Below are 72,089 nucleotides of genomic sequence, written 5' to 3' on the forward strand. Positions count from 1 at the left end.
CTGAGATTGTGGCAGTGGTTTGCCTCTGTGGCCCATAGCTGTTGCAAAATGTGCCCTGCTGCCCAGTAGCTCCTGCATGTGCAAATATATCCCTATGATGGCCCAACCTTTCCTCCTCTGGCCCTCCAGAACAATGATGCTTTGATTCTCCTGCAGACCCAGGCCTCCTACTTCACTCCCTTGTCTCTGTTACTCTGTTCCACAGCTCATGGTCCAATACTCCCTAGCCCCTCAGGCTGTCTCCACACATCCAACTCTGGTCCTCTCCCCAGAACTGGCCTCTGAATCCTGAGTCTCAGTACCCAGCCCCACCCAAGCATCTCAGGCTGTGGTGTACAGGGCTGGTGGTACAGACGGTCTTTATGGCTCTCTTTCTGTTTTGCCATCTTCTGTCTGGCTGCTGCACTTTCTCAGGGTTTTGAGGTTTTCTCTCCATCTTTGCTGATTTCCTCTTCACTTAGGTGGCCTCCCAGTGTGCAGATTCCTTTCCTCTTTCACAGCACCTGCTCAGGATTTCTGGTCCTGTCCTGATTTCCTTTTTTTCTCCTTTTGTTTAACCCCATTATGTAGAGGGTTTCTTGCTCCTTTTTTTGGAGGTTTAAGGTCTTATCCCACCATTCAGTAGATGTTCTGTGTGAATCGTTCTGCATATAGTTTTTTTTTTTTTAATGTTTTTGTAGAAGAAGGTGAGAGCCATGTCTTATGCCTCCACCATCTTGATCTTGCCTATGCTTCTTAATTGTCCTTTGTTAGGAGCAGTTAAACAGACCAAACCTTGATGAACCAACATCCACTTTTTTTTTTTTAGCAAAAGGACCCAAACAGAGCAGTTGAAACATTGAGTTGTTTCTGAAATTATCCCTGTTGCATAAGATAGCATGTCAACCTAACACAGAGAATGCCTCTGTTATTCAGGGACAAGAAACATATGTCTGATGTGAAGAAAAATTGTCCTAGGAAATCATATCACATATCTCAACATCTCATTATTTATTTATTTATTATTGATTTAATTATTTATTGGCCATACCCACAGCATTCAAAATTTGTCTGCCAGGGATCACATCCTTGCTACAGCAGTGAAAATGCTAGATTCTTAACCTATTGAGCCACTTGGAATCTCCCATATCCCAGAATCCTGTGCTTTCCCTGTTTATTTTACTATATATAACTTTATACTTATGAGTACAGCTTGATACTCTAAAAAGATATCTGATTTCTGAGATTCTGATCTGATAATTTGAGGTTTTCTGCCAGCTCAATATAATATACTGCTACCAGCTGAAATAAGAGCTTGTAGGTCACTCCCACAATGACTCATGAACAGCTTTTTCATTTCCTTATAATAACTTCATGGCTTATTTTCACCTTTGTCTCCAATTTCATTGCTAGGGCTGATGTATTACATATGTTCTATTTCTGTCATGATCGGAAATGTGTGTAATATTAAATTGTACATTTTATCTTACCAGGAAATTATGATTTGAAAATAGGTTATGTAATATAAAAACTGTGATCACTTGCTTTTATTTTGCAAAAATAAAATCTGTATGTCTAAGTGACAAGTACAAGCATAACAAAATATTTAGCACTATCTAGGAAATCCAAGATAGATTCTTTCCTATGTTCTGTTCAATGACTTTCAGCTTACTCACCCCCTGTTCTATGTTCTTGGGGTGTGCTGGCCATTTCACAGTTTGTTTGTTTTTTTTTATAGTCATCTTCTCTCCATCCACAGGGTCACTGTACATATAGGATTCTCCATCTGGAATGTCCCTCACTTCTTATTCTTCTTCATTTCTCAGACTTCAGTCCAAGTATCATTTCACATAGAAAATCTACTTGAACCATACAAGTTAATTTTGAGCATAATTTATTTAATAATTTATACATAATTTATGAACATATAAATTGGCCTGATTTCATAAACTATATTGCAGTTTTATTTGCCAACAAATTCATTTGATATAATATTTGGGTACTTTCTATGTACCATATACTGTTCTAGGCACTGGGGGTAAACCACTGAACAAATTAAACAAAAACATTTTCGACCATATTTTCATGGTTTTTTGATTAATGCTTGTCTTTCTCACTATATTTTTCCTTAAGAGAAATTGTATCTATATTTAAGAGCAAAGAACTTGATCAAGTTTTGTTACCCTTTTTTCCTCAGCACTAAGTTCACATGTTTAACAAACTAATATTTTAATTTGATTATATATATGTGCATGTGTCTATGTATACATAACACACGTACATATATATTATATATATTATACACACACACATATATATATGTATATATATATATATATAATGGAAATTCTGGACAAGCCATCTTAATTATCTCTTTGTTTAATTTTAATAAAACTGCCAGAATTTATTTATTTTTTTCTTCTGAACAATTTGAAGGGGACCATCTACCTTAGTTATCCTCATATTTATTTGAAAAAAATAGTTTGCTGTGGTGAGCGATCACAAGATAATCTACTCTCCCTTCTTCTCATAATGCAAAATCTATATCCTAAAAAATAAAATTCAATCTAAAGGGGGCAGGAAAAATAATAATATTTAGAGGATAAATCAATTTAAAAATAAGAAAAAAAGACAACCTATAGAATGGGAGAAAATAGTTGCAAATGATGTAGCTGACAAGGGCTTAATCTAAAAATATAGAAACAATTCATACAACTCAACATCAGAAGAACACCCAATTGAAAAATTTGCAGAAAACCTAAATAGACATTTCCCAAAGAAAACATGTGGATGGCCAACAGGCATATTGAAAAATGCTCAAAATCACTAATTATTAGAGAAATGCAAATTAAAACTAGATTGAGGCACCCCCTCACAATGGTCAGAATGGCTATCATTAATAAGACTACAAATAAAAAATGCTAGAGAGGGTGTAGAGAAGAGGGAATGCCTCTACACTGTTGGCAAGAATATAAATTGTACAACCACTGTGGAAAACAGTATGGAGTTTCCTTAGAAAACTAAATATAGAACTACCATTTGATCCAGCAATTCCACTCTTGGGCATATATCCAGACAAAGTATCCATTGAAAATACACATGCACCCCTATGTTCATTGCAGCACTATTCATAATAGCCAAGACATGGAAACAGCTTTAACATACATCAACAGATGAATGAATTAAGAAGATTTTGTATATATATACAATGGAACACTACTAAGCCATAATAAAAACCAAAATAACTCCATTTGCAATAACATGGATGGAACTAGAGACTCTCATACTAAGTGAAGTAAGTCAGAAGGAGAAAGACAAATACCATATGATATCACACATCTGGAATCTAGTATGTAGCACAAATGAAACTTTCCATTTATCAAAGTGAATATCATTGTGTCATTTCTTTGTGAGAAGTAAGAAGAAAAGTTAATATTTTTAATATGAATCACTAGAATATACTTAGTGGAAAAATTATAAATAGGTTTTTCTGTCTCATTTATTCAGCCTAAAATTTTTTGAATAGTTAAAGTCTGGAATTTAATTTTTGGAAATTATGGTACTTTACATATTAATCCATTAAACAAATTAAACAAATTAGCAAATTAAAACAAGAAGTAACATGGTTGTAGTGTTTTGAACATATGTCTTTGCTTATTTTTTTAAGTTTCCTCCTTATAGTAGTAACATCTAAGAGATTCCGAGAAATATAAACAGATACACCAGGAGGGGATTTATGTGAATATCCTGGCTTCACTCATCTCAGCTCTTTGCTGGTGGGTTTCAAAAAAGAAATATCATCAGTTTCAAAATCTTGTCACTGATACACAAAGCTATACAAGTTTGACTCTACCCTTCTTACCCAGTTATCAGTTTGCTATTTCCAAAATTAACTTAACTGTTTTTGATTTAGTTTTTAAAATGTTTATTTTACAATCCCTTATTTTCACTTTTACTTATTTTTTTATGTTACAATCCCTTGTACTGAATTCATAACAAATATGAATAGATTCATACAGAACTGAGTTAATCTCCAGTACCAATCTCTAGTAAGTTCTTCAAATTACCAAAACTTCAGTTTTATCATCAGTAAAATTGGCCTATTAAGGATTGTTGTGTAGATTAAATGGGGCTTTCTAGGAAAAATATTAACCGTGATACTTGATACATTTATTCTCTAGGTCCTGGAAACGTTCACAACTTCTGCTATTTGAATATTGTGGCAAACTTATAGCTCATACACAGGTGTGTAAAATGAAGTAACCCAGTGCAGTTTCTAAATAAGTATGCACACCTGATATTTCCCTCTACAAGAAGTACACAATACTTCTAGAATGTGTAATAAGCATATGTGTTTAGGAAAAACAAAGTCTGCTATAAATTCTGAAGCACATGACATAAAAACAACTCAAAAAATTATAAATTAAAGCATTTACTTCATATAAAGAGGTAGCAAAACATTTGAAATTATACAATTGGACAAATTATAAAATATTAGACATATTACAGAGTGGTGTTTCTTTTGTTCATATAGAAGTGTTTTTAAAATTCCACAAGTTCCATCTCCCTGAGTAAATATATGTGATTTTTTAAAATCATAATATATATGACTGATAAATGAGAAAGTTTTATTTTTGCCACCTTGAAGATGATTGAGTTGTATATCAATTGGAATATACAGAAGAATTCAATGATTTGAGATAAAAATTTGAAAATGAGATTAACTAAACTTAAATACAATTATATTGATATTTTGCAGATGTGATTTTGTGCCTAACATTGATTATTGCTGGAATAAGTACTGTTCTTTTACATTTTTAAATGCTAAACAATAAACAATATGACTATATATTATTTCACATTAAATCAGTTTCTGGGCAACTCTCAAGTGAGGCTCACTGATGGAGAAATTGAGGTTGGAAGACTTTATTGATAAGGATGTAACTGAGGCAGGACCTGATGCCAATTTTGGAATTTTATCCCTAAAGAGACTTTTACTGCATTAGAGAGAGATTCTAAAAATGCAACAATAACCTTTAAATCATCTTTTATCCCCCACACTGAAATCAGGAAATATTTAATTAATTAAACCTTACAATTAAATGTTAAAGCTTTGGCACTCAAAATATCCAAGTACATGTGCTGCATAAAATTGAATCATAATTTTTATGTATTAGTCCTAGCTCTTAAAAGCAGATCTTTTCTAAATAAAATGTCTGTTATTAAATTGTTTTTACCAATTCCCTTATATATAGAATTTATGTGACTCATTCATATCCTTATGCTATTTAAGAGGTTTTTTATGTATGTATTATGTTCTTATTCGGAAGGTGAATATACAAATCCCTTTGTAATATATAATGGAATGAATTATGAGCCTATATTCTGTGGTTTTTTATTGTTTTATTTCAAAGTTATTTAATCTTGGGCAAAGTTTGATTAAATCATTTTGTAAAATTATGATTTCTCTAGAACCATTCCAAATTAACACATTATATATACACATATATGATCTTCAATCATGTTTTACCTACAAAAATACAATTTATATGTTTTTATGTAGTTATATACACATAAACTTTTTAAATGAAAGTAGCCCTTCAAGAATAGAAACCAACTGGAGTGCCCATTGTGGCAAAGCAGAAATGAAGCTGACTAGGAACCATGAGGTTTTTGGGTTTGATCCCTGGCCTTGATCAGTGGGTTAAGGATCTGGTGTTGCTGTGGCTGTGGTGTAGGCCAGCAGCTGTAGCTCTGATTGGACTCTTAGCCTGGGAAGCTCCAAATGCCATGGGTGCAGCCTTTCAAAATTGTAATAAAAGTAATAAAAAAAGAATACAAACAAACTATATAAGCAATCTTGTAATGTTGCCCACCAAAAATTTCACTCCTTGTCTGGTTCTATAAAATGAGGTCACTAGCCACTGCAATGCTGGCCTTTTAACACACCCTGAAAGAAGTGCAGGTTAGAGATCAGGAATGAGGCACTCTGTACTTGGTACTCTGGGAAAATCTAACTTAACAGTCAGATAGTTAGATATTTTTAGGAGAAAATATTATGAACCCAATTTATTGCATCTTTTCATACCTAGAAAAGCACTAAAATCATTAACAGAGACATCTACTCTCGTACATAGTAGCAAAACTTCTACAAAAATATGTACCTGATTGTGTGTATCCTTTTTTTACCAAAATCATATATAATACATGTATGTACATGTATATAAGTATGTATATATACATAAATATGTATATGTGTGTATATGTATATGTATGTACTAAGCTCTCTCTTTAACTTTTTGGAGCAGTTCCTCAGAGTTATCTGATAGGCTCTCTCCCAGATACAGTCTTCAGTAAACCTCAATAAAACTGAACCCACAGCTCTCATGTTGTTTTTGTTTTTTAGTCACCAGTATCCATTTTCAAATGTAGCAATCAATATCTCTAATGCATATTAAGTAAAAAATTACTAAGAATCTTAAAGATTGCTATCCAAAATTGCTATGAAATGTATAAGCTCTATTGTAAATGTAAGCCACAAATTTAAAAAATGCTGATCAAAATCTCATAATTGTTTCATAATTTGTATTTGTGAGAAGACAGCTTCTGTTTGAATTTCTATACTCTAAAAAAATGAACACTTGGAGTTCCCATCATAGCTCAGCGGAAACAAATCCAACTAGGAACCATGAGGTTGCAGGGTCGATCCCTGGGCTCAGTCAGTGGGTTAAGGATCCCATGTTGCTGTGATCTGTGGTGTAGGTCACAGAAGTGGCTTGGATCTGGAGTTGCTGTGGCTCTTGTGTACGCCAGTGGCTACAGCTCTGATTAGACCCCTAGTCTGTGAACCTCCATATGCTTTGGGTGTGGCCCTAAGAAAATTAAAAAAAAAAAGATAAGATGTATAGTTATACTCAAATATTCTTCCAAATGACAGTAGATGCTTTTAAAGTGTACTCTTATCAGGAATAAAACCCAGAGTTACCTTTTTTAGTACACTTAAATCTAAATTGGGACTATTTGTTCTCCAAGTCCATGAGTTTCTTTTCTGCGGAACTTTTCAAACAAAATAAAAACTGAACAAGGAAAAAAAAATTGGGACTATTTGCAAAGGAAAGTTAAATTTCAATTATTTATGAGTAAACATGCTTAAAAAAAAGGCATGCCTCTGAAAATGTTCAGAATTAGTTTCTTACATTTTCTTACTAAGCTCTTAGCAGATGCTTTCCCATGATATGCTTCTCTCTATGGTAAATTTTATTTCTTTCATTATCTGGCATTTTTATACAACTTTCTCATAAAACTTATAAAAAAGTTAGCATTGAAAGTCTTCATTTAAAAACAATATATCCTATGGAGTCTTAAAGTCCCTAAACATAAAATTTGTAAATATTATGGAAATATTTAACAAATAACAGCAATGTATTGTGATTTTTTGATGAAATAAACAGTAAGGGGGAAATCATAATTATACTCCCATAGCAGAAAAATTAGCCAGTTGAATTTATTGTAATTCTTGCCATAAATTCATTCTGTCTCATCATTGTCATTTGTGAAAACATTTATTAGTGTGTAAATGCAGATATAATTTTTATACACAGCATGTATACTCATGACAAACAAGTATCCATGATGATGATGATGATATTTTTAAAATTGTATAAAATAATTCATTAAATGGTAAAAAAGTAATGAAGGTAAAATGTAAGTTTATTGTCACCTGTGATCATAGCATTTTATTCAAAATCAGAAATTTATGTCATTCTAATTCAAATGTTATAATTTGATGAAGTAACAAATACTGCCTAGAGTGATTAAGTGTGTGATTGAGTGATTCTTTTTTAAAAGCACTTATTGTTTACATATCAGAGTAGCATGCCATGTAGACATAGATTAAATGGTTTCATAAGGCTAAGAACTTATTTAAATTCCTGTATCTCAAAGTCATTGCAGATATTAAACAATTTTATATCATTCTACTCTTTCTTTCTAGTGCCTGTTGACAACTTAATAGAACTGAAAATGAACACATTCAGTCAGCCAATGAGCCCTGATTTATTCCTAAGGGTCTAGCACTGAATGAAATATATGTTGGTCATTAAGGATGTGGGCTCAAGATTCAGACTGCTTGTCTTCAAATCACAGCTATCCTCCTTTCTAGCATGAGAAAGTGTATATGTGGCTGAAATCTTGAATGCCAGAGCCAGACTGCCTGGACGTGAACACCAGCTTTACAATTTATTTGCTATGTAGCCTCAAGCAAGTTACAAAATCCTCTGTATGTCAGTGTTTATACTTTGACAAAATGGAAAATATATTAGTACCTACTTCATGTAGTTTGTTATTCACATAAAATGAGTTAATGAATTTAAATCCTCTAGATATCTGACTAGATACTGTATTCTACTCCCCACCTCAATAGCTATATATTAGTGACAATAGTAAGTCTCATAAGACATTTAGTGCAGTGCCTGACAAATATTAAATGCTTATTAAACATTTTTATTTCATTTAGTTAAAAACAAATAAGTGCTGGACATTCTCATTATGGCTCAGTGGGTTAAGAACCTGACAGTATCCATGAGAATGTGGGTTTGATCCTTGGCCTCACTCAGTGGGTTAGGGATCTGGCTTTGCCAAAAACTGTGACATAGGTTGCAGTTGCAACACGGATCTGGCATTGCTATGGCTGTGTAGTAGGATGGAAGCCTAGTCTGAGAATTTCCATATGCTGCAGGTAGAGCCCTAAAAAGAAAAAAAAACGAGAAACCCCTCCAAAACAAATAAGTGCTTATCATGCATCAGGAAGCATGTGGCTCCTTGGGCTACATTAGCAGACCAAGTATTTTTGCTTCCCTGATAACATTTATTATGGAAAATAAAATTCCCTATTTTTAAAAGCCTAATTTAAAAACAAGTAATAAATAAGTTAAAATGTGATAAGGGATGCTGGGGAAATACATGTAGTGAAGGGCAAGGAGGTTGAGAGTTTCAGGAATGATACAGTTGCAATTTTAAATACACTGGTCTAAGGAGTCCTAGTGACATGGGAACATTTGTGCAGATTCATATGTGACCCATGAAGATATCCGGGGGGAAATCAATCAGGACAGATGGTTTGTGGTAGAAAGTGTCTGCTACAAAATGGCTTTTCACTCTATATCTACCATGCCTGAAATAAGGCCAGTGTAGTTGAAGTGAAGGGAGCAGAATAGGCACCATGGGGGCAATCAAGTAATTCCTCATAGGGCCTCATAAGTTTGCTTTTGTAAAGTGGGATAATCACTGCACAGTTTTGAAAAGAGTAGTGATATTACATTTTAAATGGACCTCTCTGACTTTTCCATTAAGAAGAGATTCTCAGGTGTCAGGAGTAGAAGTAGCCTGATTTTCTGTCTAGAGGATCAGTCCATTGATGTGAGTGGGGTGTTAAAGACTCTTGCTATGATTGTATTCCCATCAATTTCTCCTTTTATGTCTGTTAGTATTTGTTGCAGGTATCTGGGTGTGCCTATATTAGGGGCATATATATATTGACAACTGTAATATCCTCTTCTTGAATGAATCCTTTAACCATTAAATAGTGTCTTTCTTTACGGACTTCATTATAAAGTATATTTTGTCTGATAGGAGTATTGCAACTCCTGCTTTCCCATCTTGTCCATTGGCAGGAAATATCTTTTCCCACCCCCTCATTTTCAATCTATATGTGTCCTTTGCTCTAAGGTGAGTTGCTTGTAGGCAGCAGATTGAAGGTTTTTGCTTTTTTACCCCATCTGCCACTCTGTGACTTTTGATTGGAGCTTTCAGTCCATTGACATTTAAGGTGATTATTGATAGATATGTATTTATTGCCACCTCACACTAGTCAGAATGGCCATCATTAATAAGTCCACAAATAACAAATGCTGGAGGGGGCATGGAGAAAAGGGAACCCTCCTGCACTGTTGGTGGGAATGTAAGCTAGTACAACCACTTTGGAGATCAGTATGGAGATACCTTAGAAATCTATACATAGAACTACTATATGATCCAGCAATCCCACTCTTGGGCACATATCTGGACAAAACTTTCCTTAAAAAAGACACATGCACATGCATGTTCATTGCAGCTCGATTCACAATAGCCAAGAAATGGAAACAATCCAATGTCCGTTGACCGATGATTGGACTAGGAAGATGTGGTATATATACACAATGAAATACTACTCAGCCATAAGAAAGAACAAAATAATGCCATTTGCACCAAAATGGATGGAACTAGAGACTTTCATACTGAGTTAAGTAAGTCAGAAAGAGAAAGATAAATACCATATGATATCACATATCTGGAAACTAATATAAGGCAAAAATGAACCTTTCCACAGAAAAGAAAATCATGGACTTGGAGTATAGACTTGTGGTTGCCAAGGGGGTGGGGGAGGGAGTGGGTGGTTGGGGACCTTGGGGTTAATAGATACAAACTATTGCCTTTGGAATGGATTAACAATGAGATCCTATGTGTAGCACTGGGAACTATGTCTAGTCGCTTATGATAATGTGTGAAAATAGAATGTGTACATGTATGTATAACTGGGTCACCATGCTGTACAGTAGGAAAAAAATTGTATTAGGGAAATAACTATTAAATAAATAAATAAATAAACAAACAAACAGAAAAAAAAGAAGTAGTCTGTTAGGAGGCTACTGTGAAATCCAGGCTAGAGATGTTGGTTGCTCCAAGGGAGGTGCTGGAATAGAGGAGTGGAAAGAACACAGATTCTGGTATATTTTTAAAGTAGAGACCATAAAATTATCTAACAGATTTTGTATAGGGGAATAAGAGATGTCAAGAATGAGTCTGTTTGTTTTGTTTTGTTTTTGTTTGTTTGTTTTTGTCTAACATCTCTATTGGTGCAGTTGCCATTGATTGAGAAGTGAAAGCTTGAGAAGAGTAGGTTGGGGGGGACTAGAAGTTAAATTTAGACTTGAAAATATTGAAATGTCTATTAGTCATCCAAGTGGAGATGTCCAGCAGGCAGTGTAATATACCTACAAGTCTGGAGTTCATGAGAGAGTTCTGAGCTAAAAATTTAACACAACAATAAAAATCAAGAGAGTAGACAAGATTAGGAAATGTTATAGTGATTGAGAATAAAGGAGTCAAAGTCTGATCCCTGGGATACTTTAAAATAAAAATTCAGGGGAGTTCCCATTGTGGCTCAGTGGTTAACAAATCTGACTAGCATCCATAAGGATGCAGGTTGAATGCCTAGCCTTGCTCAGTGGATTAAGGATACTGCATTGCTGTGAGCTGCAATGTAGGTTGCCGAAGTGGCTTGGATCCTGCTGGCAGCTACAGCTCCGATTGGACCCTTAGTCTGGGAAACTCCATATGCCATTGGTGCAGCCCTAAAAATCAAAAATAAAAATAAAATAAAGAGTCAGGAGAAAAGGAATAACCATAAGGAAGTGTGGAGAATGAGTGGCCAGTAAACTAAAAGGGAAACTGAGTTTTTGGTGTCATGAAAGCCAAGGGAAGAATGTGCAATAAGGAAGATAAAGGATCATTGTGTCAAATATCTCTGATGAAGCGAGCACTGAAAATTGGAAATATGCTTAGCAATACCATTAGCATAAGAATTTAGCTCAAATATTCAATGTTGTGTTTTTAATAAGAAGTACAGTGAAAAAAGACAACTCTTTTGAGATTGTTTAGTATAAAGGAGAGTAAGGAAGTGGGTCTGTAACTGACTGAAGAAGAAGTGTTGAAAAATGGATGGTTAATGTGAGGTAAACACTGGGTTATTTCCATGTTGAAAGGAGTGTTAGAGTATAAAGTGTAAATGACATGGTTTAGGAAAGAGAAAGAAGGATTGCAGTCAGGCATCATCTAGTAAGTAGTAGAAAATAAGATCCCATGTATAAATGGAAAATTGTACTTAGATAGGAGAAGGTGGGAAGATGGAGCTTATGGATAAAAATGTGAGTAGTTGGGGGAATGAGGTTTTGGTAATTTCTATATTTCTTCAAATGACTTTAATTTTCTTCAAATAGACAATAATACCATCACCAATGCAGATCAGCTGGGGTAAAATGGAGTTTCAGGAATAGGAGAAACGTAAAATTTTCATCCCAATGAGTATACCCAATGGGTATAGAACATGACCTCCTGACAGCAGCAAAACCCTGAAGTTTTTCACTTACCTGAATCAGTATAGTGTAAAGATGTTAATTCACATCTAAACAATTGCTATGATTTTACAAGAGTGAGAGATGGGGAAGTGACCTCAAGGTTTTCAGGCAGAAGTGATTATAGTGATCAACAATTAAATATAAAATGAGCAAGAAGGGAATATAGACTTGAAGGGATTAAAAATATGAAAACATGGTAGTACAATGGTTCAGGTGGAGTGGAAGGACTGCTGGATTCAGGACATCTGAAGATTGGAAATAAAAAAAATTAAAAGCAATGGGTCAGAGAACAGAACACATGATATTGACATTATGGAGTATTGTGGAATTATTGGAAATATTACGAGCTTGGCTGTGAGAAGCTGAGGTCTGGAGGAAAACAAGATCAGAAGAGAAAAGAATGTTATGGAACTGAAATAACAGGGAATTGGAAGAATAATCTATGTTTACTTTTTAAAAATTTAATTTGATTAGAGTATAGTTGACTTACAATGTGGTATTAATTTCAGATGTACATCAAAATGAATCAATCATACATATAAATATATCTATCTTTTTTCCTATATAGATTATTACAAACTATTGAGTAGATTTTCCTGTGCTGTATAATAGGTTCTCCTTAATCATCTATTTTATACTGTTTTGTGTATATGTTTTTCCCACCCTCCAAAATGTTTCAACTATGGTAACAATAAGATTGGTTTTGAAATCTGTGAGTTTGTTTCGGTTTTGTAAATAAGTTATTTTGCATCATTTTTAATAGATTTCGCATATAAGTAATATAAGTTATTTGTCTTTATGTGACTTACTTCACTCAGTATGATAAACTTTAGATCCATTTGTTGCTACAAATGACCTTATTTCATTCTATTTTATGGCTGAATAATATTCCATTGTATGTATGTACAAACACCATGACATAGAAATAGTAATGAAGAGGTTCCTCTGTGGCTCAGTGGCTTAAGGATCCAGCATTTTCACTACAGTGGTTTGGATACCTTCCGTGGCACAGTTTCAATCCCTGGCCTGAAACTTCCGCATGCCATAGCTGTGCCCTCCACCACCTCCAAAAAGTAGTAGTATTGAAGAAAGCCAGGAAATCTTCTTAGCAGTGTTACTCTTTACTATCTCAAAGTTCTATGAAATTTGGATCTGGAAGAAATGAAAATAATTAGTAATTTCTAGTTATATTCTCAAACAATGTAATCAGATTTGAATAAAATAAAACAATTAAGGTTGGGTTTATGGAATAGATACTATTGATATTTTGTTAGTTAATGGAAATACTGGATAAAGTCCAACCAGAGTGAAAAAACTAGTAAAACATATTTAGCACACTTGCGGAAAAATAAATCTAAGAAATGTATTTTAATTTAAAGTTGAATTTGTCATTATTAATAACACTATTTTAAGTAATAAGATTTCTAGCATAAGCATTATTTCATTATATTTAAATGGACAATTAGTGAATAAAAGTAATTCAAGAAGCTCGATAACATGAGTTAAAATTCTTTGTAAGCGATGCTAAATAATTGCATCAAACAGTAAAGCTGCATATGAATGTATTTAATGCATTGTAGCATAAATGGATTCATTTTGTATAAAATTTGTAAACTATTTATACTGATTTGAGTACAGAACTGACTAAATTCTCTTTGGATGTTTCAGCACTGGTTAATAATGATTTCTGAAGCATAAATTTCAAAACACATTTCACTTGGCATGTATGTACTGAATTTTCCAGAGAAAAATATTTGTAGTTAGTAAAGGGAGAAACATGACAGTAATGCTTGGAATGTATATTTTTATTCTGGTAATTCTTTTTGAATTCTTTAATGGTATTAGGTAGAATATTTTGGCCAAAACATCTTAAAAGCCCACTGTCCTTAATTATAAAATGTAACATCATGTTATCATCTTATTAGCATCATCAACAGAAGACTTCAGTACCAAATTAACTCATTACAGATGCATAGGTTTCAATGAAATATCATCCCTTGCTCTTCAAATCTTGCCTTCTTTTCTGCAATTTAACAGGATTGAATCTGCTTTTGCTAAATAATGTCAATAATTATTCCTGATAGGCATTCCCCAAGATCTAGATTTACCATAAATATTGCAATGGCATATAAGTCCCATCAAAGCTCTGACTTCCATTACCTTTGATATCATCATCTACATCACTTTTTCTCTCTCTCTGTCTAGGCACACTAATCTCTTGAACACACCACCACCTTCCAAATATTTGATCGCATGTGGCATGTTAAGTGATATAATCAACCACAATAATCTGATATTATCTGACATAAAGCTGTCTCCAACATTGTTTAATCCCTCCCCCTGCTTTGTTTTTCTACTTAGTGTTTATTACTAGCAACTTAATGAAAACTTCATTTCTCTTGTTTATTTTCTTCTTCTCCACCACAATGTTGGTTCCATGAGTTATAAAGTGCCTTAAATGAACATCAATTACTTATACTTTAGAACAATGTCTATCACATAATAATCAATAAGAAATATTGATTTATTGATTAAAATTCTATAGTCATTTTGAAGTAGTTTTCAGAATCCTAAGCTTTGGAAGATCTTAGAAGTTATTTAATCTGATCCTAGCTTTCTTCACATTTTAGAAAATAAAAAAACTTTAAAACTTTAAAAATATGCCCTAGTCCAGGGAATTGAAAAAATTCCCCCTGGTGAACCAGAAAGTTAAAGACAACACAAGTACTAGGTAACAACTCTAATTCCCTTCAAGTAAAACCAAGTTCATGTTATTCTGTTGTTCAAGCTTCATTGTTTGATAACAATGCCTACCTACTTTAGTTGTCTTGTATCAAATAACATAATCCATACTCCTAGACACAGCTGTTGTTTTGGGAGAGGGTGAATGCCAATCAAGACAAGTTTTATTGAGAACTATGTCTAGATACTCATGTTGCAACAGAAGAAAGGGTGGGGGAAAAACTGTAATTGTAATGTATACATGTAAGGATAACCTGACCCCCTTGCTATACAGTGGGAAAATAAAAAAAAAAAAAGAAAGAAAAAAGACAAATTTTAGGGTGGCTGATGGGAAAGTACAGACAAAAGTATTCTCTCCTACTGAATATTTATAAAGCAACTAACAGATGTGATTGTTACTGCTGGCCATCTTATCACCCTGAAAGTAATTTCTCTGACACCTTAGAAGGCATAGTGGAACACACAGATACTGATCCGCTTGAGGTAGCATTGAGTCAAGGGATTAACAAACTCTGAATTAACAAAGCTCTGCACATGGACTTCTATTTACATGAACTAATATATTTTCTTTTTATTAATTGAAAATTAGTTTTAGCCTACAAAAACTCTTGGCAGTTTCAGATTCTGAAAATTTCAGAAACCATGGAAGATGAAGAGTATAACTACTCATCTGGAAAGAGAAGAAGAGACACCTAATGCCATTCTCAACTCCTGACTGCTGGTAGCTCATCTACAGTAGACCAGATGGAAAAGGGGATTTACATCAATGTGAGTGTTTTGTGATTTATTTCATTGGCTAGTGTTTATTGATTACTTATGTGAGGTTCTTTATCTAAGTGTAGCTAGATAACTCATACAACCTCTGTTAATTACCATGTAGCAACATTAGTGGGCATTAAAATCAGGAATCCAGAAACATGAAAATGCTAAGACATCCAGAAGCCAAAGACAGGTTTATGAAGGCAATAGTTCCACCAAAAAGATTTAAAATGAAGTAAATACATTTGCTGCATGAAAGGTGAATGTATAATATTTAGGTAAGTTTTCCAAAGGAAAAAGAAAAAAAGGTCAGTGGAAAAAATAAATTTGTAAATACAATATTTTATTTAATTCCCCCACATTTTAAGAGCCAAACCCCTTCAGGAGCAATCTTTATACAAAAACACATCGTCATTTGAAAGTCTCTAAGTAATCAATGAGTGAAGAGACTTCATCTTTCTTTTTTTAAATTTAATTTTATTGGGGTATAGTTTATTTGAAATGTACTTGTTTCAGGTGTACAGCAAAGTGACTCAGTCATACGTATAAACATATCCATTTTTTTCCTATATATGTTCTTATAAACTATTGAGTAGTTTTTCTGTGCTATTTCTAGTAGGTTCTCATTAATCATTTATTTTAAACAGTAGTGTGTAGGTATTATTCCCACACTCCCAACGCTACCCTCTTCTCAATAGTTTCACCTATGGTAACTATATTATTGGTTTTGAAATCTGTGAGTTTGTTTCTGTTTTATAGATAGGATATTTTGTATGATTTTTTATTAGACTCCACATATAAATGCTATCACGTGATACTTGTCTTTCTCTGATGTACTTCATTTGGTATCATAATTTCTAGGTCCATCTATGTTACTGCAATAGTATTATCATGGAAATATATTTGAAGCTTACAGTTAAAAAGATATATTTTATATTTGATGGTGTATTATATTATTGACACCCAGAATAGGTAAATGATAATAGCTTCTCTTATTATCATTTTCCATCTCCTTGATAACTTACTGATCCAGATTAAGTTCTTATTCAATAGGAGTACAACAGATACCACCATCTATTGGTTTTGGCATATTCTTGCCTGCTTCACCCTTGGGTCCTATTGGTTTACTTATGTTTTTATTGTCATTATTCTAGGAGGTAGATAAAAAATTTATTGCTACGTTTTGTGTCAGCTTCTTTATCTTTCTTTAATATAATATTTTATAAAAGTTTAGAACAAAGTACATTTTTTTCCCATAGAATACTTACCATCTTTGAGGTCATCAGGAGACATAGAATATGACTTTTAAAAGTCACAGGCAATTTTCTCAGCTGTTTGCACATTACTTAATATTTTCATATTATTCAGTGTTTGATTACAGACTCCAGTCTCTGAAATCAGATAGCTTATAAGCTCATTAGATGGAGAAATCTACATCAGAGACCTTTTAATTTTTACCTCTAAAGCTCTTTCCAAGGAGTTAGTTACAAGATAAAGCCTGTTGTTCATCCTGGAGATTCAGAAACATACAAAAAATAGATGACAACACTAAATTGATCATAATATATGTATTATGTTTTGGGGATCAATGTAGGTGTAAATTCCTATAAAATTCATACATAAACTTGAATATCATCAGGAGACAAATGTATGTTATATTGTAATTTTAACTGGTTTGCGTATGGTTTGGTCCCCTTTGACCTATTCTCAATTTTCTTACAAAATCTCTTATTTTTCATTTTTTAAAATAATATTCCCTATTATTATTTAATAATTTTATATTTTCAGAAGAGTTGCAGACATTGTATGAGTTCCTACTTGCTCTTTATTCAGTTTCTCTTAAAGATTACATCTTATGTAACTATAGCTCACTTACCACAACTCAGAATTTGCTTAGAATTGATACATTATTATGAACTAAATACAGCTTTAATTCAGATTTTACCAGTTTTTTTTTTTACCAATATTCTTATTTTTTCTGTTCCATGTTCCATGTTGCATTTTACCTTAGTGTTTTCCAGTTGTGAGGTCTCAATGTTTATTAATGTTTCATGACCTTGACACTTCTGAAGTGCATTCATTAAATATTTTATAGAATGTCCCTCAATTTGGGTTTGTTTGCTGTTCCCTCATGATTAACTCAACTTACAGATTTTGAGGGGAGAATACAACAGAAATGAATAGCTTTCCTAAGTTGCTCTTATTACAGGAACATCAACATATTCCAACTTAAATGGGTTTATTTTCTATGAGTAAGGCTAGTATCTGGAATTAGTATGTTCTATCACTTAGGCTTATGATACTTCCTTAACCAGCACAATTCGAGACAATTTATAATAAAACAATGTCATGATTTCTAAGAGCACTTTGTAAAGATTCATGTAAGTTACTGATAAAATATAGCTAAGACTTAGCTTCATCTTTCCTATTATAGAAATTGTGCAGATTTTATATCAAAATCTCCAAAAGAATTGTTTAATTATGAATCCAAATGATTGACATAAATTGGTAAATTCCCTTGACAACCTAGACAACTCTTAGTTAACATAAGAGTTTTATAATAAAAAAAATGGACCGAATGCCATATATTTTAATAATTACTTCTCAAAAATTTTGAGTTAAATTAGAAAATCTATTATCCAGGGGATAAAATGCAAAAGGGCTATGATTTCAGCTTTAAAATTTCCTCTAAGTTATTTTGAATTTCTGCTATATTGAGGATGATTGAAAGTTAAGAATGACTTCTCATTAAGTCAAATTAAATATAATGGAGAACCACTTATCCACCTATTACTTACACTTTTTCCTTTTCTTTCTTTTTCCTTTTTTTTCCCTAGCATGTACATAGACACACAGCTTTTTTGACTTGTATGAAGGACACTGAAAAATATCATAATGTATCACACACATGTTCATCACTTTAGTTAAATGATGAAATAATCATGTAACATTTTGTAATATGGAAGATGGTTTATTTTAATAAATAAGTAATAAATAAGTAAATAACAAGGCAGTTTATATAAAATTTCAGTATAGCTCTCCAACTTGTATATAAAAATAATTGTGAGGTCTTAAGACAAACCAATATTATTTTTTTTAAAAAGGTGATTCCTTAAAAAAGACACACGCACCCACATGTTCATCACAGCACTATTCACAATAGCCAAGACATGGAAACAACCCAAATGCCACTGATGGATGATTGGATTAGGAAGATGTGGTATATATACACAATTGAATACTACTCAGCCATAAAAAAGAATGAAATAATGCCATTTGCAGCAAGATGGATGGAACTAGAGACTCTCATACTGAGTGAAGTAAGTCAGAAAGAGGAAGGCAAATACCATATGATATCACTTATAACTGGAATCTAATATACAGCACAAATGAACATTTCCACAGAAAAGAAAATGATGGACTTGGAGAATAGACTTGTGGCTGTCTGGGGGCGGAGAGAGAGAGAGGGAATGGGAGGGATCAGGAGCCTGGGGTTATCGGATGCAAACTATTGCTCTTGGAATGGATTTACAATGAGATCCTGCTGTGTAGCATTGAGAACTATGTCTAGATACTTATAGCACTACAGAACAAAGGGAGGAAAAAAAATGTATACATGTAAGTGTAATTTGGTCCCTATGCTGTCCAGCAGAAAAAATAAATTAAATAAAATAAAAATAAATAAATAAATAAGGTGATTCCTAAGTATCTATTTTCTCAGAAAAAAATGTTGATTTTTATTTTGTAATTTATATATTCAATATAAGTGCTATATTTAGGGTTCTTTAACCTTATTAAGACCTCATTTTATGCATTTTTGCTAAGATATTTCTTAATGAGATACAGGTGGAATTAACTCATTCATTTAATTTATTTTAAAAAATGAGGTATCATAGTTACATGGCATTTTATTTTCTCACTTACAAATAACTTGAAACTTTAATCTGTATGATTGTGATAATGTCAATTGTAATTTTTCCAAAAGGAAATTATTTACTGAATATCCGTTCATTTTTCTCAAATTAGAGATTGTGATTTTGCCAATGATGGCAAAATTCCCACCATGTGCTATTGTTGCTGGAACAGTTGCAATAAAAGAAGAAAACAGTATTTGAGGAAAGGAAAAAATAGAGTGTGGAAGGAAGAGAAAGAGAAGATGTTTTAAAAAGATAAGAGAAATATATACTTTGGTTAGACTATGAATCTAATTCAAAATACACAAAATGTAGCTTTTATTCATAATATACTGGTACAGATTTCCAGCCAGTCAGCTGTTACACTAAGTCAGAAATACATAGAGGTAAATACATAAAGCAAATAATAATATTAGCAACAGTATACATGTTACCTGTGTTTTTCATTTTAGATAGAAAAACTAATCTTTTTTTGAGATATAATTGGCATATAACATTATTTCAGTTTCAGGTGTATAGCATAATGTGGCAAATGATTACTACTGTAAATCAAATTAATATTTATCAGAACTCATAGCTATATTTTTTCTTGTGATGAGAACTTCCATCATCTATTCTCTTAGCAATTTTCAATTATATAATACACTATGATTAATTTTAGACACCATGCTATACATTACCATCCCCAAGAATTAATTATTTTATAACTGGAAGTTTATAACTTTTGACCCTTTTTGCTCATTTCACTATTCAGAGTAGAATAGAACAGAGTAAAAATAAATTTAATAGACTAGGCTATATTTTTGGCCACACCCACAACATTCAGAATTTCTTCGGCCTGGGATTGAACCTGCAACATAGCAGTAACCAGAGCCACTGCAGTGGCAATGCAAGATCCTTAATCAGCTGAGCCAAGAAGAACTTGACAACAGGCTATTATTATTGGGGTTTGTTTTGTTGTAGTGGTTGTAGCTGATAGATACATACATATATATGTGTGTATGTGCATATATATGTACACACACATGTATATGTGCATACATATGTATACATGTATATATAAAATATCCTTACTTTTTTCATCTCAACTTCTTTACCATGATCTAAATTTTAGAGTGAATGACATTGGAGAAAAATCAGCAGTTATCTTGTCAATATGGTCAATGGAGATGTATAATTTTTGTTCATGGGCATATCTCATCTATTGCAAACTGAATGGTTGCCAAGAGGTCCTAAATCATTACAATTTAATACAACCCCTTACTTTACTTAAGCATAAAAGGATCAGTGAAAAGTGAAAGCTTGCTAATTAACCCAAGACTTTTTTAGATAGGACAAAATGGAAATGAAAGTTTGAATGGCTTATTTAAATAAATTATTTAAAATATGACTACAGTATGCTTTAAGCAAGCATATCATTATTCAGGGAATCTATTCAGGATGTTTGTCACAGTTCATAGCAGCATTAAAATGAAAAAAAAAAGCAAAACCTTGTTAGACAAAGCCCTCTGTTTCTGCACAGAACCAAGTTATTCTAGATGTAAACATGATAAACCCAAAGGCAATATGTATATGTGTGTTTCCTTCATCTTATGGCATATTCTAACCACTATATAAATATAAAAATTATCATTAAAATGCCTTAGCAAGAATTCCAGGTCATCTTTATTTTTCTTTTTAAAATAAAATTGTAGGTCACTATCACTAAAACAATAGTATTTTATCAACATAAATTTATATCACTTTTATTTAAATCTTATGGTTGATTTATAGATATTCTCAACATTCATTAACTTCACCTTAGAATGCTTAGATTAGAAGACGCAACAATAAATGTAAGTACAATTATCTGGCAAAAACAACTCAATGTTCTTAAGTTCTTGATATATTCTTTTTTCTCTGTCTTTCTGGATAAAGTTCTCCGAATAATAGCTGAATTCCTATTTTGCTTTATCTTATAGAGAGAGCATAACTATTGCCTGAATGCAATTCTGTGTTACTGCTTAATTTTATATCTGAACTCAATACAGAACTCCATTCTCTCATGTTTTTACTACAATAGATATGTCTTATTGATCAATGACTTTTACAGAAACAAACCTGCCCCATTTACTTCTAAAAAAAAAAGAGTGGAAGTACCTGTTATGGCTCAGTGGTTAATGAATCTGACTAGGAACCATGAGGTTGTGGTGTGCCCTGGCCTTGCTCAGTGGGTTAAGGATGCGGCATGGCTGTGAGCTGTGGTGTAGGTCACAGACGCAGCTCAAATCCTGCATTACTGTGGCTGTGGCACAGGCCAGTGGCTACGGCTCTGATTAGCCCCCTAGCCTAGGAATCTCCATATGCTGCAGGTGTGGCCCTAGGAAATACAAAAAGACAATAAAAAAATAAAAAAATGAGTGGAATGGTAAACTAATATTAATAAATAAAGAATTCAGTCAGATGCCACATTAACAGGACTACAATGATATTTTCCTTTCTTGTAACCAAATAGTTACAACACAAATTACATAAAATGTCAGGCTCTTGACTTTGCCATTGTTATTTTCTCTGAGTGTGATTAATAAGAAATATTTTTGGCAAATGTAATCAGTACCTAACGAGTTTGTTTCAATTCTATTTACTTGCCAGTTTAAATTAGTAATTTGGATCTACAAGTATTTGATGATTAAATAATTTAGCATAATGAGAGTAATACTGTATATGATTTAAATTAAATTCATTGAAGGCTCTTCTGCAATCACATATTGGAAAAAATTAAATGCTTCTTTTTAGTCCTAACCCAGCCTGATACTTCTTAAACTAGAAAACCTGGGCTCCTTAAGCTGAAGAGATTTATTCTCTATGTCTGGTGTGGAAAATAATATTTTTCTTTTCATATATATTGACAGTAGAAAACCTCTTGTAAGCACTGTAAAAAAGATTCTCAAAGCAATGGAGGAAATTTATATCATGAAAAAGAGTAATCTTTAAAAGGCTTTTTCCTTGAAATTATTTCCACAATTTGTATTACCCCACTTCTGCCCTTGCTAATTCTGCTGCATTGCTCTATACAGTAATTGCCCTCTTAAGGAAAATGACTCTTTTCTTTCTCTCTTTCTTTCTCCTTTTTTTCCCTTTTAGTTTGTGCTAAATAAACACAAATGCTTTTCATTTTCAGAGTGTTTTATAAATATAAGTCAACCTCAGCAAGCAGGAGAGTGAACTTAACATTATCTCCATTTACAGACAGGAAAACTAAAGAACATAAGGAAAAGTTTGAATGCTTATGTCAATGTATAAGACATAGAAATACATTAGAAAGGCAGTGTTTTTCCAGGTTACACAAAGAGCATCCAATTTCTTAAAACATCCAAATGCCTGAGTGTCTAATCTGGAAAGGTCACATAGACTACTCTTTCATATCATTACAAGGATACCTATCATATATTAACATGTGGCAGTCATGAATTTTGTTCTCTTCTATATACTTGTATATATACTCTTCCAGAGAACCTTCTTTAATCCCTGAATATTTATTTAATCTGCATGTTTGGGTGCATAAATATTTTGTGACAAATTTATACCTACCTATATGGGTTGAGTGTCACATGATGTATGTTTTTGTTTCTCTTACTTACCTATGTGACTGCATATCTTTGCTTAGATTCTTTGACTAAACAAACTATCTTCCACTGTCTTATTCCAGTGCACCCTGTAAAGAAGAAAAGACTAACTTGTTGTAGAGGATGGCTGGAGATGCTAATATGCCACTAGATTTTAATAAATAACTCACAGGCCACTGAGTTTTAATAACTTGGTATTGAATGGAATGAAAAATAGGCTGTCAAAATAGGTCAAGGTATCTTTGTATATTGTGTAGCTATGCTGTCACTTATTTTCCTGAGGTACCAATCCAAAAGGAACAAAATAGCATTCTGTGGTCTCAGTGTAAGAGACAATAAAATGGCATTGACTTAATACAAATGTGGTAAATAATACTTGAACCCTTTGCAGTACAGGAAAAAAGAGAGAGAGATAGATATTGACATGTAAGGAAAACATGAAGCCTGAATTTCCATTTAGAAATTTCCAATATATATTAAATATATATTAGCTTTTAGAGATGGGAAATCTTCCAGTAGGAAAATCCATTCTACTTTATTTTCTCAGCATTTGCCACTCATTTAACATATAAAATATTATTTTGGCACACAAATCTCTCAATATTCTGGGAAAACAGATGCATGATATCAGAGCTTCCATGTTCTTATTGTGTAGTAGTTGATAAGTAATTTTTTTAAAAATTTAGCCATGGGATAACATGATAAAATTTATATTTTAGAAAGATCTATCTACTACCATGAAATATGTTGTATTGAGAAAATCTAGAAATGGTATTTCCCAAGCTAAACTAATGAAGATCTAGGCAGAGAAAGACTCAGCATGCTTATAGGGGATGGAGCATGTCTGATGATTGTTAAATCATTAAGTATGTTAAGCTTCTAACATTAACTGGATGAAAAATGTGAATGAAAAAAAGGATTCTCAAATATTCAGGCTTTTATTGAGAATAAGGAAATAGTATAACTACCAAAATAGGAAACAAAATGAGTTAGGAGAAAATATGTTTGCTTTAATTTTAGGCATATTCATTTGAAATACAGAAAAAAATATATGTATGTATATATGTATATGTATATGTATATATGTATATTGACTAGAGAATAAAATTTTTAAATCTGTTTTAAAATGTGTATTTGGGCGTCATAATCCTAAAGATAGCCACTGAAGTGATATTAGAGAATGATTAGGTAAAACAGATAACATGGTAAAAGCAGGCTAAAATTGAAACCCTGGAAAAATTACAATAGCCAAGATATAGTACAAGAATAGAAACTTTCAGAGGGCATTAGAAAAGTAGAGCTTGGAGAATGAAGAAATTTTTTTAAATCACAGAAATCAAGAAATTGGTGACTAGAAATGAATTTACGAAAAATGCCAAATGCCATTTTGAAAAAAGAGATAGCAATTCTTCAGAGTCAATCAGAGGTTTCAATTAGCAGTCTTGTTATTGGGGGAGATTAAATCTTGACTGTAGTGATTTTAAATGCCCCGTCATATATTTAAACCATTGTAAAGGAAGAATTATTATGACATTGCAGCAGTGATGAAAAGGTCGTATTATGGATGGAATGTTTGCACCTGCCTCAAATTCATATGTTGAAATCCTATCCCCCTAATGTGATAGCATTAAGAGGTGGAACCTCACTTAAAGACCTCATCCATTATTCTGTGTCAGAGGTGCATGCCTTGTGGAAGCACATAATTTCCCAGACATCTTCCTACTTGATCAGAGGACTTTGATACTCTTAAAATAATTAGTAAAACTTGATACTAGGTAAGATCTTTGATTAGCACAATCTGATTTGACAATCTAAACCTTCGTGTTGCTCACTGACACTAAACACTCATCCCACAAGCAAGTACCCTCACCTTTGGTAGGACAAAGGCTGAGGTATACTTTCTGCCCCATCAGGCTGTAGTGAGTGTTGTTGATTGAAACCACACCTCTCTTGACTTCTTATTTTTCCCTTTTCTCTTTCCTCCACTCCCCCATCAGTTTCTCTTGATAGAACTTCCTTAATAAATTACTTGCATCTGAACATATGTTTCAGCATCTGTTTTCAAAACCTGACCTTCTACAGGATGCATATAGTGAGATTTCATTGCACATGACTTCAATGCACACAAAAAAATGGAAAACACTGAAGGATTTGGAATAGAAAAACAATCCCCCAATTATGAGAAAACATTGATAGAAGTGAGCTGCAATCCTAATCAAAGAAAAACAATTGTTGCTTTTTATTTTAGTAATGACTTTTGTCCTTTGTTTTTTAATCAGTTCCTCACTTTCCTCATTGCAGTGCTCCTGAAGCTCAATGAAATAAATATTGAATTTTAAGGACAATTCAGTTTTTATAAGGAGCAGTGCTTTAAAACTGCTGAAAACAAATAAATAAAGAATGTTATAATCAGTAGACATTTTTTCTGGGTAGCATTCTAAAAATGCCAATATATAAATGGAATTTTAACTTGTGTGAAGCACCAATTGAAAAAGCAATTTTGTGAAGAGTATAGAACCAATAAAGTGCAATAAGGATTTTTGGAACATCGGTTCATTTCTCCAAACAGCTGAGAGACCTCTCAGGCTTAACTGAGTCAAAATAACTTCCCAATTCAAGTTGGCCCAATATCCTGTTCATTATTCCTGATTAGGTGGTAGCAAATGAATATGAAGAAGTAAAGAACAGGGAGGATATAAACAAACAAAAATATTCTAAAATTTAATTTTGTATTAAGAAATTTTAAAAGTCTGATATTTATAACCAGTGAAATGAGAATAAAAAAAATCATTTAAATCAAAATCATAAAGACCAATGAACTTTCTCCGGTGCATAGATACATAAGAACATTTTAAGTTTTAGGTAATGCTTGGCTAGATTCCTCTAGGAAAAAGACAATGAATTGTTGTGTATTAGTTATTTAATGTCATAAATTAATTAATTCAGGTATATCTCAGATAAAGACTGATGACAAATTTAGTTATATTTAAAAAAATAAATCACTTTCAGTAAGAAAGAAATGAAAAAATAGGTCCATATGGAATAGCAAAGGTAGAATTAAGAAAAGAAAAACACTGGAATACTATGAGATTTACTATTTATCTTGATGAACATTAAGGAATGTCAATTCATTCTGCCTGGTTTAATTTTTAGCTCTAATATTTATTAGCAGTATAATTTGGTGTAAGGCATTGAATTATACACCATTCTCTTTCCCTAAATTACAGATAATAATAGTACCCACTCACAAGGTTTTTAAAGATAATATATACAAAACACTTAGAATATTGTAATGATTATATGTAAAACACTTAAAACTGGGCTATTACAGAATAAGCACAATATAAATGCTATAATCTGTAATTATTATGATTGTTAATTAAAGTTTATGCCTTAAAAATAACTGAAGAATAAAACAAGGTACAAAACAGTGTTTGTAAATGTTAAATTAAAAAAAAAGTCTTAGCACATAGGCAAAATACACTAATGCTTAAGTTAGGAAACTAAAAGTGTCAGACTTTTAATGTCTACTTATTAAGCAAATAAATGCTCTTGTAAATATCTGAATTTTCTTCCTTGGATTTGTTCTCTCTTTATTCACTGGCATTTTTAAATGCCTATCTAGGAATGTCACTTCAAAATATTTGTATGGGAAATATGTCCTCCTAAGCAGATTACTACTTTTTTTCTTTTTAGGGCGGCACCCAAAGCATATGTAGGTTCCCAGGTCAGGGGTCGAACTGGAGCTATAGCTGCCAGCCTACACACAGCCACAGCAACCCACAGGATCTGAGCTGCCTCTGCAACCCACACCACAGCTCACAGCAACACTGGATCCTTAACTCACTAAAGAAGGCCAGGGATCAAACCCATGTCCCTATGGACACCAGTTGTGTTTGTTAACGCTGAGCCACAATGGGAACTCCTGAACTTTTTAATATGGATGAAAGATATAAAAATTACAACAGTTAATGTCAATTAATAATGAATTGAACTACTCATTTTTGAACTTCTATTATGGTTCTGACATTATAATTTTCAGTGATAATATGGAAGTAAATATGAGAAACTTCCTACTGTGATACACACATACCATATATCAGAGGAGAAAGATGTTCCTAGTTCCCATGTATTCTGATAGGGTTAGAGTAATGTTTTCCCCAGGGAAGCAAAAAAAAAAAAAAAAAAAAAAAGAAGAAAAGAAGGTTCTTCTCCTTACCAGTGGAACCAAACATGGCTTTCCAGAACTAGTAATTATTGAAATGAGTTTGAATGAGGGTCTCCATATTAATGATCTTTTCCCCATAAAATTAGACATTTTTCTAATACTTAAGAGACTTATAAACAATGCTTATCATGTATATTTTAGGTGTCATTATTTAGGAGGCCCAAGACAATTTTGAAGCAAATGAAAATACCTGACAGCAAATTGGCCTTGATTTAATGTGAGAATTCATTCCACAGTACTTAAACAGAAGTGAAAGTGTAGGTATTCTACAGATTTTACTAAATGCAAACATGCGAAAGTTACCCAACCTCTCTGATTTCCACATTTGTGAACTAGGTAGAGTAAAATAAACCTAACTTCTAAGATTTTAGCACAAGCTACAATGCTTGGTAACATAGTAGGCATTCAAGATGTGGTGTTTAGTATCCATGTTGTTAGATTCTTATGGACTTAATTAAATTTAAGTTAATGGCAATAACCATGAAGAAAGTTGATTTTCTTCTTTATCATTATATTCTCTTCTAGAATAATGATAATCCAGCCCAAATCCATGTCCTTGAGAGTAGCTACATATTATAGAAATGACCAAAGAATACAGATTTTCTGCCTTTTATTGTGTTCATGAAATCCTTCAAGAATCTTTGGAATGTTATTTTCAATCAATCTAATGGTTAAATGCACTTATACACAGTCTTTACATAAATTCTATAGAGATAAGTATAAGAAATATAAACACACACACACATATATATATGTATATATACATCTTTAGTTCACAATATCCAAATCTAAGGCCATCCATCATCCAACAATCAAAACTGTTGAGCTGAACTCTGTTTTACATCAGCACTTAGAATTAGTTTGATTTGTGTATGACTTTCCTAGCTAGAGAAAACACTATATAATCAACTTTGCATTTTTTGAAATGACATGCTCCTGGTAAATCTATGAAAAACTATGAAACATAATGTCCCTTCTTTGAATGCATGTATTTGGAATGTAATGTTTTTTCTCCATGTTGGGAAATCACAGGGAGCATATTCTTGGTAATTTATGATTTTAAAATCTAGCATTATAAAATAGTTGAAATATTGCTGTTATGTCCATTTAAATTCAATGGATATTAAACAGGAAGTCCATCACAGGAAAACGCTAAAAATGTTGATCTTAGCCTCTGAGCACTCTTGTCCTAAGTATGTCTCTCCTAGCATGAAGGAGAAAAATTTGGGAGCAATTAAAAAGTCAGCTTGACTCAAAGACACTGAAAGTGTGAATTGGGAGGGCAAAGTAAGATAAGCAAAAACTAGTAACAGAATACAATTCTTTTTTTCTTTTTCTTTTTTTCTTTTTTTTGTCTTTTTGTCTTTTCTAGGGCTGCTCCCATGGCATATGGAGGTTCCCAGGCTAGGGGTCTATTTGAAGCTGTAGCTGCTGGCCTACACCAGAGCCACAGCAATGCAAGATCCAAGCCATGTCTGTGACCTGCACCAGAGCTCATGGCAATGCCAGACCCTTAATGCACTGAGTGAGACCAGGGATTGAACCCATAACCTCATGGTTCCCAGTCGGATTCGTCAACCACTGAGCCATGATAGGAACTCCTGATAATGTGCACTTTGAAAATGGAAATAGTTTTAGACTCATTGGAAACTAATATAGAAATTAGATCAAATTGCTCTATCTGATGTACAAAACGGATATACTACTTTGATACTAAAATCTAATCAGATACTTTTCAGCATGGCTCTGGAAACCTCTCTCCACCACTGAAATACAGGGATAATGCAGACAGTTGATTTTCAATTAAATTTGTCGAAGTCAAACTTATGCTTCACTAGAAAATAAAAGCTAAATGAGGTGGTTTAGATAGAAACAAAGAGACGTGTACATTAAAGATCATAAAGAGGGTTGAAATGAAAAAGTAAAATTCTTGTTTTAAAAAGTGGATTCTGGGAGTTCCTTTTGTAGCTCAGTGGTTGACGAATCTGACTGGGAACCATGAGGTTGTGGGTTCGATCCCTGGTCTTACTCAGTGCATTAAGGATCTGGCATTGCCATGAGCTCTGGTGCAGGTCACAGACATGGCTTGGATCTTGCATTGCTGTGGCTCTGGTGTAGGCCAGCAGCTACAGCTCCAATATACCCTTAGTCTAGGAACCTCCATATGCCATGGGAGCAGCCCTAGAAAAGACAAAAAGACCAAAAAAATAAAATAAAATAAAACAAAGTGCACATTTTCAAAGAGTAAATTTATATTTAGTGGCAATGAAACTTCCATTGTGTATGAAGTATAGGAGAGTCCTAATATAGATTTTTTTCTTTCTACTTTCTTTTCCTCCAGATTTATGAGAATTTCAGGCAAGAAAAATGAAATAGATGAAAAGCAAAACGAAAAAAATAATATAAATATACCAAAAACAAAGTGTGAGAAATTATCATAGCCAATAGGAGCCTAAGGACTCAGGATTGCTAAATATAATGTGTTATCATGGAAGGCACCCTGAAACAGAAAATATAAGGAGAAAGCTGAAGAACTGAATAAATCACAGACTTTAATTAATCATAATGTACCAGTTTTGATTCATTAGTTTAAAAAATGTGTCATACCAATGTACGATATTCTAAATAGAAAATTTGTGTATGGAGCATATAGGAACTCCATACTACCATCACAATCTATCTGTAAGTCTAAAACGATTCTAAAAACTCATTTTTTTTTATTAGTTGAGATCATGGTAATACAAAAAAGTATTGTGGTACCAGAGACAAGTAAACGAGGAGACTATCATCACATTATCCTTAAAAGTTTTCTGAAAGATACATAAGGGAAAGCATATCTTGAACGTGAGTCCCTTAAAAACAGAGACATCTATTTGAAGTTGGTGATGTAAGCATCCATAATTTACCTCCTTCTTTGAAAAGCCATAAAAATAAGAGTATAGAATTAGAAATGCAAATACAGGTTTTTCCCACTATCCAAAAGTAGATCTTCCTATGAAACATTTTGTAAGCCAAAATAGTGTAAAGTGGAGAAGCAATTATCTTAGGACACATCTTGCTAACAGATTCACAAAATAAATCTAGAAAAAAACACAGATGCTCATAGACACAGTTCAAAGCTATAGAGGCTTGATGCTGAAATACTGACTGAGTGTAGTTCTGGAGAAGGAGCTTGGTGGCGCCATTCTCACTGCTCAGAGTGCATACTGCCTTTATAATGGCTTCCTGAAAAGCTAACAACAATATTTAATGCTATTTTTGCTCTTTGCTTTTTTCATAAAAATGAAAATCCTTTTGGGATTTCTTTTAGTTAATGAAAACAGTTTCTAATAATGTAGGTATTTCATGAAAGCAAAGTGGCATAAGGAGAACTTTTGAAAAGAAATTCTTACCTGTATATATTGAAAAATACTGAGCAGAAAGATTCTCTGTAAACTATTTTATTTTTCCAATTTTTGAAATAGTATTAAATTATTAATTATCAGCATCATATATGAAAATAATTATCAATTTCAGATATAAGAAGTAATTGATATGTAATTGATATTAATTACATAAAATTAATAATCATTGTGAAGTATTTTGAGGTGGCTAGTGAAAGAATGGGCAGGAGATAACATGTTTCAATCATTAAGATGTACTGCACAATGTTTTATTGTTAAGGAAACAGAGGCTAAATATATATTATTTATTTATTTATATTTTAGAATGATTTTTATTTTTTCCATTAAAGCTGATTTACAGTGTTGTGTCAGTTTTCTACTGTACAACAAAGTGACCCAGTCACAATTAAAAGAAACATTGGCTATGATACTTAGTGTCAGTACTTTTGAATGAAGCCTATTTCAAAAAGCTAAGACACTCAATTAACAACCTCTAAGTAATTAAACATGAGAACAAGTGGCCATAATCCCCTGGTGATGATTTAAATGAATATTTTATACCAGAATAAACACATATTATAGACTAAAATTTATATTTTTACTGATACCGCATGTAGAATATTTAAATTCCAAACAAATTTGCTGCTTTACTCTTGACTTCATACTCAGATTTATGATGTTTTTCAAAAAAGCACTGTCCTAGCTATTTCTGGTCAAATGAAATACAGCAGAGAGCATTATCAGGTAAGTGTAGTTTGCAGTAGTGTTACTGCTGCACTTCAGTGTATTGTGCAATCATATGACCATATATATTTATACATACAAGTAACCAACAAATTAATGAAAATAGAATATATATTGGATATAAAAATTATGGTGTACTATATGTAATATACAAAATGTCCTGTTGTGGATTAGTGGTTAAGAACCATTAATAGTCTCCATGAGAATGTGAGTTTAATCCCTGGCCTCACTCAGTGCATTAAGGATCTGTCATCGCCACAAGCTGCAGTGTAGGTCACAGATGCAGCTGAGATCCAGTGTTGCTGGGACTGTGGCATAGGCCAGTAGCTGCAGCTCTGATTCAACCCCTAGCCCAGCAACACTATGCCACAGATATAGCTGTTAAAAAAAAAAAAAAAAAAAAAAGATTTTAAAAGGGAGGTCTATATTCTTGTCTTTCTCTATCCTACTTTAAAAAACACCCATTTAGTACTGTGTTCAAAACACTAATATAGTTTTCACTTTGAAGGTGTTAAATTCTAATTCTCTGAAACTCCAAAGTGACTGTTATAAGCATTTTTTCCTCTGACTCCATCTATCAAAATCTCACTTACAAAACTGATCTCTTAGAAGGTTCTGATAGGAAAATATTTTCTCTGGACTCAGTCATGTTTTCACAGAAGCAAAGTAAACTGATAACCAGTTTAACATATTAGTTAATTATGTTTAAAACCACTGTATTACAACAAATATTCACTTATCTTTTTTAGCTGTGTTTATGGCATGCAAAAATACCCAGGCCAGGGATCAAACAGCAGTGGCCACAGCAATGACAACAACCAGATCCTTAACGCACTGCACCAACAGAGAATTCCAAACACTCATTTTTATAGGTAAAATTGAGATTTGCTCCAAAAGAATGACTTGAAAAATTACTTTCAAGAGAAATAGTTTTCTAAAAAACTGTTTCCTTTGCTTAACGTTCCTATTATCAATCGTAATATACATATTTAACTTTTGGTATCTCTGTAGAAAAAAGAGCCTATTTTAGTCTAGTTGGTTAGTACCCTCTTAATGAAAACTTTAATAACCTAAACTTAGCAAAAATTTTATTGGATGTTGAGACTGATAATGCTACACATACACCAAAAGAAGAGAGTTGTCATTCATATAATGAGGTTTTCTGAGAACAGAGGAAGACACTAAACAGGTCTGAAAGTGGCTTGAAAAAGGAGAGAGGAGGCTGACGGCCACTGGTGGTTCCTGCCTGCCCAGAGAGGGTGTGGGAAATGGAGTCTCATAGTTTGAACTTCCCAGGTTCCAGATGAGGGAGCACTGGGGTTTTCTTATCAGTTTGCCTGGACTCAGACCCAAAGAGAGACAATTGAAGTTTAAAAGCTAGTAACAATCAGACATCAAAATATGGAGATAGACTGTTACAGCAAGAGATGAGAAACTTATCTACTTCTGATAGTCTAGTGAAAATATTATCAGCCATTTCGAATCTGAGTCTAATTTTTATTATCCTGAGTACACAGGTAAGAATACTGAAAAGTAGGATTTCATTTTACTACTCAAGAAAGCCAGATATTATCATGCCTCTCTTATCATATCCTATTCACCACCATTTATTTGTTGCTGTGTGTGTGTGTGTGTGTGTGTGTGTGTGTGTGTGTGTGTGTGTGCTGGTATGCTTTCTCATATTTCTCATACCAGGGAAAAATTCCAGACATAAGCAGATTAATAGCTACAACTCAAGTAAAGAGTAAATTTTGCCAATTGTGGAAGCAGGCCATTGAAAGCAGATGAGGTAGGCCCTAGAGGAGAAACTTTACCAAAAATTTTATAACCTATAACAGAAGACATTGTGCTCAAAGTTCCAACATTGGGTGTTCACATAATCAATTAAAAAATTATTGATCCATCATAATATTCTATTACAAAATGAATAGACACTGTTGTAGCCAATTGCATCTACCAATGACATATTGTTTTTCTTGTGATTTCAATTAATTATTGAATTGTTGTTATTTCAATTCATCTACTATATGAGGCTAAGATTTAGAATGGAGTTAGATTAATTATGGTTTCATTTAATAGCTACAAAAATTAAACCTGACCCTTTTTCATTAATTTTACAGCTGCCAAATACAACGAGCATAACTCATTAAATTATTACACATAGGTGTGAATTTATAAGTGGTTACTTTCCTTCAATGTAGGTGGGACAAACCAGTAGTTAGGAGTGGTGGAGATTTGTAGATAAAGGGTGAGGTAAAAAAAAATACTAAGGTCTCAAAGAAAAGTTAATCACTGTCTGTGTGCCACCTGAATTTACATCAACTCTGAATCTGTGTATTTATTCAAACAAACATAGTCCAATAGAAAGGGCAAATTTTCCTCAAACCACACTTTAAAAATCCTGTGTATGGGAGTTCCTGTTGTGGTGCAGTGGAAATGAGTCCAACTAATATCCAAAAGGATGTGGGTTCTATCCATGGCTTTGCTCTGGGATCCTGCATTGCCATGAGCTGTAGTGTAGGTTGCAGACATGGCTTGGATCCCACATTGCTGTGGCTATGGCATAGGCTGGCATATGATTTGACCCCTAGCCCGGGAACTTCCATATATCACAGGTGCAGCCCTGAAAAAACAAATAAGGAAAAAAATCCTAGGTACATTGAGTCTAAAACAATATGTATTATTCTAAAGGATAATTTTTGGCCAAGTACTAGAGAACAAGATATTTTGTCCTGCCATAAATTTATTAGTACACTATTTTTATAGAGAACCAAAGGAAAAGTTCAGAATTCCAAGTGACAAATTTTTGTCAAAAAGAGTTTATCAACAAGGCCACATTATTTTCTATTCAAGATAATCTTGAGACAATAAGGTTTTATATATTTATTTTCATGTCCTTTTTCCTTACTGGTAAGATCTTTTTTTGAATTATTCAGAAAACTAAAGCAGAATTGAAGATACATGTTCCAAATTGATAGCTTCCACAAATTTTCCAAAAATATGTTTGTCCATAGTCAGGCTCCAGGAACATGACTTCTTACTACCTAATACTTTTGAAATGACACTCCACTGTCTTTTATTCACAAGATAGTTGAGAACATGCTATATGTTTCAATTTTTATTTAATTATGTTAAAAATTGGATATTCTCTGGTCTACAACATATTTCATGATATACACAAAAATATGATGACTAGTGCTTTATTCCTATTCAATTGCTAAAATGTATAAATTAAATTGATAAATGTAAATATTAGATATCTCCTCAGTGTGGTCTCTAAGTTTTCAAAATTTCATGCCTTGTAATGAAGGAAATGTCATATGGCTAATGGCTGAATAGCCCTCTCAACTTGCTAAGGCGGAATTAGGCAAGGGTCTAAGAAGAGAAAGATGTTAGTAAGTACTTGTGTATCTTGTAGTTGATGTATTTAAAATTATGAATGTCTTAACTGAGTAAAACCTGTTTACATTACAGTTTCTTAAAAATGTGTAAAGCAGATAATTCAAATGTCCTTCTTTTAATAATGTCTTGACTTATTAGGGTGCTGGGTTGTTCCCTCCATAACCTTCCACAGGGCAGCAAAGAACGGAAGCATCAGGCATTAGAGATGCAAGCAAGCTCTTTAGGCAGGAGCTTTCCAGCTGCATTGGAACTGAAGGCAACCCCCTTAAAACAACAGTGTTACTGCTCAAGAGTTACAGCGTGGAAGCATTTCGCCTTTGTAGGGTGATGTCATTTAAGGGGGCATCCCTGGTCCCTGGAACAAAAGCACGGCCTTGCAACGGTGTTGCCTTGGAGACCCCAGTTCACCTGAACAAAAGTTTTACAGCAGATTTTATTAAAGCAAAATTACACTCTTAGAGAGAATGGGCTGTCCTTGGGGTAGGGACTACCTCAACATTACAATTGGATTTCCCTTACCTGCACATGCTGCAGACCTGAGTAGGGACCTGAGTCTTCCTATCCCAACTCACTGATTATTCCTTCCCCTGCCCACTGCTCCTGTGTAAGGGATGAGTATGCTTTAGCTTTGTATAGGGAATATTTAATCTTCTAATTGTTCTCAGGCAGGATACCTTATTTGCATGGGGAACAGGTTAAAAAAGGTGGGGTGAGGATTGGGCCACATACCTTTCCTGGTAGGGAGTAGGAAGGAGGTTCCTCAAGGTGGAGGAAGAGGCATTACAATGAGATGGGTGAGGTCATGATAAGGGTCTGGTAATTCTCGTCTTGGGCAGAAGCTTTGGGTTTAATCTCCTTGAAGGATACTTGAAGCCTAAAAGATTTAGCACTTGATAATCAAAAATGATTAAAACTACTTGTTTTCTTATATAAACACATTAAATAATTTGGAAAATCTTTGAATTACAAATGAATATGTACAAATGAATTACAAATGGCTGGTTATCTGTCTATCTATCATATATTTGCTAGGGTCTGTCTTAAAGCTATATATGAATTATTTCATCTTCAAAAGAATCCTATTATATAGATCTTTTTGTCTCCTTTCAAAACTTATAAAGAAAGTGATGACAGAATATAATTTCCTAAAATGAGTATAAATTATAAAACTTATAGTGCTGAGTTTTCTGAGTGTAGAAGATAGAACAAATAATAGAATCAAGATGGTGGAAGGGTAAGACATTCTCAGCTTCCCCCACAAACATATCAAAAAAACTCAACCACATGTAGAAAAATTGTAGAAAATATCTACTGAATGCTGGCAGAAGAACTTAAACTCCAAAAATGGTCAAGAAACCCTCCACATAACTGAGTAGAACAAAAGAAATAAAAGAGGGATGGGGGAGAAAAAAGCCAACAGGACAGGACCAGTACTCCCGAAAGGAGCTGTTAAAGAGAAAAGGAACCCACACCTGTGAAACCACCTAACCAACAGGGAGATCAGCTGAGACCAAGGGAGCTCAAAGTCACTGAGAAAAGCACAGCAGCTGGACTGAGGATGGTGATGCAGAGTAAAAGCCACACAGATTATCTGCACCACCACCCCAGACACCACAGCCTGAAATGCTCAGGTGGGGGTTGTGCACTGAGACTCAGGCTCTGAAGGTCAGTTCCAGGGAGAGGACTAGGGTTGGCTGTGTGGAGACAGCCTGAGGGGCTAGTGAGAGAGAGTGCCAAGGGCTGCGGTTAAGAATGTGACAGTTGAGGAGTTCCCGTCGTGGGGCAGTGGTTAACGAATCCGACTAGGAACCATGAGGTTGCGGGTTCGGTCCCTGCCCTTGCTCAGTGGGTTAACGATCCAGCGTTGCCGTGAGCTGTGGTATAGGTTGCAGACGCGGCTCGGATCCTGCGTTGCTGTGACTCTAGCATAGGCCAGTGGCTACAGCTCCAATTAGACCCCTAGCCTGGGAACTTCCATATGCCGCGGGAGCGGCCCAAGAAATAGCAAAAAGACAAAAAAAAAAAAAAAAAAAAAAAAAAAAAAGAATGTGACAGTTGAAGGAACACAGGAGGAGGTCTAGGCCTGCTGGAGAAGCAAGACACCATTGTTGGGGAGAATGAGAGGAGGAGGGATGGACCACCATAAGAATCTCTTTCCTCTTCATGCACAGACTCTCAGAGGGTGGGGCACCTCTGGTGCAAGTTACAGGTGGCAAGAAGCCACTTGTTTGGGCTACAGAAGACCAGGGGCTTCTTGTGAAGACTATGGATGGCCAATCACCTCTTATGTGGACTAAGGACTGTGAGGGATTAAGCACAACATGGTACCTCTTGCATCATCTACAGGCAGTGGGGACAACCGACAGTTGTTATCTCAGAAACCAGAAGGGGCTGTGACCTGCCACAACTAGGGGTCTCTGAACAGACTCCATCTGAAGCCCCAGTCTCCTCAGAGGTTGGCAAAAAAAGAGGTCATTGTAACCAAACATCACCCATTGTTGCTCTCACTCCCCTGGGAACACACTGGCCCTGCTGCTACAACTGCCAAGCACTCCAGGTAGTGCCCACACAAGCATGATCGCTGTCATTTATCAAGATCCTGAAATTAGGAGCAGCATGTGCAGTACCTCCTGTGTGGTCCAAGCAGGACAGGGTGCTTCTTGCATGGTCTACAGGTGGCAGGGGCAAACCATCACAGTTATCTCTGACTTTAGAGGTGGACATGGCCAGCCACCACTAGGGGGTGCATGAATAGGCATCACTTGCAGCCCCAATCACCTCAGAAGTCACCACAGAGGAGAGCACTGTGACTAAATACCACGTATCTTTGCTCTAACTCCCCCGGGAACTGCCACTGCCACTGCCGAATTGTCAAGGCACAGTCTAAATATGGCTGAGATTCATTAGCACTTCCCAGGGTCCTGCACCTAGGAGTAGCCTGTGCCACCTTCCTGCAGGTCCTTGCTAGTGTCAAAAGCCCAGCAACAAGACACTGACTACTAGCCCTGTCTATTGCCTCCTTGTCCCTGGAAACACACTCAGTGGGATAATTGCCTGCTCTCATCAAAGAAAGAGACAGCAAATATCCAAACTCCCGTGCCAAAAGTAAATAGTAAGCCCCCACAAAATACAAAGGGGTACTCTTGCATAGAAATAGCCCTGTAAGACTACAGAAGGTGGTTTCCCTAAACTCACAAAAAAAGAAAAATATAAGTGAAACATTCTCTGTTAAAAGAACAGGAAAATTCACCCGAAGCAGAAAACAATGAAACAGACCTCTGCAGTCTAACAGACACTGAGTTCAAAAGGGTGATAGTGAAGATACTGAAGGAATTAGGGTGAATGAGGGAATTAAGAGTGGATAAACAGTAATGCAGACTACTTTAGAAAGGAACTAGAAAATATAAGGAGGAGCCAAGAAAAAAATAGAAAATTAATTTGCAGAGGTGCAAACTGAGTTAAAGGCACTAAAGACCAGAATGAATAATTCAGAGGAAAAAATTAGTGACTTGGAAGATAGAATAATGGAAATCACCATTATTGGATGATATTATTTGGGGGAAAACCCAAATAAAAATAAAATGAAAAAAGAGACATCTCAACAGTAATGCAGAAATACAATAAAGCATAAGAGAATACTATGCTTTATTGCCAACTAATTTGACAACCTAGAAGAAATGGACAACTTTCTAGAGACTTACAGCCCACCAAACCTGAATCAAGAAAAAACAGATGAACTCAACAGATTAATCAGTAGACATGAAATTTAATATGTAATAAAAATAGTCCCTATAAACAAAAGTCCAGGACCATATGGCTTCCACCAAACATACAAAGAAGAACTTATACCCATATTTCTTAAACTTTTCCAAAATATTGACGAAGGAACACTCCCAAACACATTCTATGAAGCCACCATCACCCTAATACCAATACCAGACAAAGATATTATCAAAAAAGAAAATTATAGGCCAATATCTTTGATGAATATAGATGCAAAAATTCTCAAAAGATTTTAGCCAACTGAATACAACAACACATAAATAAGATCATACACCGCAACCAAGTGGGATTCATCCCATGTTCACAAGAATGGTTCAACATAGGCAAAACCAACAACATCGTACACCACATTAACAAAAGAAATGTCAAAAGCCCTGTGATAATCTCAATAGATTCAGAAGAAGCATATGACAAAGTCCAACATCCATTTATGATAAACATTCTTACCAAAATGAGTATAGAGAGAACATACCTCAACATAATAAAAGCCATTTATAACAAATCCACACCAATATAATATCAATGGAGAAAAGCTGAAAGCCTTCCCACTAAAATATGAAACAAGACAAGGATGACCACTCTCACCAATTTTATTCAACATAGTATTGGAAGTTCTAGCCATAGCAATCAGACAAAGAGAAATAAAAGGTATCCAAACTGGAAGAGAAGAGTTAAAATTGTCAGAGGACATGATACTATATATAGAAAACCCTAAGGACTCCACACAAAAACTACTCAAAATCATCAATGAATTCAGCAAAGTAGCAGGATACATGATTAACATTCAGAAACTTGTTGCATTTCTGTACACTAACAATGAAATATTAGAAAAGGAATACAAAAATACAATACTTTCAAAAATTGCACCCCAAAAAATCAAATACCTGGGAATAAATCTGACCAAGGAGGTGAAAGAATTATATGCTGAGAATTATAAAACATTGATCAAGGAAATTAAAGATGATTCAAAGAAATGGAAACAGAGTCATGTTCCTGTGTTGTTGGAATTAATATTGTAAAAATGGCCATACTACACAAACCATTCTATAGATTCAATGCAATCCCTATCAAATTACCCATGACATTTTTCACAGAACTAGAACAAACAATCCAAACATTTATATGGAACCATAAAAGACCAAGAATTGCTAAAGCAATCCTGAGGAAGAAAAACCAAGCAGGAGGCATAACTCTCCCAGATTTAAGGCAATATTACCAAGCCACAGTAATCAAGACAGTGTGGTACTGGTACCAAAACAGATATACAGACCAGTGGAACAGAATAGTGAACCCAGAAATAAACCCAGACATCTCTGGGGTGGGAGTGTGATGGACTGGGAGTTTGGAGTTAATAGATCCACACTATTGCATTTGTAGTTGGTAATCAATGAGATCCCTCCATATAGCACAGGGAATTATATCTAGTCACTTATGATGGAACATGATGGAGGATAATGTGAGGTGAAAAATTCATATGTGTGTGTGTGTGTGTGTCTGGTCACTTTGCTGTACCATAGAAATTGACAGAACACTGTAAACCAACTATGATGGAAAAAATAAAAATCTTTAAATAAAAATAAAAGATAGAACAACGTCAGTGAATAGATGGCCAACAGGATTAAGCATCTCTTTTTATGGGGGGCAAAGCATTTCATCAAACTGTTACTGACATAATTTGGGTCTCAAAATATAGGTTGAGGGAGACTATAGTTCTAGAATATATAATAGGAAAACTAAAAAATACTTTGGTGTATAGATTTGTCACCATTTTTGACGTCTTAAAGAGACATATGATCTCAGATTAGAAGTAACCTGAAATCAGGGATTAAAGAAAATAATGTTCCTTAAAATAGTCACACTCTAAATATAGCCTGCCATCTAAATTGACTGACAGTCCCCAAATTTGGAGCTTTATGCACTTGAAAAATCCAAGTTTTTTAAACCATACTGAAGGTGGTAAATATCTCAGCAGGAGATAAAATCTTGGCCTTAAGATTTTGTTAACTATCTAACAATAAAAATCTTTGCCAAGCAGATGTAGTTTCAGAGCATTGTTTTTGCCAAAAAGCTATTGTTTTGAAATACTTTGATGAAGTGGCCATTAAACAAAGAAACAAAGAAACAAACAAAAAAAAGACTAATAGGAGAGGACTTCATCAAGTAATAGTTAAAATAATAAAACAGAAACATAAACAAAAAACAAAATAAAACTTCAGCCTTAAAATCTATGCCTAAAAACTCATTGGCTATGGTTAGGAAGTATTTAAAGGACCTGTAATGGCAAAACTAAAAAAAAAGGCAAGCATCTAAGCAACACTTTTTTAAGAAGAAAAACACTAGCTACTTACTCTGACGTCCAAAACTTAAAGCATTTTCCCAGGCCAGTGGATTTTCACTAGAAAAACGGACTGTGAAAATTATGTATCCTCTAAAAAAGGTCAATCTTAATTGCAGTTATGAGGTATAATAGACAGTAGAGATCATCTCAGAGACCAGAATTAAGAAAATATAAGAAAATAATTCTACTGCCATAACAGTGAGTTTTTGTAATTCTTATTAATCAGTATTTCAATATGTTCTTGAATGTTATTGATTGGTTGATTGATTGATTGCATATGGAGAACTATTTTATTTTTATTTAAAAATATTTAGGAGTTCCCATCATGGCTCAGTGGTTAACGAATCTGACTAGGAGCCATGAGGTTGCGGATTCGATCCCTGGCCTCGCTCAGTGGGCTAAGGATCCGGTGTTGCCGTGGCTCTGGTGTAGGCCAGCAGCTTCAGCTCTGATTAGATCCCTAGCCTGGGAACTTCCATATACCATGGGAGTGGCCCTAGAAATGGCAAAAAGAAAAAAAATAATAAAAATAAAAATATTTAATAACAAGTGTTGGCAAGAGGGTGAGAAAATAGGACTTTCAACACCATTTCTCTCAGTGAAAGTGGAAATAGTTTTTTTCTTCCAGTTTTCTGGGATATAATTGACATACAACACTGTATAAGTTTAAGGTGTTATAACCCAAAGATTTGACTTAATTATCACAATAAGCTTAGTAAGTATGCATCATTTCATAAAATATTAAGTAAATAGGAAAAAAAATTTCCTTGTCATGAAAATGCTTAGAATTTACTCTAACCACTTCCGTGTATAATATATAGCACTGTCAATTAAATTTATCATGTTATACATTACACCTCTATTACTTAGTTACCTTATAACTGGAAATTGGCAACTTTGATGATCCTCATCCAATTTGCCCATTCCTAACTACAACTATGGTAGCCACAAGTCTTTATCAAATAATTTATTTATTTAATATTGAAATGTAATTGACCTAAACACTGCGCTAGTTCCTGTTATACAACAGAAATTTGATATTTCTATATATTTCAAAATAATCACCATAAGTCTGGTTAACATCCATCACTATCAGAGATATTACATAATAATTGACTACATTTCCCACACTGTACATTTCATAACTGACTCATTTATTTTGTAAACAGAAGCTTGTACAATTAATCTCCCTCACCTATATCTTTCCTCCCAAATTCCCCTTCCCTGTTGCAACCATCTGTTTTATTCTCTATCTATACTTCAATATCTGTTTTGATTGTTTGTTCATTTATCTTTTTTATTTAGAATCCACATATAAATGAAATCACATAGTATTTGACTTACTTCATTTTGAATAATATACTCTAGGTCTATCCATGATGTCATAAATGGGAAGATTTCATTTCACTTCACAAATGGAAATGAAATCTTTTTTATGGTTTAATAATAATTTTTTTTTGGTCAGTAATAATCTGTTGCATATATGCACCACACTTTATACATTTATCTGTTGATGGGCACTTAGGGTGTTTCCATATCTTGGCTAATCTAAATTATGCAACAATAAACATGGAAGTACATATATCTAATCAGTGTTCTCATTTTAGTTGGATAAATAACCGGGAGTGGAATTGCCAAATAATATGGTAATACTACTTTTAATTATTTAAGGAATCTCCATGTGGTTTTCCATAGTGGCCACACCAATTTATATTCCTTCCATCAGGGCTCAAGTGTATCCTTTTTTTCCACACTCTCATCAACACCTTTTATTTCTTGTCTTTTTCATAATAATCATTCTGAAAGATGTGAGGAGATATCTCCTAGTGGTTTTGATTTTCATATCCCTGATGGTTAGTGATGTTGGTATCTTCATGTGCCTGTTGGACATCTATGTCTTATTTACTTGGGTTTTTGATATTGACTTGTGTGTTCTGTGTATATTTTGGATAATAACCACTTAGCAGATATGGTTTGAAAACAGCTTCTCCCATTCAGTAGGTAGACTTTTCATTTTGTGAATAACTTCCTTCACTAGGCAAAACCTTTTTAGTTTGACGTCCCATTTACTTTCTTTTGCTTTTGTTGCCACTGCCTAAAAAGACATATCCAACAAATATTACCAAGACTAATATCAAAGAGCATGATACCTTTGCTTTCTTCTAGAAAGTTTTATGGTTTCAAGTCTTACATTTAAGTCTTTCTCTATTTTGTATTTATTTTTGAGTATGGTATGAAAGAATATTCCATTTTGTTTCTTTTGCATACAGTTGTTTTCCCATCATGATTTACTGAAGAGTCTATCTTTTTCCCATTGTATATTCTTATCTACTTTGTCAAGCATGAATAGATCATATAACTGTGGATTCATTTCTGGTCTCTCTATTTCCTTTCATTGACCAATATGTCTATTTTGCCAGGACCTTACTGTGTGTATAACTGTAGCTTTGTAGTATTGTTCGAAATCAAGGAGCATGATATCCCCAACTTTGTTTTTCTTCTTCAAGATTGTTTTGGTAATTCCAGGTCTTCTGTGTTTTCATACAGATTTTAGAGTTATTTGTTCTACTTCTGTGAAAAAGACCACTTGTATTTTGATAGAGATTGCATTGAATCTGTAGATTGCTTTGGGTAATATAGTCATTTTAACAATATTAATTCAAATCACTGAACAGGGTTTATCTTTCCATCTATTTGTGTCATCTTCAATTCCTGGGATTGGGGATCTTGTGTCTTTCCTGATGGTAGATGGAGCAGGTTCTTAACTTTGCTAGTTCTTGGGTCCAGGGTGACTCATAGCTAGTGTAAACCAGCTGGTGAATGGACCTTAATCCATGGATGGGTGGCCAAAATGTCCAATATGTCTCAGAGTTGATGTTGGCCTGCTGTTTTGTGGAGCCAGTGTCCAGTGGGTAAAATGACTAGTGCCAGCCTGATGGTGAGCAGAGCCAGATCAAAGAATCTCTGGCTGTAAGACCATGGGGGTTTCCAGAGCAGGTAAGACCTTCTGGTGGGTGAGGTCATGTCCTAACACAGCTGGATAAAGGGTCCAGAAAGTCCCAGAGCTCTTGTTGGCTCACAGGTATATAGGTGGGTCCAGATCCTGCAGCAGCTGGCTGAAGGCCCCAAGGTGTCTTGAGAGAGGTGTTGGCCTGCTGGTGGAAGGGGCATGGTCCTAAGACTAGAGCTGTCTCACAGGGAGTTGGGGTCAGGACCCAGATGGCTTCAAGGCCCTGAGGATCCAGGGGCTAGTACCAGCACACTGGTGTGCAGGACACATTATAGAGCTTTTGGGTCCCTGACTAGCTAGAAGCTCAGGCTGTTGGGGGGAGCTGGTCCCTCACTTAGTTAATTCCTTGGCCTGGGTTGTCCCAGTACTTGTGACAGGCTGGTGCATAGGTCTGGATTCAGGTGATAATAATCTACAGGGAAAATTCCAACATGGCTTCCACTAATGTTTATGTCCACAGGGTGACAGATCCCTCATTCCTTTGTAGGAGACTCTCCAAGGTAAGTTGGTGTGTATAAACTAGGCTTGTTTCAAATTACCCCTTTTTCCCTGGTTTCCAGAACATGTGAGATTTTAGGTGCATCATTTAAGAGTGAAGTCTATTTCCCAGAGACCACTGGCTCTCCTGAAAGTAATCCCTGCTGACTTTCAGAGCCAGATGTTCATGGGTCTGGTTTTCACAGTGTCCCATGAGTTTGGGAGCCCAGTGATCCCAATGTGAGGGCCAAACTCCTTGCTCCTTGAGGAGAACCTCTGTAATTATAATAATGTTCTCTCGTAGGTCACCCACCTCAGAGTATGGGTCTTGACTATACCATGACTTTACATTTTCTATGTGTCCCATTGTGTTTTTTTCCTTACATCTTTAATTGTAGTGGATATTTTCTGCTATCTTTCCAGTCCTTCTTATTAATAGTTGCTCTGTAAATACCAGTAATTTTGATGTAGTCAGAAGATCAAGGTCTTCCAACCCTGCCATCTTGATCACTCTCTGTCATCCTGGATTTTATTTTAAATTCTCTACTCTGAACAGGTGATTTTATTGCTGTTACCATATCCTATCTCCATCATTATATATTGGTGATATTTAGAGAAGATATCATGCTTTTTGACTATAGCTAATCAACATGGAGACACATCTGAACTTGAGAGTTAAGTATCCCTGAAGATACTAAGTGGAAAGCTGGTGGGATGGGGTAGATATGGCAGTATTTTTAGGAAAACTTAACATTTCTGTTCAAAAGACACAGGATGTTTCCCCTAATTTTCTTTCTTCTCTGCATTGTGTTAATGATGAAATATTTCCTAAATAAATGTTAACTTATAGAATATATTGTCAGTTAAACAGATGCAAGCAGACTTGGGATATAAATACAGCTAGAGCTTATTTTCTTATCCACTGTATTCAAATGCATTTTGGCGTATGTAATTCTCAACAATAAAATATATGGCATACAGCATACATTTCACAATGTAAATAATGAATGCTGGGTGAATTTGTTGAACACCGCTCTAGGATAGCATTGAAATTATATGTGATTCATCTAGAATTTTTTTCTAAGGGCTGCATCCATGGCATATTGAGGTTTCAGACTAGGGGTCAAATTGGAGCTATAGCCACTGGCCTATGCCACAGCAACAGCAATGCCAGATCCAAGCTTCGTCTGTGAGCTATGCCACAGCTCACAGCAGTGCTGAATCCTCAACACACTGAGCAAGGCTAGGGATCAAACCTGAGTCTTCATGGATACCAGTCAACTTTGTTTCTGCTGAGCCATGGTGGAAACTCCCACATAGTGTTTTTAAAATAAGTGTTTAAAATATATTTTACTAATATTTCCATTTAAGTTACAAATAATCTCTGAAGGTCACTCTTGATCACATAAAATTGAAAATTTCCTCCTGTTTTGGCCTATTTCCACAGATGTAGCAAGAAATTTTAATTAACTAAAGAAACCCTCTTGACTACATTATATTAGCAGCACATGATGTCATAGAATTAATGTCTATTCAGAAATAGCATGATGAGGAGTTCCCATTGTGGCTCAGTGGTTAACAAATCCAACTAGGAACAATGAGGTTGCGGGTTTGATCCCTGGCCTTGCTCAGTGGGTTAAGGATCTGGCATTGCTGTGAGCTGTGGTGTAGGTTGCATACATGGCTCGGATCCTGCGTTGCTGTGGCTCTGGCGTAGGCTGGTGGCTACAGCTCGGATTGGACCCCTAGCCTGGGAACCTCCATATGCTGCGGGAGCGGCCCTAGAAATGGCAAAAAGACAAAAAAAAAAAAAAATAGCATGATGAATACATGATTGGACTTTATAAATACTCCCTTATTCTATCCTGCTGTTAGGAATTCAACCTCCTCAAAACTTTCCCACCCAGTTTCTTTTATAGTATCTGTAGATTTTGGTGATGTCTTATTTCTCTAAGGTTGACAAAATTGGTTAAGTTTGTTGACTTGCTAGGAAGAAATATTTCTCTTCTGAGACTGTGATCTTGTCATCCATAAAGATAACTGGAGAATTTCTGTCAGTTGGAAGTTTAGCTGCAATCATTAACCACAGTTCTCAATTTTCCTTCAAGTGCTCCTAAAAAGGTGGGCATATTGGAATTCTCACAGCATAACCATCTCAGGGAAATCAGATATTATATCTAACAGGTGTCTTCCCCCAACGTGCATAAGTACGAGATGCCAAGCTTTCTTAGGCTTTCGGTCAGGAACTAACCCAGGGTCACTCTGCTACTGTATAAAGCAAATCACAGACAAACCCATATTCAAAGGGAAAAGACTAAATAAGGATATAATGGAAGATATGGCTAATGACAGGCCTCCAAAGTGACAGTGTACTACAATTTTTATATTATATGAAATTGTGATGGCAAATAGCCAACAAAGATGTTCAAAAGAGTCAATAATAAAAATCTATAAAAAACCCCAAGGTTACAAAACCTAGTATGATATTTCCTATTGAGGTATGGCTGTGTATTAGAGATCATCATTCAAAAAATATATTGATCTGAAGAAAATTTATCAATTTTATAGTAAATATTTATAATACATATGATTAATATCTGGAATTACAAATTGGAAAAAGATCCATTTTCAAAATAGAAATTGTAATTAGGATATTAGTATTTAATATAATATCTCAGATCTTATTCCACAGCTTTATGTGCAGTAGGCCAAAAAATTTGATAAATTATAGCGTGTTTATGCTAAGTGAAGTCACTTATACAATGAGACACCAACATCAAATGCTTTCACTGATATGTGGAATCTGAAAAAAGGACAGAATGAACTTCTTTGCAGAATAGATGCTGACTCACAGATCTTGAAAAACTTATGATCTCCGGAGGAGACAGTTTGGGAGGTGGGTGATGTGCTGGGGCTGTGGGATGGAAATCCTATAAAACTGGATTGCGATGATCATTGTGAAACTATAAATGTAATAAATTCATTGAGTAATAAAAAAGTGAAAAAAATTATAGCATGTTTAATTCATAAACATAAATTTTTTTGATGGAAGATATGTGAATGACTTACTAACTTTAGGTAAAAAATAGGGTTATAAATGTTTTGAAAGTCATAAATAATTTCCCGAATGCATAAAAATCAGTGATAAGTGGTAGTCATGGTAAACTGATCAGCACCTTCTACTTATTATTAACTCCATGAATTCAGGCACCCCATCATTTCATTACAAAATCCACAAGACCAGACGAATAACATGTGCTTCAAAGTCATGTGTTTGTTGAATAAGTAAAAAGTGATTAAATAACTAATGAAAAATTACAGCCGAATTTATTTTTTGAAAAGCAATTTTTTTTCCAGTCTGTGATTGATCTTTTAAAGGCAAAAGTGTAGAATTGATAAAGACACTGCAATTGAATGCACTAGGATGTGAAAAACAGGATATATGCCTAATTTGAAATGAAAAAATTCAACTTAAATGTTTACAATTTATAAATAAAATAAATACCAAGAAGCATCTTTCCAGGTATGCATGCATTTTTATATTTATCAAAAATTAGAATGATTAAAGTAAAATTAAAAAATAACAATTTGAGGCCAAATTTTATATACAATTTCCATAAAACATAGAAATAATTAATTTGGACATATTTATGTTAACATAAAATCAATTAAATAAGTCAAAATTCTGAAATATATATTCATACAAATTAAGTATATTTATTTCTGCATTCTGACACCATTTCATTTTTATCTATTGTTCCCAACCAATTTTAACAAACTCATTAATATCTCTCATACCACAGTTTGGAAAACATTTACCTCAATCTCAGGTATAAGAGCAATCTCCCTAAAGCAATCTCCTTGAATTCTCCAATTAAGAAATTATCACTTCATGATTATGTTATCAAAGATTTAAATGTTTAACATCATTCAATATCTTTGATGAAATATAGAGAGATTCAAGGTAACTGATGATTCTGTGAATCTGTTCTTCTTTCCCTAGAAAAATGTTTAACACATTTATCACCTTGTCCTCCTATAAAATTTAATTAAAGGAAAATGAGAAAATAGCATAAAAGTGTCCTATTAAATCCAACCACATTTGAATCAGGAACAAATGACAAATGTATCTTCTAAGTAAAGTGCTAAAAATTGAACTTTAATTTTCACCCAAAACTTAATTTTCATTTTCTAGTACCAATTTTACTTGAGTGAGGAAGAGAAAGGGCTTGAATAGGAAAATATAACACAATCACTTTGGAATTTTAGATGAAATATACTATCCTTTTTGCATATTCAACTAAGAAAATCTTTTATTTTATAATATTGCTGAAAAGATCTGTTATTTTGGTAAAAATTAGCATCCTTTGTCCTTTTTTTTTTAAAAAAAAGGATCTTTGAATTTTGCCTGTAAGCAAGAGTTGCTTAAAATTCTTAATATCTGTAATAAGTGAATTTTTAAAATAGAAAAAAAAAGGCAATGTTCCACTAACATACTAAATAATTGTGGGTAACATGTATTAGCAATATAAAAATACATTGTAGAAATAGGATAACTGTTACACAGAGAAAAATATTTGATTAGCCCTAGTTACTTAGCCCTGAGTTTAGGTGCCATCCATCAGGGTAGAATGGAAGACTAAAACAAGAGCCTTGGTTTTTATAAGGCAAATAAGTTATTTTTGGAGAATAAAGTATGTTTAAAGTAATTTAAACAATTAAACATCATTATTACTGTGTTAAATAATATGCAATCCTCTTGTTTCCTCTACTGCATATTGGAGATTTAGCAAGAAGAAGAACACACTTATTGATTTAGACATATAGTGTGAGCTCTTTGCAGGAAATCACCCTTAGCAGGAAACCCCTTTTCTCTCTTAATTTTAGCAAAGCTATATTCTAAGTAACTTTAAATCAGGCACCCCCAACTCTCTGCTCATCTCTGCCCCAAGCACACTTTTCAAATCTTTTGCTTGTACAGTACCTGGCCTAACCTGTTCTTTCTTTAGATCAAAGATGTAGAAATGAAGCATAAGTAATTAATAGATGACCAGATCTCTTCCCTAGCATTCCCTCACTTCAGTAATCTTAGGAATAAACTGTGTGAACAGTAGAGCATCTAAAGAAATATCATGACCAGTGAACAAACCTGCACCCAGTGGGAGATGGCTATGAGTTTGATCCCCTATCTCAGCGATTAACTAAGATTGTTTCCTTTTTCCTTTAAAAACTTTCAGGGCTGAGCAGAATCTTCAGAGTCTTGTTTTGGGGGCATGAGTCTGCCTTCTCCCTATATTGCCAGGATTCTGGCAACTTTCCGTTTCACCTTTCACATATTGATTTTTGAGAAGTAGTGAGACGGAGGACCCAAGTTCTATAATGATAATATGAAATTAATAATTTTTATTATGCATGTCTAATCACATTTTGGTTGGTAATTTTGTGTTTTCAAGATGGTATTTTTTTTTTCATTTTCATGTCTTACCAAAGGCAAATGTTATACTTGCACCAGCAAGAAGCAATTAATATTAAAGGTTCAGTTGACCATAATCCCAAGGATGTCATATTCCAACTTGAATTTTTTTTTTTAATTCTCGTTTCTCCCTTTTCCTTTAGATGTAAAACTTATTTTATAGTTTATATATGCTTTTTCTAAAAACCTACAACACATTACTTGTAAAATATATAGTAGTTCATTTTTTGGAAATAATTTTTCCTATGACAAAATACAAAAGAAATATTTTGAGATTTTTCTCAATAAAATGTTAATGATACAATTTAAAGATTATTAAAACATTTTATTTTGGATATATTTACATTTGAGAATATTTAGAAAATCCAAGAATAGAAAATTATTTTTTGTATTATAATATACATTTAATGAATGTCTCTTTAGCTACATGACATTTTTTTTTCCCAAGAAACAGATTTATTGAGATAGGATGCTTGTGGAGTTCCCGTCGTGGCCCAGTGATTAACGAATCCGACTAGGAAACATGAGGTTGCGGGTTCGGTCCCTGCCCTTTCTCAGTGGGTTAACCATCCGGCGTTGCCATGAGCTGTGGTGTAGGTTGCAGACGTGGCCCGGATCCCGCGTTGCTGTGGCTCTTGTGTAGGCCAGTGGCTACAGCTCCAATTAGACCCCTAGCCTGGGAACCTCCATATGCCACGGGAGCAGCCCATGAAATAGCAAAAAGACAAAAAAGATAGGATGCTTGTGAGAAATGCAAGTGGGCAGGCATGGAAGCTCTGCCTACATAACATTCTTCTGGATTTTTTAAAACAAACTGTTTTCTTTCAGGTACATATTAAGTTTTAGACAATTTGGGGTGTTTAATACCATATTTATCACAAAAATATTATTTAGATTTTTCCTTTTGCAGAAGTAATTGGTTTTGGAAAACAGACTATTTCAATCTGTTCTATCAGAGTTCATTGACCTCAATTAAAATTTTTGAGCTTATTTTTGAAAATTTAAAACTCTTTGTATCTATTTTTATGACTTTAAATTTTTTGGAGATATTCCAAAAAAAAACAAATACTTATATTTTAATAGAATAAAGCTTTATATCTTGCAATGATTTTAGTAGTCAATTGGACAGTTTATAAATTCAAAATACATGTAGATAGTGACATTTTCTCATATACTTAAAATATCTTGCTATTCCATTGCCCTTGGAATTATTTAAACATAACTTTTATCAAGTATTTTCACCTATACTAAAAATACTACAATAATAAAAGAAAAGAATGTTGGTATTTCCTAGAAGATTGATAAAAAGTGAAAACATCATTGCATCATCTTAAAATTTTCTTAATTGCTTGTCCTATGTATATCATCTTATTTTAAATGTGTGTTAAAAATATTGACATTTTCAAAAATATTTTGGCTATTCTAGATATTTTGTTTTTCTATATAAATTTTGGATTTAGCTGTTAATTTATTTTAAAAATATGCTGCAATTTTGATGTATATTGAAATGAATCTATTCAACACACTTGCAAAGATATCTTAAGATTATAACTTGTCTGCTCTGCTATATATGATACTCTATCACTGGATATTCTACACCCTAACTCACGGCATGTTAGAAACACTTCTTGCATGATATCAGGGAAACTGGCAGGTTCTTAGTGGTAGGAATGACACAGGGTATAAAGGCTCACACAAGTGATGTGAAAATCTGGGGTGTTTCTTACAATATTTTGTTGCTGGAGGAATTGCTGTAAAAAACTAGAAGGTCGAAGTATGAAACTCTGCCTACTTTTGACATATCTGTTTACATATCAGTGTTTAGTTTGTGATCTTAAACATAGTTATGTATTATTAGTACAGAAAAAAATTTTTTAAAGATATGGAGTTTCCAAGTCAAATAACATATGAGACAAATACATCATTTGACTGTATCCAGGCATTGTGGAATTCAATGGCACTTGAAGGGAGGGAAATTGAGAGTGTGTGTGTGTGTGTGTGTGTGTGTGTGTGTCAAAGTATATTTTTAATTGACGGGAGAAATGTCATTCTCTGAAAGTCTTATCAGATGTTTTTTCAGGCTCTAACTTTTTTAATGTAGCTAATATTCAATAAAGAAACTACGGGGAGTTCCTGTTGTGGCCCAGTGTGTTACAAACCCAGCTAGTATCCATGAGGATGCTAGGTTCGATCCCTGGCCTTGCTCAGTGTGTTAAGGATCTAGCATTGCCATGAACTGTGGTGTATGCCACAGACTCAGCTCTGATCCTGTGTTGCTATTGCTGTGGCAGAGGCCAGCAGCTGCAGATCAGATTCAACCCCTAGCCTGGGAAATTCCATATGCTGGGAGTGTAGCCATAAAAAGAAAATGAAAGAAAGAGAGAGAGAGAGAGAGAAAGAAAATACATATCTCCTTGTTTGTGAAATGCTATAAACTTGCCTTTAGCTTGCGCAATAATTGACTTCAGTTCTACAAAGAAAAAAGTTATAATTGCTGGTCTAAATTTGGATGATAAGGAGTTCCCGTCGTGGCGCAGTGGCTAACTAATCCGACTAGGAACCATGAGGTTGCAGGTTCGGTCCCTGCCCTTGCTCAGTGGGTTAACGATCCGGCGTTGCCGTGAGCTGTGGTGTAGGTTGCAGACGCGGCTCGGATCCCGCGTTGCTGTGGCTCTGGTGTAGGCCAGTGGCTACAGCTCCGATTCAACCCCTAGCCTGGGAACTTCCATATGCCGAGGGAGCGGCCCAAGAAATAGCAACAACAACAACAAAAGACAAAAATAAATAAATAAATAAATAAATTTGGATGATAAGAGATGAAATTTTTTCTGAATACTCATTACTAACAAGATATGTTCTCTCTTCTAACTCATGACTTTCATAAAGATAGATAAGTAAATGGATATCAAAATATCTACATTAGTTTTTTATCATTGTGTAACAAATTACCTCAAGTATAGCTTTTTTTTCCTTTTTTTTTTTTTTTAAGGGCTGAACCTGCAGCATATGGAGGTTCCCAGTCTAGGGGTCTAATTGAAGCTACAACTACTAGACCTACATTACAGCCACAGCAATGCAGAATCCGAGCTGCATCTGTGACGTACACCACAGCTTGTGGCAATGTGGGATCCTTAACCCACTGAGCAAGGCCACACCAGGGATTGAACCCACAACCTCATGGTTCCTAGTTGGATTCATTTCCACTGCACCACAATGTGAACCCCAAGTATAGATTCTTCAAACAACTCTTATTCCTGTGGGTCAGGTGTCTGTGTACAGATTAGTAGACATTTTACTTAGGGTCTCACCAGGATGAAATCAGGTGTCTACTGGTGATGCAGTCAGTTGGCTTCAGTCCTTTTCCAAATCTACTGTTTATCTGCAGAATTCAGTTTTTATGGCTATAGTACTGAGACTCTCGAGTCCTAGAAGTCTTGTACTGTTTCTGGCCAGGTGGTCCTCTCATACCATCATACCAAAGCCAATGAGAGATTATTTGGGCCACATTGAGTTTCTCTGACTTCTGCCTCTTACATCTAGATCTCTTTATAAGGCACCTAATTAGGGTGCTCTTTCTTTGATTACATTACAGGCAGCAGATTATGAAACTTACCTCTGTAAAATCCCTTCACTTTTTCCATTTAAGGTAACCCAATCATAGTAATAATATCCCATCATAATCACAACTACCACTCATATGCAAAGGGAGGAAATTATTCCAGGCATGTGCACTGGGATGTGGAAATCTTGGGGGTCATTTTAGGATTCTGCCTATCACAGCACTAAGCAAATGCCACAAAACATCCTGAGTCCACACATATTTAGCAATATTATAAGAGCCTCCCCACCTATTTTTTGTCTTTTTAGGGCATAGGGAGGTTCCCAGGCTAGGGTTCAATGGATCTGTAGCCCCTTGCCTACTCCCCAGCTACAGAAACACCAGATCCAAGCTTGTATGCATCTTATACCACAGTCAAGGCAAGACCCTATCCTTAACCCACTAAGCAATGCCAGGGATAGAACCTGCATATTCATGGGTGCTAATCAGATTCATTTCTGCCGAGCCATGACAGGAACTCCTAAGAGTCCATTTTGGATATGAAAGGTTATCACAGAAAAAATTCCTGAGAGATTCTTGTGGCCATTGAAGAGATAACACCCTCCAAAATTGCAATGAATCCTGTATGCACAAGCATGTTTAAGTATTGCATGAGCAAAGGCTTGAGGATGTTCTTCTCAATGAATTATCAACAAAGCTAGGGAGTAACTGTTATTAAACTAATGTGATGATGTGGTCACATCAGATGATCACTTAAGAAGTGAGAATGAAGTAAATTTTGAAAATCCTCTTAGAAATAATTATTAGATTTTGTGATATACATAATACGTGGTTGAGGTGTGTGCCCAGACACATGCTTCTATGTACCTGAAAATGAGAAGCTCTACCGCTGTTTTGCATTGGATCCTTTTCAAAGCAATCTTTGGTAATGATAACCTAGCAGCTGGGGTCAGATGCAAAATAAGCTTCTTAATAGACCAAGTATATGTGGAATTCAGTTACCCTCTGAAAAAAAAAGACCTTTATTTCTCCTTAGGATTTGAGTATATCAAATTGGGAGATGAATATCTTCTTCAAATTGTGAAGAAGACTGTGAAGAAGATATATGGCAATTTAAGAATGGTCTGGCACTTGTAGAAGGTAAATTTTCACCATGTAATTTAGTGATAACTGCATCAGCATGATCTTTACAGTCACTTGAGAGTTTGTGAAAATACAAATAGCTGGGCCCCATTTCATACCAATTTAGTTAAAAAGAAAAATTAGCATGGGATGCAGGCATCTTTGCTGTTTAAAATCTCCCAAGGTGATTTTAATGTGCAAACAGGATTGGGGATAATTTTTTTTAATGACTTTGTTTTCATTATTTTCATTTATTTATTTATTTATGTGTGAGTCTATTCCTAAAATCCGTTTTGTTCCCTTGATCTATATGTCTATCTTGATGCCAACAACAAACTGCCTTCATCATTGTAGCATTATATCTTAAAGTCAAGCAATGTATATCTTCCAACATTATTCTTATTTTTCCAACTGTATTGGCTATTCTAGGTCCTTTATATTTTTACATGAATCAGCTTCTCAGTTTCAGCAAAAAAATCCTGCTGGAGTTTTGTGTGGGATTGCACCAAATCTATTCAGAGAAAATTAATATATTTATTATAATGAATCATCAGACACATAATTAAAGCATATTGTTGCATTTATTAAAGACATTTCTTTCAGAGATATATATATATGTATATATTAGTTTTGGCAATTTTTTATCAGATTGACCACAAAAAATTCAATTCATATTTTAAAATAATTATGAATATAATTTTCATTTATATTTATAACTTTGCTAAATTATAGACTTTGACAATTGATTTTCATATTTCTGATCTTTTATTCTGCAGTGTTGATAAATTCATTTATTAATTCTGGTAGCTTTTTTTTATAAATTCCAAAGGATTTTATACATAAAAAAAGTTGCCTGTGAATAAAGGAAATTTTACTCCTGCCTATAAATCTAGATGCTATTTATTGACTTTCTCTTTATTTTCTTCTTGTATTGAAGTATAGTTGATTTACCTGTTATATTAATTTATGCTCTGTAGGAAAGTGATTCATATATATACATATCTTGTTTTTTTATATTCTTTTCCATTATGTTTTATCTCAAGATATTGAATATAGTTCCTTGTATTATACAGTAGGATCTTGCTGTTTATCTTTTCTGTATGTGATAGTGTGTAGATGCTATTTATTCTTATTTTTGCTGCATTTCTTTAGCTAAAATATCCAATAAAATGTTTAAAAAATAATGAGAATGAACATCATTGCCTTCTTCCTGGTCTTAGTGGGAACAGACTCAGTCCTTTACCATTAAGTATGATATTAGCTGTAAATTTTACACAGATAACTTTTTCACTTTGAAGACATTTCCTTCTATTCCCAATGTGCTGAGAGTTATCAACAATGCTGATTTTTTTAAATGCCATTTCAACATCTACTGAGATTTTCCTATTTTTTTCTCTTTCCTCTAATACGGCATGTTAGATTAATTGATTTATTAAAATTAAAGCAACTTTATGTTTCTTGAGCAGATCTTGTTTTTGTCATTAGATATTACTTTTTTTACAGATTTCTGTATTCAATATGCTAACAAATTCCTAAGAATTTTTGCATTTATGTTTGTGAGGGATATTGGGCATAGTTTTCTTTTCTTATAATATCTTTATCAGGTTTGAGATTTGTAGTAGTGCAAGCTATGTACAATGACTTGGAAATTAATCCCTTTCCTTTAACTTTCTGGAAGAATTGATATAGAGTTGATTTTATTTATTTATTTACTTACTTACTTACTTTTGCTTTATTTATTTATTTATTTATTTTTAGTGCCACACCTGCTGTGTATGGAAGTTCCCAGGCTAGGGGTCGATTAGGAGCTGCAGCAGCTGGCCTACAACATAGCCACAGCAAAGTGAGATCTGAGCGATATCTGTGACCTACACCACAGCTCACTGCAATGCCAGATCTTTAACCCACTGAATGAAGTCAGGGATTGAACCTGTATCCTCTAGTTGATTTTTTTTCCACTGAGCCAAAATGGGAACTCTGATTTTATTTATTTTTGAATATTTGGTAGAGCTTACCACTTAATTCATTTAAGGCTGGAGTTTCCTTTTTTGGTGAAGTTTTAATTTAAAAAACTAATTTATTTTGTAGCCATATGACTATTTTTATTATATATTTATCCTGAGAGCACTTAGAAATTTATATTATTTGAGAAATTTGCCCATATCACTTAAGATCTTGGATAAAATAATTCATAATACTCTGTAATTATGATTTTAATATACAAATAATTTATAGTGGCATTATCTCTCTTATTCCTGATATTGGTAATATGTACTCCTTTTGAAGAAATAATTATTGCAATATACCAGAGGGTTGATAAGTTGGTTTCCAAAGTTAGAGTCTATGATTTTTCTTTTCTATTTTGTATTTTTAAATACAAAACCCCAATAAAATTTTAGTATTCATTTAAAATTTAAGGGAAAACAGAAAGAAGTGTATCTATCCACCAACTTACACGAAGATTAGAATTTCTGGTAATTTAAAATTATCTGTTACCAGAGACATATGCCTAGAAATTGTGTATGAGTGCTTCATTTCTTAAATATTTCATAATGTACTTCGTTAGCTTAAAAAAGATGAAGCTATTAAAAAAACCAAAATTCCAGCATATACAAGAAAAAAAATCTATGGTAAAGTGATATCCAAATAGCATCAGCTGGAGTATTATAATTGAAATAATTCTGGTTTGTTAGCATGTATAATAATTCCATAGCCCAAGCAATATAAGTATTGTCTTAAAATCTTTATAATTCCCTTTTATTTTCTTTGACTTCTATTATTGTCTTTTGTATCCATATTCAGAAGTCAAGGGTTTATAATCCATTTTCAAAAATCAAAGATTCAGGAGTTCCCACTGTGGTACAATTGGATCAATAGTGTCTCTTCAGCAGCAAGGGACAGTGGTTCATTCCCCAGCCTGGTGCAGTGGGTTAATGATTGGTTTTTGCTGCTGCTCTGGCATAAGCTGCAACTCCATCTGGGGAGCTCCAAATGCCATGGAGCTGCCAAGAAAAAAAAAATCAGAGATTTAGTTCTAAGGTATTAACAGTATTTGGATTTTAAAGGTATTTCACAATGTGTAAAATTTACATATATTGAGTTATAGGCACAGAGTCTAAATTTTAGTTGATTGTGAACATACATGCTATTCCAGGGATTTATTTTTTGAGTGTGAGCATGACCTAATGTGTTCTAGTTTTATACACTATAATTACACATGCACAATTGAATTAATTAAAAAATACTTAATAAAGAGTACACTCTGTGTTCTCCACAGTTAGCAGGCTGCATTAGTAAAACGTTGGCATAGTAGTCAGGAAATAATAAGATGTCTCTCATGACTCAGAAGGACACTCTTAATATGTTAAGGGAAGTTTGTTTCCTAGCTTGGATGACAATATATTTCACCCCAATAATGACGCTACCATTTTCTTTAAACAAAATTTCTATACATAGAAATGGGTACTGTACCTTTTTAAAATATTGTCACAAGCCCCTATCACTATGACTGCTCCACAAACTTACAGAGTAAATAAGTAGTCATTTATAAAAAGTCCATTGAACTTATAATTTAGAGCACAAATATAAATAAAAAATGCAAATACATACAGTAATATGACTTGGTCATTTCAGAACCATTGTCATTTTAGTGTTCTATATTCATAATACAACTAGACTAAACAATAAGCCAGTATTACTGAGTGAAGGCAAATAAGTCAGTATGACTGAGTGAACTCTCTTTGGAGGTTCATTTAAGAAAAAGTGAGAAGTGGGTACAAACTGCAAAACAACTCATTGAGTTCACAGAGACTGAAACTGAAATATAACCACTGATCCTAACTAGTCTGCTAATCCCTTCCCCAGTGGTCCTGATGTCAGCTGCAAGAAGACAATAGGGGTGGCTTAGGTTGTTAATGTAAGGTTAATCATCTAGTGTTCAGATGAGAAAGACTCCCGTCTTCCCTTCTGTATGGTCATCTGAAATTCCTTACTTGTGCTTCAGCTAGACTCCATTTTGAATTTTTCCCAGGAGCACCTAGGCAGAGCCCATGCAGAGTGGCTGGGTGTCAAAAACACAATGCTAACAATATTATAATGATATTACAACATGGCCAAGTTTACTAGAGGACAACTTGAGACACCCACTGAGCATCTGTCTGGAAATTCTCCCTGACCACAAGAATGTGGAGTCTGAGGTTGGCTGCCTTGTCTTTCATCCAGTCAGGGCTTGTCCTCCCAGGATTTTCTCAAGGGTTGGCATAAAATGTGCTACAGCAGATTTACCTTAAGCCTATTTACCTTCTACCTCAAAGCCCATGATCAGCTGTTTTCATGGTCAGAGATTCTCACTCAGATGTTAAAATGTTTTTGTTTTGATGCCATTCCTCCATGCGTCATGGCCTCAGTAAGTGCAAAACAAGGAGACTTCGCCTTCTGCCTATTGCCTATACATGAGGAGGTTGTCTTTGGGCCTACCCCCATCCTTTCTGCCTCACTCTTACTGTCTTGGATCAGAACTTGCCAAGGCTCTTTTTTAGGAGTGATCTTGGATAATTTATTTATATCTGTGCTCAAGTGCTTTACTCCTAGTAACTATCGGAACTCCTTAGGAGACACTCGGATATACCAAATGGCCATAGGAATGGCTACAACTAAACACTAAACTCACGGTCTGATGAGATGACTCTCCATTTAGAGCTGGGTTATTGGGAATAGCCCTCAGGTTCCAGATAGAGATAAATTGTGTTCATTAAAAATTATCCTCAACTCTGAGTAAAAATAATAGTTTATATTAAATTTATCACATTTGCTGGAACATATTTTTTTTTAACTTCAGTAAAGGCACTGTTATTTCCTAAGGCAGGCACTTGCTACATCAAAAAAGTTTACAAACCTTCTTTGATTCTTGCTGTCTTCAAGGAAAGTATAATAAGCATTGAATTTTATTTGGTTTTGTTTGGCTTTCTAAAGAGAATCTTAATCCCTTATTTAGCCTGCTCAATAGAATCAGAAATCACTTTTAGCTCTCCTTTTTAAAATGATTTCCTTGATTAATGATACTTTTTGTTTTTACACTGATTTGATCAGGATCTTCCTGGCAGGAAACTTGTAAAATGGTTACAGTGAAAGTTTTGTTTTGGGGCAGGTGATTTTCAGATGTAGGTGATTTAATGGAAGAACTCATGAGGGTGACTTACCTATATTGCAACAAGGAGGCACCATTTGTACAATCTAATCAGAAGAATTGTTTCCAGTCTCAAGGTTTAAGAGGCTTGATAGTTTACACTGTAAGAGAAAGAAATAACTGTAACATCCTTGTGATGGATAACCCTTTTCTCATTTATATAGGCAAAGAAGAACTGATTAGGAAAATGCCTAAAGCAACTTCCACCACCCCAAATTGATTTTCTAGATAGGACAAATATGAGCCAAGTTTTACTGTTGAAGACAATGGTTTCAGATAAGAGTTTATGGGGACAGTTGAACAAATATTTGGTTAGGGTGGGTATTTTTGCTACTTTAGCAGCCATAAAATGAACACGACATTTTTTCCCTAGAATCTAAGACAGAGAAATGTGGGAAATAAAAACCTGCAGATACTAATTTCTTCATGTACTAGACATGCATTTTATATCTGTTTTAAAAAATGTAATCCATTTTATAGTAGTATTTGTTTTGTCGATCACCTGTAGATACTATGCTGGGCTTAAAGTCCCCTTTAAGGAGATTGAATTCAAAACCTCTGCCCAAGACTAGAATTACCAGACCCTAATCATTGCCCTGCCAGTCTCATTGTAATGTCCCTTCCCTTACCTTGAGCAATGGACTTGCTCCTTCATAATCCCTGCTCATGCCCACTCCTCACTCCACCTTTATAGGTATAATAAAAACACATGCAGGCACAACATAAAGGGGCTCTCCAGGGAACTTCCCTGTAACATGTCCCCTATGAAAATGAAGTATCCTGGCCAAGACCAATCAGAAGATCAGATATGCTTACACAGAAACCAACAAACACTCAGCCTTCACACACATACACACACACACACACACACACAGAGTGGGCCTGGGCAGGAAAAATCAGGTCCATACTCAGGTCCATAGCATGAGGATACAGTGAAAACTCATTATAAAACATAATAATTTTAACAATGTATTTATAATATAAATACATGATTGTATTACCCATTAAGGTGTAAAAAAAAATATCTCCAAAAGAAGCAGAGTAATGTGGGAATAATGTTTATGTATATCTCACTGGAATTAAATTAGCATAAATTTGAAGTAGATTATGACAACTTAAAATGTAAATGATAATCCCTAGAGCTAAACAAATAATTTAAAAATATGGTAAAAAAAATCATTAAAAGAATTAAATGTTACTTTCAGAAATATTTATTGGATGCAAAATAATTAGTAAAGCAGGAATGTAGGAACAAATAAGACAAACATATAGAAAGCAAAGTGAAAATGGCAGATATAAGTAAATACAAACATATTATTAATAACATTAACTGATAATTAGAAGGCACAGATTATCAGTATTAGTTTTTAAAAATCATCCAAATTTATTCAGTATATAGGATATACACCTTAGATTCAAAGATACCGTAAATTGTGACCATCTAATATGGTTTCTGTATGGTCTAAGACATATAGCAAGGAGAAATTTAAGCCATTGTCTAACCAATCAATTTGTTGGAGTAAAAATATGATCCAATCCAGAGAAAGCATTTCAAACAGGGGCAACCATTGTAATACAACCAACTTCATTACTTTCTTTAATTTGAATGCCTTCTTTTCTATAGCACAACAATTATTATCTTTTCTTATATATGTAAGCATTATTTGGAGAGTTTGTAAAATAATGTGAAACACTCATTCCTGTTAATAGAAATTACTTTTCATAAGATCTGACATGGGACTCAGCAACACAACTGTTATAAACATACCACTTTTGCATATTCTACTGGTCATTCAGATCATCTGTGGTAAAATATGTGAAGGAGCTCTTTATAGAGTGAATAACACCAGCAGGCAGTTATTATTGGAAACCATCTTGGAAGATGCCTACCATAATCTCTTGCCTTGCTACTTTATATTGTTCCTTATCTTTCCTCCAAAACCATGCCTTCTTTATATTTTATAGTTTCCAACTTCATACAAGTATTGTTTAATATTGTTCATTACATGAGCAAACAAATCTTAACATCAAAATGCTCTCTATAATATACATTATTTTTCTACTACTTGTCACAGCCAACCTCTATAATTTTTTTCATGTCCTGTTCTTTATTCAACCCATTCAAATGAGGTATCCATGTGTGTGACTGTAAAGAAACACGGATTTTTGAAAAATTATTGTGATTTATGATTCCAAATTCCATACACATTTAAAAATTTAGTCTTCATCTTTACTATACCACTACATCTCCTTTTTTAAACAGTGTTTTCTTTTGCCTATCCTTATTTTCATTCTACCCTATAATTATTTCTTCCTGTCTCACTTGCTAACTCTAATTTACATCTCCAAATTCAGTATTTTGGAGTTTCGCATAGTTTGATCATTGTCCAGACCTCTTATCCTATACCTCTATAATTCCCTCCTCATCCATCTGTACGTGTTTAAACACTATGCAGCTACTATGAAAGTGATTCAAGAATATATATCTCTCTCTTCATCTTAATTCTAAAGTGCTTTCTCTAATATACCGTTTCTTCTTGACAACCTATAAGAATTTCCTGGTAATATTTCAGTATTTTTGTAATCAATAGTATCTTTTTATTTTCTCTTGTTAGGGTATTCTTCTGGAAGACTTTCCTATAACAACAAATGTAATAGGCTTCATTCAGTGGTCCAAACCCAGCATTTAACTATTAGTTAAGCTGAACTATCACCAAGTCTTCACAACTCTATATCCAAAACATATCTGAACAACATTTATTTTAATTATTTGAATTTCCAGTGACACCATCTTAATTCATACCACTATCACTATCACACAGTATTATATTTTATGTATCCACTCTTTTCTCTATCTAGCACTCAGGGAAAGTTTTATGAAAAAAAAAAAAAAGTAACGTTAGTCTCAGCTTAAAATCTTCACTCTCTTCCCTTGGAATTAGGCAAGAGTTAGCATGTTAGTCTTTCCCATAGCCGAAAAGTTTGTACTTTATTTGGCCTCTGTCCACTTCCCAATGTCATCTAAGTTCTACTCTCCTGTCAGCTAATTATAATTCAGTCATAATTATCTATCTCAGTTCATCCTAAACATCAAATTCATTTTTATTCATGATCTTCAGAGAGGTTATTTAAATCTGCATTAAAAGCTTTCACTCCTAGACTTTTAGGTTAAGAGAAAGAGAATTAGCAAGACAGTAATCACTAAGATTTTTATAATAGCATATGCTTGTTAAATAATCCAGTTTCCTATGAAATAAGTTGCTGCATTATGAGAATGTACTCATGTGAATTTGGAAACTTAGTAATAAAGAAATATATTATACAAATATATTTGTATAACTTGACATATTGGAAAACTGGGATTTTTTTTTAAAAGAAACTCTTTGACTTTATATAATCATGTTACTTCTTAAAATAATATGAATACACACTAAAAATTATAGCTTATTTCATTTACTAAATGTTAGGGAAAGGGTAGGCAAGTAATATATTTTCATATGCCAAGAAATTATAGGTTACAAAATAAAAATCATCATGGATTGACGACAAGTTGTGAAAAAAATTCTAAATATCATCAATGACAGAATGACAAATTTTGTGGATAGAAGGAGCACTGAATGTAATATATTTTGACTTCAATGAAGCTCTTGACTTCTTTCTGTATGATATATATATTTTAAAGATGGAAAATATGGCCTTAGTAATTAATCTGTCAGGATGGAAGATTGCAGGAATGAGAGTCATTCTTGGTTCAATTCTGAATAAACAGAGTAGTATCTAGAACTATCATATGGTGATCTACAAGATAATGGCCTCAGGTCATGTTCATCTTGGTATAGTTTTTGTTTGTTTGTTTTCTTTTTAGGGCTGCACCTGTGGAAGTTCCCAAGCTAGTGGTCAAATTAGACCTGCAGCTGCCTGTCTATGCCACAACCATAGCAATGCTGTATCTGAGCTGCATCTGCAACCTATACCACAGCTAACAGCAATGCTGGATCCTTAACCCACTGAGCAGGGCCAGGGATCAAACCTGGATCCTCATGGATACTAGTCGAAGTTGTTAACTGCTGAACCACAACAGGAACTCAAAGATCACCTGGGTATTCTTTAATCTTTAGATGTTCTAAATGTGTGTAAAGTGTGGGAGATGGGGGTGAGGGAATATTACGAATAAGTTTTAAAATTGCCATTAATGGAGCAATGTTGCAGCCAATATACTTGCATTGTCTCATTTATCTTGCATGACAAACTTAAAAAACTGGTTTTATTATCTTATTTGCTATGAGATAAAAACCTGAAGTTTTGAAAGCAAAGTGAACTAGCAAAATCATATGACAAAGTCAGGATTCACGTCAGGTCTGTCTGATTCAGAAGCCAATAATTTGTTGTTCTCATTCTTGTTTTTTTTTTTTTTTCTAGCATCAAATAATCATATAAATGGTTGTCAATATTATTTTGCTTTATTTGTACTTTTTTTCCTTTTACTTTTAGTAAAAAAAAAAAAAAAGGAGGGAGATGGGGACAGAGTAGCCATTTTGCATAATGTCTTCCAAATACTTCCTTGAATCATACAGACCAATTGGGATGGTTAAAAAAAAACTCACGGAATGGGTGATACTTGTGGCAGTATTGTGTTAAATAAGTTTAGTTAAGTTTAAATTATATTTGCCAAAATGTCCTCCCTGCAGAATATGTCTAGGCCATATTTGTATGATATCTGAAACTCAGAGGTGAAATAGCTTTATTCTTGTTCTACTCATCAGGTTGGAGGAAAGCATGAGGTGTTATTTTCCATAGGTTTGGTTTGTTATCTGCTTTCTCACCTTTATTGCCTGGGGGAGCAGGTCGACTTGAAACAGCTCTAGCTCTTGTTGTTCTCCTGGACAAGGTGAGCAGTTGATCCATGAAGAAAGCAGTTAGATTCTCCTAAGAGGCCCTTGTGTCATCTGGGCTGTGATCTTAGGGGCAGTGATAGACTGATGAGGACTCCATTCATCCTCAAATTACCAATTTGTCATTCCTTATCTCTTTTCATTTCCACCTTTCCTTCCCAACCACCTGTCTGCTTACTTCAGGCTGCCACAGACACAAAGGAAATGGTCATGGATTGTTTAGCCTGTTTCCACAATTGTCTAAATCAAATCTGCATAATATATAATATGTTCTTATTGCATGAAACTTCTCATGGTTCTACCTCTCTGATCAAAACATGACTGATGTTAGATCTTTGACAAAATTTGGTGATAGGAATGGTTAGAAAATTCCATGACATGATCAGGAGCAACCAGACTACCAACTGCTAGAGCTGACACACAGTAGGCAGATATATAACTTTGTTGTCAAATTAAAAAACATGTTTCACAATACAATGCAAGCTAATAAATGTAGATGAAAGCATAGACAACGAAAATCCCAGTTTTCCAAGAGCTAATGAAATAATTGATTCTAATAAAGATCAATAATTGTTGAAAATATTAGCTGAAATATTAAGGAAGGAAGAATATATGAGTAAGTGGGAGATTGCTGTCATCACCTCCACTTGTAGGTCACCGAGAGGGAAAACAAGACCTATATGCCCCCTTAATATGATGAAATATGAAGTTCACAACACCAGCCATAATGTATTATTTTACAAAACATTAAGTCTAAATTGAAAAAAGACTTTAAACCCAAATTCAGGTTAATAAGAATGGGGGAAATAGAAGAACATGTAAAGGATTATCATAATGAAAAAAAAGTTTAGAATGTCAGACATTCTTTGAATAACTGACACAATTTCCCCAATGAATCGAAGTTAAGGAATGGAAAACACTTAAGAGTTGTTTAACTGAAAGCATTATATGCACTTCATTTGGAAACTGATTTGAATAAACAAACCTAAAAGAATAACAGATTTGAGATTACTAAGAAATTTTGATTATTAATGAATGAAAGATTATCGTTAATCTTTCAGTTTAAGTTTTATTATTGTGCTTATCAAAGAATGATTTTAATAGGTACATAATGGAATATGTAAGGGGAATAACATGAGGTCTGAGATTAAGGTTTTCTTAAAGTATATCATCATCAAAATCAACAAAATCTAAATGAAGTAGATTTTTTAAAATATTGAGAGTTATTGAATCTGGATGATAAGCATATAAAGATTCACTCTTATTCTCTTTAACTTTGTTCTCCATATGAAATTTTCTATAACAAAAATTTTAAACCACAGAGCTGCTATAAATTTGCTTCAGTACCTGAAATAAAAAGAAATTATGAGATCAGCCTATGCCTGGTTAGAATTAATTAGGATTAATAGAAATTAATAGAATTATAAAATGATGGATAAGCCTCAAACAGGATTGTGTTGGACCATAGATATTACACAAGATAATTCAAGCCTTCATTTATTCAAAATGTAAAAAAAATAAATTTTAGAGAATAACTGTAGGTAACTTGAAAATTATTTAAGATTTTAATTAATATCATTACAAATTCCATGTATTAAGAACAGTAATGTTCATTATCATCATTCATTTAAATGTGTTTAAAAATATTTTGTATTATGAAGCTATAAATATTGAAAATATATAAAGCATTTACAAATAAAATATACATATACACAATGTACATACATTGTTATACATATATACATGTGTATTATATATGCATAATATAACCTACATATTTATGTATATGTAACAATATATATACATACATATAAATAGACAATTACTCAATTAAATTACAATATAATTCTCATCTCTACAATATACTGAGATATTTTACAGGTAAGCCTCAGTTCTTCTAAAATAAACTTGCAAAAGATTCTAAGGTTTACACCAAGAAGGAAAACCCCACTTTTTTTCTTTTTTTTTTTTTTTTTTGGCTAGTTTACATGACAGCATGACAGTTTATGTGGTTGCTTTTCCATAATGTTTTCCCAGATACATAATTCTACTAGGTGTTTTGAAATAACATAAATATAACTATTCTTAAAGTTTGCTGTTATGAAAAACAGAAAGATCATGTAATTTGTTTTTTACAGCTCTGAGTGAGTAGTTCACTGCTACAAACTTGTGTCATGACCATGACATGTGGAGAGATTATAAAAGAGTGGAAAATAAGTGAATCTTTTCAAGCTAAGTGTTTTCAAAATATCCCTGAAAATGTTCCTGGAAAAAAAAAAAAATCTGTGTAGAAAATGTTTAGGTCTTTGCTTCCAAGCCATGTAATATTAGTAAACAATATTATTGGCACTTTAAAATTTTATATAGAATAAGAAAACAATACTACTTCATATTTTAGCCTAGACACACTTTGATAATGATAAAACTGATCATATACAAAACTGGTGTATCTGCTTGCAGTAGACAGAATGTAAAATTGCCCCTAATGAATGTGAATTCCTGCCATTCATGCCCTTGTGCAGTACATACCCACATTCGTTGTGTGGACCTATTAACTCATTTATCAGGAAATCTTCTGAGATAAGGTTACTAAAAGATTGTGGCTTCTGCCTTAGATGTTCTCTTTTGCTTTCTTTCTTGCTTTCTCTGAATGAATCCAGCTGCCAAGTGGTGAGTACCCTATGGAAGACAACTGTGAGAAGTTCTGGGCAACAAATGTAGAAGAATACATTTCAATCCACAAAGCCATGAGGATATGGATGTTGCAAAGAACAACAGGAATCCACCTAATAATTTTCTCCATTTGAGCTTTAGATGCATTAAAACCTCCACTGACTTCTTGCTTGAAGTCTTATGAGAGACTTGATCCATAGTCACAGAGCTAAGCCAGACCAAGATTTACAACTGCAAAGTATGCAATATTTTAATTAATTTTTGCTCTAAATTACTAAATTTGAGGTAATTTGTTAGACAGCTAGATAGTACTAATACATCATTGTTCTTAAATATACATTGGCCAGTGTAGAAAACATATTGCCTTTTAATAGGCAACCAAGTTTTCAGTCTTTTAACACTTATATTCTATATCTCAAAGTTGGAGAGAACCTCAAATATCACACAGTCAACTTATTTCCAAGTTCCCTGACATAAAAATCCTGAACTTATCTGTTCACAAGTCTTGTCTCCCTTTACTCCTGGGACACAAGTCCTCTAGACTCTTATTTTCTCATCTTCATTTTGTTGCCAGAAGTTGGGCTCTGTCTGCCAATGCTGAATTGAAATGCAGAGACAGAGTTTTGGATAAAGGAGAAAAAAAAAATAGCTTTATTGCTTTGCCAGGCAAAGAAGGGACAGGTAAGGGAGGGGATGCAAAAACAAATGCAGAATAGTCACGGACAGCTTAGAGTCCTTCCTTGTCCTTCTCCCTGGTTTAATTTCACCTTAAACATAATCACCTGAAAGCTAAAGATTAGGCACACTGAGCACCATTGTCTGTGGGTTAAAGATTATTAGCACATGATGTTTTTGCATTAAAGACTGTGCTCTCCCTTGGGAAGGACTGTGGAAAGTTTTATACTTACAAGGAGAAAAACAGGTTTCTGGATAAGAACCAGTGTTGGAGGTGAATATGCATTCTTCTTTCTTCGGAGAAAGCTTAGTCATCAAACCTGGAGTCAGGAGATCTTGGTATAATCATGATGGTGGTCTTCTGGGTTATTACCTAGAATAAGTTACTTGCCAAAAGGACATATTGATCAGAGATTAGAATGAACTAGGAAAGTTCCTGAAAAACATCATGTGCTAATAATCTTTAACCCACAGACAATGGTGCTCAGTGTGCCTAATCTTTAGCTTTCAGGTGATTATGTTTAAGGTGAAATTAAACCAGGGAGAAGGACAAGGAAGGACTCTAAGCTGTCCTTGACTATTCTGCATTTGTCTTTGCATCCCCTCCCTTACCTGATAAGCAACTGTCTGAATTTGTCACTAGGAACTCAGGGAAGGTCATGATGGCTGGACGAGGCACATTTCCTAAGAACAAGAAATGGGGAATACAGAAAGTCTCTTGCACAGAGGAGCCCCAAAGGGCCATGTATGGGTTCAATTTTAGTGAAGTACAGTCTTATTGCAATATAGCTGAGTTCTGACCCTTGATTGTTTTCAGAGAGAGTTTTGCTATTTCAAAATAATCACACAAAGAAAACAAATTCCTCTTATGTATGTTTAAAATACTTAAATATCCGTGGATTTTTTTTCTTGATAGATTTCTTCACATAGTTTTTTTTTTCTTGCCTTTTGAAATTATTTATTATATAAGCATATTCCAATATTCAAAAATAATGTCCAAGGAGTTCACATTGTGTCTCAGAAATAATGAACATGAGTAGTACCCATGAGAATACAGGTTCAATCTCTGGCTTTGCTCAGTGGGTTAAGGATCTGGCATTTCCATAAGCTGTGGCATGGACACAGATATAGCTCAGAACTGGCATTGCTGTGGCTATGGTGTAGGCAACAGTTGTGGCTCTGGTTAGACCTCTAGCCTGGTAACCTCCATATGCTGCAGATTCAGTCCTAAAAAGAAAATTAAATTAAAAAATAATGTCTATAAATATTTGAAAAAACACAATTCACATCCATTCTGTGGTCTTATCTCACACAGGAGACAAATTTCTACTTCCCTTATTCACATAATTATACATACAATTTTTGACTATGGTTGTATATAGGGCTTTGTTGTTTTGTCCATGGCTTGTGGTGAGTTTCGTCAAAAAAAAAAAAAAAAAAAAAAACTGAAAAAAGTTTTCTTGATTTTCTTTCAATCCTGAATTTTACCAGTTAGATATTTGTATTCAATTAAAAGTATTTTTATTCACTTCTCTTAAAAGTATTTTCCTACATTAAATTCATTATCATAAGGTCTTCTTGAATAGCAATATTTTTACTTAATCAATTAATTCTTACCCCTTTTCTATCATACAGTAACATAAGCATTTTTCCAAGATCATCATTCAAGTTATTATCATATTATTAAACAAGACAGGACTAAGGGCAGAGATCTGAAATCTGCCACTGAAGATATAAATATAGCTTGATGATAATCATTTGGATAAAAAATTTGTCCAATGCAAAAATGATCATATTATCAAAATGAAGATAACCTGAATTGACAAAAATAAATACCTGGCTTTGAACATGAATCAGAACTATTACTATTTTTATTAGAAAAGTGTTTCTTCTTTATAGCATTATTCTGGTCTACTATTATGACTTACAGTTTGAAAGATAAAACAATTCCCTTAAAGTCTACAGCATGTAAATAATTTAAATTAACTTTAAATCGTGCTTTACTTTACAAGTCTAGAATCAGAGCCACAACCATACTGGAAAGCTTATAAAAATTTGAAATGCTCCAATAATTTTAAATCTTGTAAAAGTCTGGTACCTTCTAAATTAAAGTGCTAATAAAAAATTAGTTTTGAAATTTAAATCTCCATGAGAAATACACAATGATTTAAAATTATTGAAGCTGTTCAATTCTTTATGCGCTTTCTATGTGGCCCTGGATCAAGCAGCTTCTTTTCAACAAAGTTTCATTTAAAAACACACAATGTTGTCAAAACTTAAAAAATGTTCCTGGAGCAAATGCCTGTCTTGTTTGTCTGATATGATATGCAGAAATGCAATCAACAATGCACGTTTAGGAATTCCCATTGTGGCACAGCAGAAATGAATTCGACTAGGAACCATGATGTTGCAGGTTCAATCCCTGGTCTCGCTCAGTGATTTAAGGATCTGGCATTGCCATGAGTTATGGTGTAGGTCACAGATGCAGCTTGGATCCTGGGTTGCTGTAGCTGTGGTGTAGCTATACCTCTGATTGGACCCCTAGCCTAGAAACCTCCATATGCCATGGGTGTGGTCCTAAAAAAAAAAAAATGCACATTTAAAGAAACTATCATTTGAGTTCCCTCAGAGGCCTGTCGCTCCCATCCAATTGATTACCTGAAGTTCCTCTAACTAACATCAGGTGCTCTATTTCAGAGATAAAGCACAGGGAGAGGAAAAAACCAAGGGCTTCCAAAAACATATAGATACTTGGTGCAAGAAAATCTCTACCCTGCATCTTCTTATGTTGGACATTTTTGTTTTGCTTGAGTCTGAGGCCCAATGGACATGCATTAAAAATCTTAAACATATTTTACATTGAGCACATTATCTAATAAGGGAAATTACCTAGTCTCTTCTCACTGGTAGAAAATGGTTGTCCTGTTGTCTGTGTGTATATTCTTACTAGAAAAGCTAGAAAGTGCTGGTTTCAATTGTGGAAGTAGTTACTTTGAGATTATCTGTTTTTGTCTTCTTACAAGTTTAGAGGATATGTTTCATTCATGAAGTTATAAAATTCAGCAGAACTATCTCCTGTATATAGTGATACACATACTCTTTTTTTTATTTTTTATTTTTTATTTTTTTTTTATTTTTCCACTGTACAGCAAGGGGATCAAGTTATCCTTACATGTATACATTACAATTACATTTTTTTTTCCCACCCTTTGTTCTGTTGCAACATGAGTATCTAGACAAAGTTCTCAATGCTACTCAACAGGATCTCCTTGTAAATCTATTCTAAGTTGTGTCTGATAAGCCCAAGCTCCCGATCCCTCCCACTCCCTCCCTCTCCCATCAGGCAGCCACAAGTCTTTTCTCCAAGTCCATGATTTTCTTTTCTGGGGAGATGTTCATTTGTGCTAGATATTAGATTACCATATGATATCATATGGTATTTGTCTTTGTCTTTCTGGCTCAGTTCACTCAGTATGAGATTCTCTAGTTCCATCCATGTTGCTGCAAATGGCATTATGTCATTATTTTTTTATGGCTGAGTAGTATTCCATTGTGTATATATACCACTTCTTCCAAATCCAATCATCTGTCAATGGACATTTGGGTTGTTTCCATGTCCTGGCTATTGTGAATAGCACTGCAACGAACATGCGGGTGCATGTGTCTCTTTTAAGTAGAGTTTTGTCTGGATATATATGCCCAAGTGGGATTGTGGGGTCATATGGAAGTTCTATGGATAGATTTCTAAGGTATCTCCAAACTGTTCTCCATAGTGGCTGTAGCAGTTGACATTCCCACCAACAGTGCAGGAGGGTTCCCTTTTCTCCACAGCCCCTCCAGCACTTGTTATTTGTCGATTTATTAATGATGGCCATTCTGACTGGTGTGAGGTGGTATCTCATGGTAGTTTTGATTTGCATTTCTCTTATAATCAGTGATGTTGAGCATTTTTTCATGTGTTTGCTGGCCATCT

This window comes from Sus scrofa, chromosome 11 (genome assembly GCF_000003025.6).
Source record: "Sus scrofa isolate TJ Tabasco breed Duroc chromosome 11, Sscrofa11.1, whole genome shotgun sequence".
Classification (NCBI taxonomy): Eukaryota; Metazoa; Chordata; class Mammalia; order Artiodactyla; family Suidae; genus Sus; species Sus scrofa.